Below are 72,049 nucleotides of genomic sequence, written 5' to 3'. Positions count from 1 at the left end.
TGGCCGCTTTGGTTGTGTGTGTGTGTGTGGGGCGCCTTAAACTATGCTATGATTTTTTCATATGCACTTGTCTGGTGATGCTTGTATTATCATTTATTTTTCATATTGTTAGCTGTATAGCGACTGCCACTTTATTTGCGGGCTGTAGTTCGTTCTCTCCACTTCTCCTATTTCCAGAGCCAGCTTTGGCAGCTTCTTTGTCTGTCGCTTTTCCGACAGTTTGCACGTGTGACACGCAGGCACTGAAAATAATGAGTATCGTTTCTGAATCTGGTTATATAGCGTTTTGCGTTTTCAACTTTTAAAAATATACCATTAATATAGGATTTTTAAAATTAATTAAATTGTTTTAACATGTTTGCATACTTTAAATCTATAACTATAAGTTTTTCAATATATTTAACTTCTTTCTGCAGTATCATGTTGTGTAATGGCCCTTTTTTTCCAGTCGACACAACGAGGAAGAAATGCTGAAATGTGAGTGGGTGGAAAACCCTTTCATTGAAGTGTGTTCCCTCAAACAGAAATATATATTAATATACCTCAATGTGACCGCATTTGTCTACGTCTCCTTGTCTCTCTCACACCCGCACTTCTCTTTCCCCCATCGCTCACACGGCTGTCAAGCTGTCTCTTTTGCTCCTTTCACGTATTTGCATTTGTATTAAAAACGCTTAAAGTGGAATTTTATTTCCTGTTTCGCCTCCTTAACAGCCTCTCCTGGCCCTCTTTGTTTGGCTTCTTCTCCGTTTATTGCTGCGTTGCTCGCTTTTTGTATTTCTAATGCCATTTTCATACGCATTGCACTCTCTTTCCTTCGGCGGTTAAAATATTTTTATATGATACTTTTTATATGGCCAAAAAAAATTGCGATGATGTAAATGGAAAGCCAAATCGATTTGGCTTCGAAATATAAGAAGTAAAGAGTATTTTGCTGGGGAACAAAAAGTATGATAAAAAGTATCTTCAGTAAGATAATTTTTGTACTTAAAAACCCAAGTTAAAAATAATATTTCGTTTAAATGGTTAGCTTTGAAAAAAATTGAAAATTATTGTATCAAATATTAGATAGTTTATAAAAATATTATAGAGCTAGTTAATATTGTTTTGACATTTTTTTTCAAACACATCTGTGTGTACCCATCATGTGTGTATACCCAAACCTGCCAAAAAACATACTTTTATCTAAAAACATTTTGGCGCAGACTGTACTGTGTGTCTGCCCTGTTTTGTGTTTTTGTGTGTGGTGGCAACTCTTTTATGTTTGCGGCTAAATCCTGCAGGGATTTCACCTACTTATCGTGGAGGATGCTCCGTTTACTCCACTTGCACTCATCATATCATTCTGCTCTGCTGCTCGCCGGGCATTTTCAATTTCTTTTCATTTTGCCGTTTTCATTTTCGTTATTTGGTATTTTTTCTCGTGTTTTTTTTTTTGTTTCTTGGACCAGCAATCAACGTGCTATAAAAAGCCATAAGCAGGATGAGGCAAAGAGGATGTTGTGTAATGGTCTTCATTGTGTCTGTTAACGGATTTTGCAAGAAATTGCCACTGGCCCACTTTTAGACGTCACTGTTCCCTTGTTGCTTTTATTTTAATAAATGCTCAGCGGCTTCCACAAATCATCGCGCTCTTGCTTTTGAAGCATACTTTGGGGCTTTGGCCACACCTATAGTGTTGCCATAACGATCAATTAAGGGCTTTAAGCCACATCCCCATCCACATCCACTTGCGTATTCGTGTGTGCATTAAATATGTAATCACCAGGCCGGGGTTAATTATGCCCGAAGGTAAAAGGCAATTGGCTTGGCTTAACTTCCTTCGCCCGACTTGAGCCGTCAGCTTTTCTCGCTTCTTGCCGGCTTTTCCCACGTTTTTTTCCGACAAGGTCGTCGTCATCATCATCATCATCGCTTTTTAAACATTTAATTTTAATTTAATTTATGCACACACTGACAATCACTTCTACCTTGTGGCTGCTCGACGCATCTCAGTTCACCGCACACCACGCACAGCAGAAACCACCCTTTCACTTGGCCATTTGAGAGCACCCAGCTCCACCCAGAAACCACCCAACCACCCACTCAACCAGGCAACCTCAGTGGGCGAGTGCATTAAAATGATTATCAACTAATTAAGTTGCCTGGATCAGCGAGCAATTGAAAAGCTCAAAACGGTTTCAGTTTTGTTGCATAATAACTTAATACATAAATTGCAGTGCTCCGGGGAAATCAAATTACGGAGAAGAGCGAATATCTAGAAAAATATAGTCAAATTGAGTTATGAATAATATGACTTGCAAACAACAATGGTTTAAAATCTACTTAGCACAAATGCACACTTAATTCGTTTGAACTATTCAATTTTATTTTTTGCACTATGTTTGTGCAAATTTTGCTGGCAATTTCGACTGTAAACCCTTCCACTTTTTAACTTACTTTTGTGAAATCGCTTGCAAAAGAATAAAAAAGATCCGTAAGCCTGTTAAAATGATTTTCCCAATTTATTTCCTAACAAGAATTTCATGCTGCTGCATTTTCCAACTCAACTATTTCACATGTTTTCCGCCAATTTAAATGTAACAACAAAGTTGATTTGCAAAAGAAATTCTTTTCTCGCCGTTTCCCAGCTTATTTACAGTTTACAATTTCCTCTTTCACTTCTGTTTATACATATTTTTCCCGCTTTAAAGGCTGGCGAAAATGCCTTTGGGTCAGTTTTGCTGGTGCACAAAGAGAAAATCTTGATGAAATACTATTACTACTACTATGTTTATGTTTAAGATTTTAATGAAAAAGGATTATAGTTATAATTATAGTTATAGCTATTTACACCACAATCGTCTGTTGATTTCAACTTTTTAGAATTGTTAATATTCTAATAAAATATTTTATTTTATTTACTTAGGCTCATTATTTGCCATTAAAAATTATTCAGAATGTTGGGGTTTCAAAACATTTTTGTTTTTCAAGTGCACTTTATATTTTTTCCTAGTTCGCTGATTTTTTTTTTGTACCGTTCCGCCAACATTTTTTTTTCAGCCTTTTGTATGGCTGTAACTGTTTGCAGTTTATAACGCCCCACAAGTGCTATCAATGTGCTCTCACACACAGAAACCGAAACACCGTCACACAGATACCAAAACACTCACATACAGATGCGGATACACACAGATACACAGACAAAACGATTCGGCTTTGAGGCTGACTTGAGTGCTCATGCTTTTTTGTTGCTCGGGCATTAGTACAAACACACATTCAGACATCAGACAGATAACACATCCAACCACTAACACAGATACGCATCCACACACAGATACAGAAGGGAACTCAGAGATACAGATACACACACACATAGGCAGACGATTGTAGCTACGAGCATAATCGTTGCTTATTGGCAGCTGCTGCCTGCCATTTCCAAACGATAAAGATGAAAACGCTGATGGCGCAACTGTGCGAAAGAGAAAGCTAGCGGGGAGGCAGAAAGAGAGGAAGATATTATGGCCCGCTTTTCCAGCTTCTTCGCTTTTTTTGCGTTAATTTATTAAGTTGTTTTAAATTAAAGTTCATAAATGTTAATTATATTTACAAATCAAGAGTACTTTGCAAAACAATTTGCACATTTTATACGTGTCTCGAATATTCAAAAATATATTATTTCAAGAAAATTTAAACATCAAAATATGCTGTCCAAACTGTCTAATAAAAAAATTGTATACTTATTACCTTTACTAAATGTTTCCAGCCATTCGGCTCTAAATAACAAATTTAGTTTTTGGATCACCGTCGAAATTTTTTCTCTTTTATCTCTATAAAATGCCGTTTCCTCGCCCAAAAAGTATGCCAACACTTTGGACGCTTGATGAAATTAAAGCAAATTTCGCTGATGGAACGCCATTCGCCTCGCAGAGATACACACACAACTGACTTTCAGACCTGCCCTTTTATACCCTGCACAAACCATGGCTTTTACATAAAGTATACTTTTAGGCGGCATTTTCACTGTCACATTTAATTGAGTTTCCCTCGGTTGGCGCTAAAAGCAACGTCATTTACGGCACCCTCTCCTTTTCACCAGATGAACATTTTTAAGATGCCTCAGCTGCGGCTCTTCTGTCCCAGTTTTTCACCCTCCTCCAGTTCGTCATTTTCTTCATTGTTCTCGTTGGCATCACTTAATTGTCAAAAGACTTCTTCCTTTTCCACCAGAGGTGTGGCGAAATAAGGGGGTGATGTTTGCTGCGAGCCAAGCAATTTTTATGACTATTCTCATGTCTAAGAAAAAAACAAGGCGCAAATTCAGCTGTCTGTCCACCTTCTCTCAAAAAAATTAATGAAAGACTGACTCCAAATTTCGAAAGAGAAAGATTCAAGCTATTTTTATTTTTTGGAAGTCCTTAGTAAAAGCTTTATCTTTATAGCATTTAACTAATCGAGTATCTGTGTAGTAGTTATATTAATAGATCCACATATTTTTTAAAAATTAAAACAAAGTTGAAACGCGAATTCTTCAGCATTATCGCAAAAAGTCCCTTGAAGCATACTTTCAAAGTCCGAATCTCCACTCGGCTCGGCACAATGTCTTACAAATATAATACCCTCGGCAAGGGCATTAAAATTTAGCTGTCTGACGGTGGACTTCTCAGAGGAAAATAAGAAAGAGCGCAAGATATAGGGGAGAAGTCCGCTTTGACGTCATCAGTTTGCCATTCAATTTTCAGCGACAAAGGGAAGTACGACTCATAAAGTGAGATGAAAGGCAATCGGTGATGGGTGATGGGTAAAAGTGGTCGGTCTGGGTTAGCTTCTAATTTTATTGAGTTTCAGATTTAGCTTTAATGTAATATGTTTTCCCAGAAACTTTCTCGGCCTCCGGCTAAATCAGCTTAAAGAAAGGCAACACAATTTTGCAGAGGCCAAACTAAAACTCACACTCGCACACGCACACACACACACTTGTCCACTGCTAACCCGATTTGCCAACACTTTTAGTCTTAATTATATTTCTACATAATTTAATTGCAATCTCTTCTGCTGCTTTTTATTTTATTTTAGTAAAGCACATGATGAGTGTGTATTTGTGTGTGTGTATTTTCTCCTTAAAGTGCAAAAAACCATTTTTGTGAATTATGCGAGAGTAAAGAGGCAAAAGGGGCGTGTAGGTTATGTGTGGCTAGTGGGGCGTGGCAAGTGGGTTAAGTGTGTTAGCTAAAAAGTCAAGGCAAACAGAGAGATGCACGGTGACAACCAAACACAATGTAAATGTATTGCCATGGAAATAACGTTGTTACTATTTTAATGAAGTAACGTTTATTATTTAATTTCATATGCTAATGAGCATTCATCAAAGCATAATTAATATGTAAGACGTAAAGTGTCAGAAACGTGATGTTTAAACACTAAAACTAAGTTACCAATTCACATACTGCACAAAATTAGACACTAGATTCTTTGCATACTTTGTGACACTTAAAAATTTAAATGCTTTATAAAAAAACAATGAAAGAGAAGGCACAGAAATATTTAAACTCAACGTTAAAAGAACTTTAAAACTGGTTTTTATTGGATTTCTCTTATTTGAAAGATGCAAGAAATATTGTAACCAATTTTCCCAATTTGTTTTTCTTTGTGCACTTTGGCACACATATGCAAATCGCTACGCCATTAACAACCACTGTCCGTCCGTGTGTGTGTGTTCCTATCCCTCTGTGTGTGTGTGTGTAGTCAATACGTTTTGACACTAATTTGGTCAGCATTTGCATTGAGACCTATTGAAAATGGCATTCGCCAAAGGCCATCGTAAACATCATCGATTCCATCATCAGCATATCGGCATTATCATGATTTGCATTTCCATTTCCAATCACCTTTTCCCCTTCACCACATCCCCACCCCCTTTTCCCACCGCTTTTCCAACACAAAAGCCTCAAATTGCAGCTGGGCCAACAAACTGACACATCAGAGGGAAACGAACACGAACAGGAATTGATGGAGCCTACGGAGGGCATTCGGGGGTTAAGGATACGGGGGACCCAGGGACCTTCAGACTTGGTCATTCTGAGGTTTGTTAGCTGGCCAAAAAGACACAGGAGAGTGTGGGTGTGACTAGGCAAACGCTTCAAGTGCCGAAAAATGTAGTAAAAATCAGTGGAAGAAATCAGTTGCGTTAAGCCCTTTTTAAATACAATTTTAACAGCCTATATACCCCACATTAATAAACCCAATATTTTAGTTAGACTTAAACGCAATAAAACACCAATTAGTTACAATACTGCAGTCTTGACATGCAACTAAATAAAAATTAATTAGAAAACTAAAACTCAACATTTTTCTTTTTCATGTTTTATATTTATTACTTTCCTTTTCATGTTTTCTGTATATGTTTTTTTCATTCAAACTTATCTAGTCACAAGATTGGAATTGCCAATTCCTGGTTTTATTCTTTTTTTTTTTTTGGATTTTGTTGAAATTTTGCGATTGCAAGTGTAGGCGAAATATGAAAGGAGTCCCTTGGGCCTATTTCGGAGATGATTTTCTGTCTCCTACACTTTTTGCCTCGCCCCCTCAACTCTGTTCAACCAAAAAATGCTTTGTATGCCCAAGGAATCGCTCCATGTGAAAAGTGCGTAATGAATGCAATTCCTGCAGTTTTCCGAAGAGAGATTTGTGCTTGTGCTTGTGTGTTGTGTGCCTGCAAAGAATGGTTATATTTCGCAAGAGTAGTAAATCCAAAATCCGAAACGCGATCATTGAAGTTTGAAGGTTTTTCCCCCATCCCGATTTTAAACGCTTTGCCAAATATTTTATCCATTACGCCATGCATTTTGGCTTTGCCGCCCTCGCTGTGGAAACTATGCGCATATTTTGAAAGATGTTTTGCATTAAGAGGGGCAGGGTAGCATTATTTATGACGTCGCTGGCTGCGGATATTAGGGTTGATGATAATGATGATTGCGATGGCGATTATGATTATGATGGGGCTGCGCTGCGCTGTACTGCGCTGATGATGTTGTTAATGGAACTACACTTTACTCTACTTGCACTCACTTTAAAGTGCCAAGTAGTTTGAACTAAATTTCGAGTGATGGATGCTGGTTTTGGTTTATGCGGGCTCAAGTGGGGGCTAAGGAAATTTCGCGGGGCTTATGTAATGTGCTGCTTTTGAAACAAGTAATTCGGAAACAATTTTTATTTAACTATTTTGACACTGACTGCATTTTAATTGATTTTACTATAATATAAGTAAATAAACGCCAAATTAGAGATTTGAAATCTTGAAAAAAGTGTTTAAAAGTATAAGTGGGTTCACTAATACAAAAAATGTTGCTGCATACTCTCTAGCTGGGTTTTATAGGATTTAAAGTCCGGCACCTGATTATATTTATTTAAAGCGCAGTTTGCAGTTATGTTCTTTTTAGTAAAATGCACTTCTAACGTCGTTTTCTGAGTGTGCCAGTTTAAAGACTATGTTTTTTAAGCTGTGTGTTTCTCTTGGTTTTTGTTTTATATGTCTGCTCCGATTTGGTCAGCTTTTCTCTTCTTTTTCCCCTTTTTTTTGCTTTGTTTCTATTCTGTGTGGCGGCGCCGTGCAGTCTGAAAGTTTTTCATGTTGTCTGACTGGATTCGTATTTCGATTTCTGTTCTTTTATTTTTTTTTTGGGCGGCATTTTTATTAATGAAACACTGTGTCAACACTCCGGGAGGGAGCAAGAGGGAGAGAGAGAGAATGAGGGACAGAGACGCTGAGAGGGCACACAAGTACAATGTATAAATATTATGTAAACACGCAAACAATGAAGTGATTTGTTGCTACTTAAATTTACCCCCGAGAGGGAAACAACAACAGCAAGGAGGAGGTGGGTGAAGAAAAGGGGGAGGTGGATGCTGCACACACACCCACACACACATACGAAGGCACTCATACTCCTACAGTTGCGGTCAGAACTATAGAAAAATAGATATTCTTAAAATTGACAACAAAGAAAAAGAAAATTGGAATGGGATACATTAAGGTTTCTAAGCTTATCATTATTATTTACTATGTTTTACTATATTTTAAATTATACATTAAATACATTTTTAAAATATTTTGATGGCCTTAAAATTGATGTTTAAAATCTTTCAAAATCAGTTATTGTCTACAATTTAGTATATGATTTATGATTTTTTTTGTTTTAAAAGGTATAACAAGTACTTTTTTATGTGGTTAAAATATTTTCCTTACTAGAAATTATTAAATATGTTATTGTTTTATTATTATTTAGATAAAACAAAAAGGAAATATACAAAGTTAGGAAATAGTTTTTGAATTTGAAATTATAATTAACCATTATTTTTATTTCTAAACCGCTGATCACTGCTGTACAAGTATGCGCCTAGCAAAAGTGGAATTAGTTGCAAAAGAAAAGCAGAAAAAGCAACAGCGAGCTGTAAAAAAAATTAAAGGAAATATTTGAGTGTGTTTGTGAACAGGCGCAGTCGCTGTGAAAGTAGCAAAAAGGATCCAAGGCATTCCTCGAAAGAGGAAAGAGAAATCGGAGAAAGCGCGGCCCTGTTTTCAGCTTGTTTAGCAACGCTTAGAGAAAAAGTGGGTGGCGATAAGCCGGCCACAAGAGATGACGAGATTGAGAAATTGGGAGAAGTGGGAAAGGGGGGGTTGGAGAAAACTCTATGAACCAAGGACTCGAAGAATATTGCAGTGCCACCTGTGAGGCAGCTCCTTGCAATAGCAATCAGAAAAATGGCAATGGCAATTAGATTGGAAAAAATCGTTTTTTAATGGAAGAAATAGAAAAAAGTTATAATTTCTGAGCGAAATAAAAATATATATTAGCAAAACAGAGAAATTTGTTTATCTATAATTACTTAATAAAAATAGTACATAAATACCAAATAGCAATGTACAAAACTATTTAGTTCGTCAATTACAGTTTAATTATCCTCACAATTTACTGGCCTTAATTTCGCCAATAATCCTGATGGATGAAATTGATTTAATTTAAGTTAAAGCGCTCTTTAGCTAATTAAATTCAACTTTTCGTTGTACTTTCACCGTATTGCTTGTAATTATTTCCCAAGCCTAAGACATCACTCACCAGTGCATATAGTGCACATGTATGTATGCTTAGAAATAGGAACAGGGAAAGCGTTTTTGCTGCGCTTAATTCACTTTAGATGACACTTCTTCCCCGCACCCTTTTTGCTCCTTCGTGGCAATTTTTCCTGGCCGCTATTTCTAGTTTTTACCTCTCGTTTTTTCCTTCCTTTTTTTAATGCAATTTAAACAAATTAAAAAGTAGTGCGTGGTGCCGAAGGCGAGAAAGGGGGAAATTGCCAGGGGTTTTTGCAGCAGCTTCATCATCTTCTGCCTCCATCAGAATTTGTTACGCTTCCTGCCCTCCTTGCCTCAAGATAACATTAATTAAACGCAATTGAGTTAGCTTAAGATTGCTTGCAAAACTCTAATTTTTTTGGTTATATAAAAGGGTGATAAAAGGGAAAAAATAGGTTAGTTGATAGTCTAATTTAATCTTATTTGAATCAATTTATTAATTGTTATTACAAAAAACTGGACAAATAATAAAACATCTTAAAATTTTAAGCTTTAATTAAAAGCCTTTAAATTCAAAGAGTTTAGAGATATTTAGACGTTTAGACTTTTATTATAATTGAATTTACAGAAAATATCACGTAATTATCAAAGGTTAACATAGTTTTAATAAGCTAAAAAAAAATGTCAATTAACTAAGGCACAAAATTACGCCAACTCTGTGGACTTGTAACTCTGATCTCCTTAAAATTGGCTACTAAAACTCTCTGAGCAACTTGTTGTGGTCACTTATCCGTGCCCGGCAAACCCTCCTAATCCTTCATGTCTGCCCCTTCAGCCACCCATTTCTCCGTTCCTCCGTGTCGCCGGCTCATTGTTAAATCATTTCAATTATGGTTGAACTAAAAAGTAGCTAGTTTAGGTCAACAACAGGGTTGGGCAGGATGATGGAGATAGATATAGAGATACTAAAGAGCATCATCAGTTGGGTAAGCAGCTCAGCCAACAACAAAACCTCATCTGAGGGTCCTTCTTAACGCCCCTGCTTGTTGTTGGTGTTATCCTCTGCTCTCTATAGTATACAACTTGGCCAATTTTTGTTGTCTTCCTTTCCTAACAAGGCAAAATAAGAGAAAAAGAGGAACGTTAACATAGGCGAAAATGCTGCTCGAGTACCTAAAAAAAAAAAACGTTGTCCTGCACTTAGAGTCCTTTATGCGCCATATCCTATATCCTGGGGCGTGTGTGTGTGTGTGTAATAATTGTACATTGATTATTATAATATTCTCGCAGCGCCATCAAAATTGCGCATAAAAATCACTCGCAGCTAGATAGACAAGCTTCCATCCAGTAGTTTATCCATTAGTTTATCCCCCCAGTTTGTTTGTCAGTCAATCGGAACCATATACCATATATACTATATATATACCTATATATATATACATATATGCACATAAAGCAGTGGCAAACAGATAAACAAAAAGCAAATGAAGCGTGGATCAGGAAACGACAAAGATACAGAGAGTGGAAAATGTATTTGCAGTGGGTTTAAATATGTTTGCCAAGCGGTGACTGCTGTTTTACTGTGGCAGAAACTTGAAGATAAATGTGACAGATGCTTTTTAAAGTGATTTTATGCTGGCAAATTTTTCTCCCGCAATAAAATACATACTTTCACAAAACATTTATCGTTCATTTAACTTGTTAAGTAATCATATATAAAATTGTTTTAAATACAAATAAAAGGAGAACAACAATATACATCATATATATGGTTGTTATTTTATTTTGTTGATACTTGTCTTTAATGGAATGAATAATATATTGTGTAACATTATATTATGCCTGCATTCGCACTCTCTTTAAAAAACATTTATGGTTAATTTTTCTTGTTAATTAAATATATATAAAAATTATTTAAATACAACTTAAAGAGAATAACTTTATACATAATTTATATAGTTCTTATTTGTTTTTATTCTATTCATATGTGTCTCCTATGTAATGAATAAAATTTGTGTTATTTTTGTTATTTTTTTGTCTTGTTGGAACACATATTTTAGTAGGGTAATAAGTTTTAACTACAACATTAGTGCCAGGAAATGTGGTTTTCTCCCGCTCGTTTTTCCCATTTTCCCGGTTCTGTCAGCACTGACCGTTGATCTATCATTTGGGCAACGTGTCTATCAACTGCAGCCTGCTTTTTTCCACCCCCCTACTTCTGTCAGCGGGACTTACGCTTCCTGTCCCTCCATTTCTCCCCCACTCACTCACTCTCTCTGTTTCTGCAAAATAGAAAAGCAAATCGAAAAAAAGAAAATTCGAAATTGAATAAAATGACAATCCAGTGCAAACCATAGATCGACAAAAAAAATAATTACTAATAATACTCAAAACTAAAGACTTAAAACATAAAACAACGACGACGAAAATGCGAAAGGATGTGCGTGCGATTTTCTAGGGAAACAAGTGTTCTCTAGAAAAAGCAATTGAGATTGTGTGTGTTGTGTATCAAGATGATAGCCACGCTGTTTATCATCTTTGCATTTATTCGGGCCTTTCCCTGGAGTCGAAAGCGAGGTCGACCAGCCTTGGCCTTGACTTTGATGCCAGAGGGCGATCAGAATCAGGATCAGGATCGGAATCAAAAGGGGGAGAACAACAATCGGCCGAGGCCCTCTATTTCCCTGGGAAACAACAACAGCGGCGGTGAGGGAATGGCGCCCAGGACCCGAAGGAAATCCTCGAAATTCCACGAGGTCACCTTCAGTGGGAGTGTGGGCGGTGGCGACAGCGATGGCGATGGCGGCGAGGTCACTAATGGCAATGGGGCCCTGGAAGTGAGTCCCAACAAACGGCACTCCTTGAGCACCACCAGCAACTCCAGTTCGGCTCCCTATCGCTACCTGAGTGGGAGCAGTAGATCGCGGGGCTCCCGCGGTGATTGCCACGAGTATTACCAACTGCAGCAGCAATCCTCGTCCCTATCGAATGGCGGAAATCGTGCCAATCTGGGGCTCAGCCAGCGGAGCGATACGATGGCCACGGAGGCGGAGTGCGAGGAGTTCGAGGAGGATCCCATGGACGAGGACGATGAGGACGAGACCTACGATCGGGAGACGGAGGAGTTCTACAGCAACATCCAGGATGCCGCGGGCACGGGCTCCTCTGCAAGTCGCAGCAAGCGATCCTCGTTGTTCTCCAGATCGGATAGTTCCGCCACCACCACATCCTCGAGTGGCGGAGGAACCTTTACGGGCGGAAAGAGGAGGTCGGCCGCCTCCATTCTGTCCTCATCGCTGTGCTCCGATCTGATGACCAGCGATCGCCGCAGTTCCACGGCCACGGAATATAGCGTCAAGTCGGTGACCACCGCCGCCGGCGGCAACCCCACGTCGCAGCGCAGGTCGAGCGGCAGGATCCGGAGGTATGTGTCCCGGATGACGATAGCCGGGGCCAGGAGACGCACCACTGGCAGGTAACGAAATAACAGGGTCCCAAAGTATACAATACAATACCGGATAAATTAGTATTTTTGAACCCTTTAAACCATCTTTAAAGAACTGATAAAAATCAATCAAGGAAACAAAATCATAGTTTCCAAGTAATGAATTCCTAATAAAAATAAATTTTGCAGAAGAGAGTTACTTACTTCCGTGGTGCTGGTAAATTTGAAATGAAAATTTTGTTTGTTATAGATTTTTTATATTATAAACATTGTACTGTATTTAAAAAAGGAAGAACTATAAAAACCACTTACACTCCCATGAAAAAGAACCGGTTAGCTTTACCTTTTAATATTGCCTTTATTTTAGATACAAAAAAAAAATACTTGAGCTAATGTTGGAGGCTTATACAAAATATATATTTCGCTACGAAGCAAGTGAAGGGTAGCCCCAATTTAAGAACCATTTTCCTGCTGCCACTGCTCGTGTTTGGCCAACAGCTTCTGGCCCAAGGGACGAACTTGCCGAAAGGCCCGCTCCACATTGGCCTCGATGGCAGCCTGGGACTCTTTAGGTGGATCGTGAGTCGCCGATCGATCCGCAATCTTGGTGGCACAACGCACCCGGTGCATGCTGATCTCCTTGCAGGCCAGTCGTATTTCATCCCCGGTAAACTGATCCGAGATCTTCACCAGTTGCTCAAGTAGTCTGGGATTCAGGGATACACTGCTGCCCAAAAGTCGGCCGATCAGACAGCTTCGCTCCGCCCCATTGGGCAGTTGCACCAGTAGCTTCTTTTCGAAGCGCCGCAAGAAGGCCTCGTCGATGTCCCAGGGTAAATTAGTGCTGGCCAGAACAAAGACTCCGTTCAGTGTGTGCTCCATTCCGTCCAACAGTTGCAAAAGTTCGTTCTTGAAGCGTTTGGAGCTCTCGTGATCGGTGGCCCTGTCCCGTTTGGAGGTCAAACTCTCGATTTCATCGAAAAAAATAATGGACGGAGCCCGTTTGGCTGCCATGTGGAACAGAACTCTCAGGATTTTCTCCGATTCACCCCGCCACTTGCTCACCATTATGCTGGCCGTGATGTTGAAGAAGGTCACCTGACCCTGCGTCTCGGAATAGAGGGCCTTGGCCAGCAGCGTTTTGCCACTTCCTGGCGGTCCGTGGAGGAGCAAAGATCGCCACGGCTTCAGGCCATGGGCAAATAGCTGGGGAAACTCGATGGGCGTCAGCACGGCCTCCTTGATCAACTCAATGGCCCGCTGATTGCCACAGACATCCGACCAGCGCAGCTTTATGTTCTCCTGCAGTATCGAGGTCTTGACCAACTCGGCCAGAGATTGCCAGTCCAGGGAGTTGAATAGATTGTCATCCGAACCCAAGTGACCGTGTTCCACCTCACAAGTATTGGATTCCTTGGCCGGGAAACTGGTTTCCATCTTCTTGATCTGCAGCGGTTCACTATTCAAAGCTGCACCCACACTCAAATGCCAATTGGCCACTGAAGCCTCTGAGTTTTTGGATTTGGATTCCTTGGATTCCTTTTTCTCGGGCGCCGCCGCCTTTCCAGCCATTTCCACTTTTATTTTTGCACCCGCCTTCTTGAGAATCTTCGGATATTTACCGAATTTCATGTTGAAAAAGCTGGCATACTCGAGGTACATGGCATCCAGATCGATGTTGTCGCATAGTTCGTACTCCTCGGAAAGACGTCCTTCGGTTTTCAAGGATTCGGCACTCGAATAGAATCCATTTTCCACCAGATATCGATGCATTAGGTAGAGAATATTGCGGCGACGTGTGCTGAAATTTCTCACATCCTCACAGAGAACTTGCGCAGCTGCCGAGGCAGTCACACCGTATTTACCTTGGGTTTTCATTTTGCGGTTTTTCCGGAAAAGTCTAAAAACTATTGTCTCGAATTCCTGGAATATTATTAACTATCTGGCGTAGTTTTCCTGGCAATCTACTTTTTCCAGCAATTGTCTTTTCACAAATGGTATGGTTGTCATAACAAAGGGGTTGCCATGTTACACGTTAAATGTTTTCTAAATTTTTGTAAACATTTTCCAGGCAACCGCAGGAAATTAAGGAGGCGGGGTAAAAATACTATATCTGCTTGTGATTTTAATAAGAGTGAAAATAAAATTAAAAATCCCTAAAGGATTTTTTTTGGTAATTAGTTTGGAAGTCAAGTAATACCTTAACAGTCACATATATATTACAAAAAATAAACAGTAATAACTTGTCTCATGTTTGTTAATATTCAAACCCAATAATATAAACAATTTTTGTGCCATTTTCCACTGTGTACGAGAACTATTAAACCCAGCAAATACTAAGCTAACCCCATTCCATGCCTCGCAAATTTCCGGATCAGTTGGTCGCAACTGAGCCCTCTCAATTGGTTGGTGCACTTAATTGTTCGTTGTGCACTTTCCCCCTCCCCTTTGCACAGAGTTTCCCCCGCTTTTCCTCCCAAATTGTTGCCATGCTCAATTTGGCGAGAGATGTCGTCGCCAGATGGTTAATCAAATGCACGACGCAATGAAATGAAAATCAGCGGTTCCTGTTCGTACACTTAAACACACAGACATACAAGCGCGCACACACGATGCCACGCCCACTCAGGTGAAATTATGCAATATGCACATGCAACATTCGTCCACTATTCTCAATTTCCAACACATCCATCCAGTTCACATTGCCTTTAAAAAACATTAACTCAGGCGGAAAAAAGGTTTCCCATATCAGTTTTAAATTAACACCTCCTTTTGGTTTTATCAAACAATTTTCGTTAAAAAATAATTATTATTTCATGTCTTCTTTTTCTCCTCTTTAAATATATTCACAACGAATAAATTTTTTCCAAGTGTACAAGTACAATTATTATTATTCGAATATAATAATAATCATATCCCCAATTAATATTCAAACTAGTTTTATATATATTTATTTTGATAACTCATGCAAATATTATATCAAAATCATTATCAAACCGGTGTTGAGGTGTTGAGCAACTTAAGTTTATAAATCTTGATTTGGATAGATGAAAAACGAAATGTCACTTTTTCGAACTTTTTCTCGGTGGAAATGGAAATGGCTGGCTTTGCCCATTTCATTTCGCCTCGAAATTTTAATTTGGTTTTTTTTTTTTTTATCCCCACCGCGCGCTCTCATCCTCCATCATCGTCCAACCTCCTGGCAGTCAGTCTCAGGCTTTTGTTAATGGCCTTGTGACAGTTTTTCTTTCCCCTCAGAAAACCAGAAAAACCACCCACTTCACTTACTTGTAACCCCTTCTTTTTGCACCCACAGTTGCAATCGGTTGCTCTGTCGCTTTTGCCTGCATTCTTCTTTCTGCACTCTGCACTTTGCTTTGGTTTTGGATTTTTGGGTTTATATTTCCCTTATTTTCTTTTTTTCTAATTCTTTTCGGGTTTCCATTTGCTTTCAAGGTTTCCCAACAACTAGCGGTATTTGAGTGCATGTATTGTGGGAGTGAGAGCCCACTTACCACTTGCCCTCGATGTGTGGGTGTGTGTATGTGTGTGCGTGTGTCTAAGTGGAATCCTTCAAGATGCACGTGTAAGTGTGTGTGAATGGTTCTTGGATTTTTGAAAAAAAATTTGGATATTGAATCAAAAATAAAAAAACGCAAAAACGTATGGCGTTTTTTTACCATTACAATTTGATTTGACACTAGCACTAAAATCAAAAGTTGTAGTTAAATGTTGTGTATAAATATAACAAAAGAAAAAATTAGCTAGACTCGACTAAAAAATGTGTGAGTATAATTGTTATAAAGTCCGCTTAAAATTATTTTTCAAAATAGTTCTCTTTGCCTTTGTTTTTTTTTGCAGGACTTTTGCCGTTTTTTCCTCTCAAAGGATACTCACAGACACTCTTTAAGTGTGTGAGTATCTGTCTGCATGTGTGTGTGAGCCGCGAGTTTAACAAACTAATTAAGTTGGTGCTGGGCGTTGGGCTTAGCGCTCTTTTTTAGGCGAAAGAGGCAACCTTTTGTCTAGGGCGCACATATAGGCATGAACCCAAAACACACACATACACATTGTCTCGACTCACTTATACACACTCCTGTGTAACACACCCACACAATCAGCATGCGTCGTTCATTTATTTGTACATATAATTAGGCGCATGAAGAGCTGCCGTCGGGCTCACTTCCGTTTCTTCCGACTCCTCCATCCTGCCACTTCCTTTTCGTCATTCTCCCCTGCCTTTTCCACCCCTTTCTCCACCGCTTTCTTCTGACACAACAATGCCAATCTTCCGCCAGGCAGCTACTTTCGCCTTCATCCGGCTTGAGTGCGACTGTGTGGCTTAAAGCACGTCACGGCTTAAATGAGGGGAACCCCACTCGACCAACCAAAAAAAAAATATCCACCTAACCCCCCTAACTAGCAGCACCACCATCTGGTCTCCGCCCCCTTTTTGTATGTGTAATTGTGTTTGGGGCGCCTGAAAGTATGCAACTAGAAATAAAGAAAGTCCGTGGAGTTCAAAGGGCGAAGATGGAAATACCCTAAACTAGAGATGGTAATGGATCGATAGTAAATGATAGTACGATAAACAACTATTTGAGAATTTTAAATGTTTATAAAACATAGGAAAATAAATCATAGATCTCATACGCAGTCCAAGAAATCTTTAGCTATTTTTTTTAAATGACCGTAAAACCTTTTAACTATCGATTTGAGAATTTTGGAAGCTGACCAAATATCCATAAAAAAATTCGAGAATTGTTGTCTTAAAATAAATTGAAATTATGCTTGAGAAACCTAAACAAAGAAAGGAAGCGAATATATTAAGCATACTCAATATTTGTACTACCTATTTGTCCAGTTAGAAACCAATTTTGACAGGGTAGAGAATACTTGGGTTGCCGCAGGGCTCACCGGAAAAAGCTGGCTTGATGAGGCCAACCGGAGAGTGGGTGTGGATGGATATATATTTCTCCATGTGGGTTGTTTAGCTCAAAGTTGAGTGGCATTTGCCACGCCCCCATGACGCCCACAAAGACCCTTTTGGTAAGTGTTTGGTTTGAATTTTCCTCGAATCTGGTGTTTCTCCATAAGGATACTCTGTTCGAAACCGTATGTTTTTCCAAGTGCTGGAATTTTTCCACGAATTTCGCGAATTTTAGTGCCTCTGGACAGCGGCGATTTATCTAGTGTTGTTGCCGTCTCTTTCGCCGGCCCAGCTACTCATCTCTTTCACTCGAAAAATTTTTGTATTATTGTCTTGCTCGCGCTCATCTTTTGTTTCTATTTGGCCTTTCTTTACGCTTTTCTCGCTTTTTGTTTGGTGTGTCTGCGTTTTTTGTGCACTGCCTGTGACAGGACGTTTTATGAGCTTGAGTGTTTGGTTTTTTGTGCCCATGTTCTGTGAGTTTTCCCCGAGTGTTACGACAGGTCCTTGGGATGTCAGGATAAGTAGGCGCCAATTATTTGGCGACTTGGAAAGGAATGAATGCTACATTCATGGGGCGATTGAATGCACGAGTGCATTACAAAGTAAATGAATAAATATTAAAAAGGGATTGACGATTAAATTTAAAAAACTAATTGAATACCGAAATGTATCAAATTTTCATTTTACAATGATGTTTCAATTGAATATGTAAACCAAAGTATGAACTCGATAGCTACAGCTGTGTATATTTTCTAATGTTTCTTTAAACCAAATGCATAAATATAGTTTCTTTTCAATTGTGTGTCCATGATTTTTAATTAATAAAAAATAATACGCTTTTCCATGCAACAAGGCTGAAAAAAAACTCCCAACTGAATTCCAAGTCATGAAGTGTACACTTCTAACTCGTCTTTCGAGCAAATATAAATGAAAACCCAGTTGAAACCACATCAACAAAGTAGAAATGTTCTCATTTCGCTTTTGCATGTATTGACTGTGGAGATATAACCAAAAACAAACACAAACACAAATAACAAACTGTCTCTTGGCTGTAGAACAACTATAAAGAGTGTTCATAACACCATTAAAAATACAAAAAGGGAGAAAAAGAAAAGCGGGAAAATGTACCGCTCAAAACTGGAAACTGAAAACTGAAACCGAACTAAAAACAGTTTGTCGCCGCCGCTGCTGCTGTTGCCATAACTTTTGCGGAAAAACGCTACAAAGTATGCCAGGGAAATTGGCGACATTGTTGCTCACCGCCGCCACCCTCATTTTCCAACATTTTACCACTCTCCCCCAAAACGAAACAGTAGCAACAAGCGGCAACAACTTTGTGCCAAGTTTACTTAATGACCCTGGTATAAATTTTACTTAAAACATCATTTTTCTTTACGACTATTCTTCATCCTTGCGGGGAAAATGAGAGGGAGGTTGGGGGTGTTCCAAAGAGGGGGTGGGGCAGCAGCTGTGTGTGGCAAGAAAGTTGCGGAAAAGTGTCTGAGCCAAGCGTTTCCATTCGAATTGATATTTGTCGATAACTAATTTGGTGAGTTTTCACTTAAATTGTATCAAAATGTAAGCTTCCTAATTTTTTAACAAAGAAATGGGAATTATTTCCAAGAAATAGTAATTATTAGTAGTTGTGTTAGCTATCTTAATTACCTTAACTAAACTTATCCTTAATAACATATTTGGTGCGGACATTCTAGCATAGACGAATTTTATTTCGTCCAAATAAAAATTCCTTTTTTGTCCGTGAATGAAATAAATGTTATAATCTATGTCTCGAATAGGTTACCATTTACCAATGATGGCATAGGTATACAATATAAACTATTCATTTTGTGCATACATTCAATGTAAATATACAAGTATCTCCAAAAGGGCAAAGTGATGGTAATAAAGCTGTTTCAATAGTCATAAATATTTTAATTCGTGCCAAAAAACAAGTATTTTCTTAAAATGTCCCAGACAGACACATATACATGTTTAAACTTTTGCGTGTGGGCTTGTATGACGGGTTAAATTGGCATGAACAAAAGTTGAGGCTTAAAGACGCCTCACGTAGCGGCAATTTGTAGAGGCCAAGATGAGCTGGCAGTTTTATGGAAGTTTCTTATTTTCACCAACTCCCCGAAAACTCGGGGGCTTGGCCTGTCCCACAATTGACTAAACTTTCCTTTCAAATTTTTGGGCGGAGGGGAGTGACTTTTGCTTTTACGTTCGCATTTTTGTTTTTGTTTTTTTTTAAGGGAAAAGGAGGGACTTGTTACAAGAATTCTGCCAGCCAGAATAACTTTTTGCGGCAGACAAGCGAGCAGAGAAAAGAAGGAAAGCGCGAATGATGACTAACGAAATGAAACTTTAAATGCGCCTTGTTAGGCGAGCTTCCTTTTCCGGTGGCATTGCCTGCCTACATTTTAAGTAATTTTTTATATTATTTAAACCATTGCATACATCGTTTAAATAACAGGAAGAGGGACTTAAATTACAGAAAATGTGTGTTTTAAGCCAAGGAAAGATACAAACCATAAAAGATTCTGTTTATTATAAGCATATACTAAATATTGTATTTAATATTTATTTTCCTGTGAGCCAAATTGGCATACAAAAATTCCAGAGTCTTTTCCCTATTGATTACAAATTCTACTTAGCTACATTATTAAGCTCTAAAAGTTTATGTTTATTGTAAGCATATTTTGAATATTATATTTAGTGTTTATTTTCCTGTGAGTCAATTTGGCAGCAAAAAAAATTTTGAACGGCCTTTTTTTGATCATTTACAAATTTCATAATCTCTTTCCAATTCTTAATCGATTTCTTCATATGTTTCTTTTACAGTTTCGATGTAGAAAATGGCCAGGGCGCTCGATCACCGCTTGAGGGCGGCTCTCCCAGCGCCGGTTTGGTTTTACAGAATTTGCCGCAGCGTCGCGAATCGTTTCTATATCGCTCCGATTCCGACTTTGAGATGTCGCCCAAGTCCATGTCCCGAAACTCAAGCATCGCTAGCGAAAGGTAAGTTTTTACTATGCTAGAACATCCAGTGTCCCATATTGTCCATCTATAAATAGTGTTCAGTACCATATAAGTTTGAGTTCCTTTCCTGGTTAGACTTTGAGTTTTTCAAGCTGATTTCCCCCCTTTGTTTTTGTGAATGCCAACCGTGGACATTCACCTGTATAATTTGGAGCTCAGATAATGATTATGCTGGCTATTTAATCCACCTTTTTCATGTTTGTGATCTACCCCTCCCACGGCTTTGATTTCGGTTTTTCGCTTATGATTCCTTTGCTTTGTCCTGCCATTTTTTTTGTTAGGACTTATTTAAGTACGTTTAATGTGGTTTTCTGTGGTGTTTATCTTCACTATTACCGATACTATTCGATACTTTTTGTCCTTTCATGACGTATGTTTCTCTGTATCTTTTTGAGGCATTTTTATTTAGTCCTTACCAAAACTATATGAAAATATTTTATTTCTTGATAGCTCTGCTTCTATGTTTTCACTCTTTTATATCTGTGTATTGTTTATAACATTTTTTTATATTATTACAATGATTTTAAAATTGTTCACGGTGCCTACCAACAGTCAAAATTGTTATATATATATTATTATTATAGTATATTGTTTGTTTAAGGTTTCAAATGGCATCTTTGTAAACAGACTAAGTTTTTTAATTAATTCTGCAAAATGCATTGATCTAAATTTTAATTTTGGTGTTTAATTTAATTACGTTTTATTTTTTTCCTCATTATTTCACATTTAACAAAAACAAACTTGGTCGTAGATATTTGAACAATTTGGAAAGGCATGTGGAGGGATCCAGACGCACACATGCAAAATGCACCAGAGTTTTCCTCTCGGCTTTTCGCCGCCATATTTTCCCAGCCTCCCAGCCTCTCCTGTGCTTTCCCCTCCACCGGCAGAGTGTAGTCTTTGTCACTCTGTGGGATTTCTGCGACTTTGCCCCGGGCTTACTGCTCCCACTGCATTTTTCCTGCCCCATTTTCCAACAAACATTCCGCCCTCTCTTCGTTTAACTTTTACAAAATATGCAAAGCTTTGCACTATGGAAAATGAATTTGTTACAAAATTTGGAATTCAAAACTTTTCAAATTTAATCCCAACAGATTTTGGCTTAGTTATACTTAAGCCTAAGTATTGAGACTTGATCTAAGATACATTTTATTCCTTTAAGTGAAGAGCTTTCACATTTTCCATTGTTTTTTAACCTTATAAAAAAATGCTTAGTTATAAAATAAAATTCCACCATATTTATTGAATTATTTCTGAAATTGTTAATTTATGTATGTATTTTACTTTTTTATTGAAAGAATTCAAACTTCTACAAAAAATTTGGTGGAAAAAATTAAAACAAAAATTTAAATAGTTGCTATGAAAGTTTTATATTTAGTTTTTGCTTTAGTTTCCCTTTTTTTTAACAGTGTCTACTGCCTGATGTTGGGCATATTTTCTCCATAGATTTCACAGCGCCTAAGGTCTCAACTTCAATAAGTTAGTCACAGTAGACCACCCCCTCCCTCAAAAAAAGGCCCTCATTACACATGCATGGCCAAAAACGTGTTATGGAACACTGAGGCCGGAAATGCAATTTTTTCGTCTTCCCTTTTTGTTGTTGCTTATATATCACTGTGTGTGTGATTTTTTTTGGCAAACCTTATGGCTGTTGTGTTTTTGAGTGCATCCCCTGCACACCCAGAATTTTATACCCTTGCAGAGAGTTTTATAAAATTGATCAGAAGTTTGCAACGCAGATTTAAATTCAAACTGTTAAATTTCATTGTTTTTTCTTTGGTTTTGTCATAAATGCTGTTTTTATAGCATTTATAACCTATCCCTTGAGATTTAAATAAAATCGGTTGACTATATCCTCTAGTTGTCATATATCTGTCAAACTGATCATACTGATCATCTATCCGATTGTTCCTTCTGTGTAATATATAGATTCTTGGAATTTTCAGAGTCCAACTTTTATGCGTAAATTGAACATGTTACAAAATTTGGCAGATCGAACGACTATATCCTATGTAATGGTTTCCAGGGTATTAAAACTTCGACTTGCCGAAGTTAGCTTCCGTTCTCGTATTTTTTGTATACGTTTTGGCAGCGGCATTGGGGCCACACATACAGACACAAAGAACACACACATGTATTATGCACAAAAACAATAACACCTAATTACACATGCAGTTGCAGAAACAAAAATAACAACACCAACGAGGAGGAGGCTGTTGATGATCACCATCAAAAGATGGAAATATAGCTGAGAAAAAGAAATAGGGGAGGAGAAAACGGGGAAAAATTGAGGGGAAAAGGCTGGCAAAATATTTACATTTTACAGTGCCATAAGTGAGTTTTCCCTTGTCGCTCTTCAGTTTTGCCTCTTTTGAAATATAGAGTGCAAATTATGGCTGCAAAAATTACAAAAGCCAAAATATTTGGCCCAAACAAAAAACAAAAAAACAAAATACTTAAGAGCCGGCGGGAAAACCTCTCGAAAACCAAAGTAAATAGAACATTTACGACTGCGGGAATAACAAGATTTTTCATTTTCAATCTCAATAAATGATTTACGAGTTGATTTCCGATTGAATTTGAGGATTTCGGTGTCAGTTTAAATGTTTGGTGCCTTAAAACGCAACCTTCCCCTTTAAAAAAACATTTATAAAGTGTAAATTTCATAACTCTTTAACTCTAAATGCAAAACATCAAATATTTGTCAATAATTGTAATGTAAAAATAAGTTAATAATTAATTTCTCAATTTCCATTTTAAATATGGAATTTCAAAGAAATTGTCATTAAAATTCGTGTAGTCCCATTAAATGAATAATTCTTTGAGGTAAAACCAACTTAAATTTAGTTCGAACAAGTATTTTGTTTTCCCCAGTCGTTTTTCCGACCTTCTCGGCCATGGTTGTTCTTGCTGTGGTTTTCCTAAGGTGTTGTTGAAGATTTCCCTTAACGGTCAAATGTTTTTGGCAGGCGACAGCAACGCAATTTGCATTTGTTTCGGTGCGGCATGGAAACCGAAAACTTTTGTCTGCCTTCAAAGTTTTTCGGCCTGCCAAACTGTCCCTCTTTTTCCTTTTCCCCCATGGGAATATTGGGAAGGAAGGAAGGGAAAACTGGGTTGGCGGAGGAAAATCTCCACCTTTCAGCGCACGCTGCGTTTGCTTTCAATCAAGTTGGAATACTTCTAGGGGCTGCCACTTTCAAACAATGTTCCTGATGAGCTGTCAATTACACACACGTAGTTATGGATGGGATGGGGTCTTGAGCCGAACCAGAACCAGAACCAAAAACCATTGACTGACGACCAAGTTTCATAAAGATTTCAACACTAATAACAAATAATTAGCCGACTGTCCGAGGCTGTCTTGCTGCATACCGCCCACACCCTCACCCATTTTCCTAATTTCCCTGTAAATGTCAAGGTCGTCATTCGAGCAAAACAACTCACAATTAGTCATAATATTTTCTTGTCGGCATCTCGGGATGTTCCTTCTCACATTTTCGGACAGCCACCCCGAACAATAACGAGAAAATAATCATAGCAAAAATAATAGATGCAGTTAAGTGGAATTGTTTTTTTTTTCAAATGGAAAATAGGGAAAAACAATACTTATAGTGGGTTAGGATTTCCTACACTAAGGGAAATTATCTAGGGTCAAAGTGTAGGCAAAGGTCGTCAAAACAATGCAATAAAAAGGTGACTGAGAGCCAGCAACAAAGTTTTTATTTTTATTTATTTTCTAGTACTTGATTTGTAGATTAAGTTAAAATGTACTACATTTATTTTAATAAGTTTTTTCGGGTCGAGTTGGGACAATTCTCTGTAGATTTATTTAAATCAAGAATACACATTCAAAGCTTTTACCTACTTGATTTGTTCTGAGAAGAAATAAAGTCCTTTATATACAATCGTCTCTAATGAGAATATTTTCCCCGAATGCGGGCATTTGTTTTACCGGGAATTGAAACAAATCCCAATCCCCAGGCTGATGGCAACTTTGAGGCTGGGCTTTAATTTAACCGCAGAACTGTGTCAGGTGTCACACCAAGCATGTAAATTTCTTTTGAAATTGTTGGCTGCAACTTGCGTTGCCGTCGATTCCAAGAACTGAGAGCTGCAAAAGACAGAAAACAAAACCGAAACCGAATCGGAATCGGAGTTGGAATTTATGGGAATTGCAGGAGATAAAGTGGAATCCTTTTAATTGAGTTGCCATGAAAATCATGTCTAGATTTTTGAGTTAAGTTCGTTGTGCTTCGGGTTCTGAGGTGATTGTGGGTTAGTTTCGGGTTAATTTGGGTTAACTTGGGTTAACTGAGGTGTGGTCAAACTGAATAAGGTTACAGATAAAGTGGGCGACCATTTTATTTGGTCATGGAGTGCTAACTGCAGTTGAATAAAGTTGGCTGGGCTAGACTAAAACACTTTAAGAGCAGTAGTAAATTTAATTTAATGGAATGAAAGCTAAAAAAGGGATTTTTAAATTGCGGTAAAACAAAATCCAAGTATATACCACTAGTTTACATTTTTTTGCTAAACTGCGATTTTGTAAAATTTTGTATTTAATATTTTGGTTTTTCAATTTAATTTAAATATGCAAGAAGTAACATTTTATATTAAATGATCTAATATTTATTTTTACTTTTCATTTTTTTTATCAGTGTAGTTAAAGTCCTACTATTAAATCACTTTAAAGTACTTTGGGATTATTTTGTTTTGGTTATTGGCCATATGAACAATGTACTAAAAGTATAAACAAAATAAAAAGTACAATTTATAACATTTCAAAAATCAAAATGAATAAGATTGAATGCAGTATTTTACAAACATAAATATTCCAAGTAGTTGTAATATGGCAGATATTGTATTTTCTAAATAAAATCAAAATAAAGCTAGAAACCGCAATGTCGCAAAAGGTCCGATTAGCTGGCCCCTAGTTATGTAAAGGCACTTATTTGCGCCCTTATTTGTGCCCAATGACATTTGCACACAGAGTTTGTGAATACATAGACAAAATTGGGCGGCAAAATCCATTGCCAAAAAGGGGCGGGGTCGGTGGTTGGTGGTCTGTGGTAGGAGGTCGTTTGGCCATGTGCTTAAATGTCAACACTTCAACTTCGACTTTTGTGCAGCTCTTTCTCCGAATTGTTCGTCTGTCTGTTTGTTTGTTGTGACGTGGTGCAATGACGTCATGATTGCACTGATCTATGCGACGGGGTCATTGTCTGCGTCAGCGAAAGTCGCCGGGGGTTTGCCACCCCACTGTCCCAACCGTTTTTCCCCTCACTTTTCGCCATACACCCACTTAGTATTTCGTTGCACGTGACGCATCAATAGAGCATTCAAGGAAATACACACAGATAAAACTCGCGTTAGAGTGGAGTGCCACTTTAAAACATTTTATTAAGTGCTACGTCACTTTCAAAACACATTTTAATGGTTTAAAATCAATTGAATACTTAAGAGGTTTCAAATTGGATTAAAAGTCTAGCATAGAAACAATTACCAAGATTAAGCCATACATTTAAACTAAAACAAATAATTATTTTTCATTTGATATAAATATATTAATTATTATAATTAATATTAATATTAAGCCTCTATTTTAAGTCTATGTATTTGGATTTTGCTTTCATTTGACTTCCAATTGTTCTGTTCCTTTACCAAAAAAAATTTCTAGTTACATTTGCCCCTTTTATTTCCCACCGTTTTTCCCCTTATATCCTCCTCTGTTTTCCCTATTATACTTAGTGAACTTCTTATGATTGTTGTCTGTATTATCGTTGTCTATTAAGATTGTAACCCTTTTTCCAGGTTTAAAGAACAGGAAGCCTCTATACTCGTTGACCGATCGTACGTATGCCGAGAGATCTGATCTGCTTATATCGCTCTCTCTCTCTCTGTCTCTCTCTCTATATATCTATCTATCTATCTCTATCGTTATGTCTTGCCTGCCTTTGCATTTGATGTTTGTATGTTTTTTGTCGTTGTCTTTTTGTCATTGTCGCCCTGCATTTCGTGATTTGCATGCAGTTTTCGTTTTACTATTTGCCTTCCGATAATTATAAAAAAAAATTTACGACATTTTTGGGAATATTATTAGGGTAATTTGTCGCTGATTTATCCACTCTTCGCACTTGCATTTCATCAGTTTGCTATGGTTTTGGTGGTCTTTTAGAGATTTTATTTGATCTTGCATGCTTGCAAATCATTAATAAAGCAAATCATATTATACTCATATATTGGGTAATACAAAAATAAACTTAATATCAACAATGGTAATGTATGATAAAATAAACAAGACTTCAAAAAAAACAAAATATAAATTTGTTTAACATTTAGGCATTAAAAGAAAGACCGTGTTTGTTTTTTATTTAAATTTAAGAAATGAGACTGTCTAGCAATATTTCAAAAATTTTTGAAATTTATATATTGTTTGTAGCGGTTTCTATACCTTGAATTGTATGCTTCACATCGATTATTTTCTAGAAAACCGCAAATACATTGTCTATCCTCAGTTCAGTAAACTCTGAACTTTCCCTGTCTCAAAAAATACGACTTTCGACTCAACGCTTACTTTCACATACTTGGTCATGCCGTTGAGTCATTTCCATTTGTCTTTGGCAGTCACGAGTTGCAGAGGAATTTCGCACCAAATGACGCTGACATCTGGGGTATTATTGAGTGCAGGCCAAGCTAATTTAAATATGAAAAACATTTCCTATTTCCTGTCCCCAAGTGCCAAGGCCCAAAAAAAAAAAAACAAAATAGAGGAAAACCAACAAAATAAAAGAATATAGAGAAAATAAATAAAACGGAATAATTGCTGACAGAAGTCAATCAAGGGGAACTCTCTTTCGCAAATCCCCCGCTGAGGTCGCAGTCTAGTTGCCACATGCAGTGCCATCGCACCGGGCGTATACGTAATGCGCGCCGCCGCTCACATTATTCATACGCAGCGTGACACCCAAGAAAAGCTGGCACACGAAACATGTCCAAAACCAAAGCGAAAAACCCATAAAATATGGCTCAAGATGAGGCAGAAGAAGAGGAATGCTTCAACTAAATAAATACATTTTTCCCGTGCATTAAATTTGTTCTGCCAGCAGCGCCTCAATTGCCTCAAAAAAGCAAAAAGAAAAAAAAAAACGTATAAGCTGTGAGTGCCTGAATATGACTCGTGAGTGCTGTGAGTGCTCGTGATTGCGGGCACATAATTTTAGCTTTAATACACATATATGTAAGGCCATATGTATGGTATATATATGTAAACATATATATATATATATATGTATATGTATGGGAAAAGTGCATTGCACATTGCAGATTTGTCATTCACACCCAGCGGCGAAAAAATTGAATTTCCTTTTTATAGCACGTTGTGTGTGGCATGGAAATGGCAGGCTGGCTGGCTGGGAAATGGGAAATGGCTGTGCTGAACCATAAGCAAAATGCAAATTAAGTGCTTTAATATCGGCAGCTCGGAATGAAGCCTTCCATGATATGGTCGAAAAGAATGAAGGTCAAAATAAACTATAGTAAATACCCGATCGACAGTCACTTTAGATATAACCTCAAAAAATTAATTTCTAAAACAAAAACTACTAATAAAATTATGGATAAACTTTTGCTAATAGATATCATTTTTATGGCACACATATAGATTACCATATCAATTAAATAAAAACGTGTTTCTTTTTACCCAAAGTCGTAATGTTATTAAAAAAATATATATCTAGTGTAATTAATGACTCGTACTTAACAAATAAAGACCAGCAAAAGCTCATTTAGTACTTTATATTTTAATTAACATTTCAAACGGTTATAGTTGACTTGTTCTCAAGGCAGCTTATTCAAAATGTGAAATGTGGTCAGCAACAGCAACTGTTTGATTGCATAATTCCCATAAATCTCTAGCTGCAGTCGGATTAAGACTAAATCCCGCAGTGAACTCCACACGAGAGTGTTTATGCGAAATGCTTAGAAACTCGACTAGAGTGGGCTTTTGTTTATGAATGCACTTGGAGAAAGATCACATTTCAAATAATATCACTTTATTTTAAATGCCATTATTGCTACTGGCCCTATGAAAATAAAAAAATGGTTTTTAATTTGTTTATAACATATTTTTAATATCAACATTTTCATTAGGTAAAACTAGTTAAAACTATTTAAATTACTAATTTTCAAATCAACTAGATTTTTTTCTTGTGCATAGATTAGAGACCGTGGAATTGAAAGCCATGTAATGACTGCAATCGCTCAGTCAAGGCATTAGGTGCAGGGCCAAGCAAAGTTTCATTTCGGCGCACGCTGCGTATGAGTAATGTGGCCCATATTATCTAGTTATCATCTCAAGTGCTGCGTGGGCAAAAATTAAAAGAAATTGCTAGTCCAAAATTATTATTACAATTCTTGTAATATTATTCTCTTTTTTTTAGAGAACTCTGCTCTCGCTTGCTTTCTATATATTTTTCCTCTATCATACGAAAGATATTAAAATAATTGGCGTATTTAAAAATTGATGGGCTCTCGTTGTTGTTGTTGTTGTTTTTGACGCTAATGAGCGTTAATCAAATGCCAACAGCTGCAGCAGCAACAACAACAAGAATATTAATACTATTAATACTAGCAGCAATTGAAGGCAACAGCAGAAAACCGGGGGGGAATTTATTAAACATTAGCGTAGGTAAGTGCGATGGGAAAAGAGGGTGGAAGGCAAAGAGGGTGCTCTGCAAAGGAAAATTGAATTATTTGAGCGTCAGCTCTCTCCTCTAATTCCGAATATAATCGTCATTGCGATGATCATGATTGTAGTTGCGATGCCTATGACGACGTCGAATGGTAATGATGATGATGAAGTGCCAGGCAAGGACGTACTTCCCATACAGAGTGCTCTGAAATAGTCTGTATGGAAATAAAATATTCCAAATAAATAATCAAATAGTTATTAATAATACCCAAATTATTTTTAATTTTAACCTATATTAAATTTGATATAATGCTTTAAAATAGTTTAAAATAAAACTACTCCGATAACACCCTGTATTCCAATAATTGAGCAAATGCTGTTGCCTGATGAAGATGAAAAGCAAGCTGAAATCTTACTCGAAATGAAAATAACAAAATACAAGCTCTCGCGAGTGACGGGTATAAATATTGTTTAAGTTGAATATAATTTGAGCGCTCTGCTCTCGCGCGCGATTCGTCGTCTACTACAATTTTTCTTTTTCGCCTCTGTGGACCTGTGTGTTTGGCCTCTGTGTTTTCTGTATTTTCTGCCGCGGGACGCGCTTCATTCTCGTTTAGCGGTTGCTCGTGGAAATTTCAAAAAATCTCAAACACGCCGCGCAAATCTCAAAAAACACCAGCAAACCGTTTGCTTTCAATCAGAAAAAAACGAACGAAATAAACAGTTAACACAGAGACTTTCTTTTAAGAAGGACAAACACAAAAATAAACTTTCAACAAGTGGGCCCATGTGGGCCAGAAGTTGGACTATTTTTATTCATAAACATATTGTTTTTTATTTGTGTTATTGTTGTTTTGCAATTTGTGAATAAATCCAGCAAAATGCTGAACAAAAATTCAGCATCGTCGCAGTCGCTGCCGCGAGTGCACAGTTTTTTCAACATGATACCCTCGATAATGCAGGACGATCTGGCTGTGACTATACTAAACGATCGGGACAATATGTTCTCCATCAAGTCGCAGCGCAGGTAAATCCCTATACATCCCTGATCCCAGGGCCATTTATGGTCAGGTCTCGAAATAGTTCGCACATATATCTAAAGCGATATCGAAAATACAAGAAATAACTAAATACACATATCTATATTCCAATTTTATGACACCCAACAAGCCGCATGTCTTCTATAAATGCCTCCATTAATTATGATCTATGGTTCTCGTTTTCTCTACCGAATATTATGCCAATATATTGGCTGGTCTTTAATTTTCTGTATGCCGTTCGCATCTGCTATATTTATTTAAAACTTAATTGGTATTACTTAATTTACCCAGAAATGTTATGAAGTTATTTTTCCTTAGAGATGTATTACCTTTGTACTGAGGGAATTCCCTCGTCAAGTGTGTGTGAAAAAACCTTTGGCAAAAAGCTATGCCTGTGGTGAAATTTTATTACCTATCAAAATAATTGTCACAAAAATTTCGAGAAATTGTATTTATTTTTTGTCGGACTTCTCACAAGTTTTTAGGCTTAAATATATGATATTTTTATTAGGAATTTGAGTTTGAAGATTCTTTCATTCAAAAGACAATGAAATCAGGGTTTTAGCATGTGTCAAATTTGAAAATTATTTTTATTAGAAATTGTGAGTTGAAGTGTTCAATTTAAATGCTTGTCCCAAATTGTCATTGTGCTTTAAATAGTGGGCCCCCAAAAATAAAATGCAATTTTCTTAAATATTTTTAAAATAAGTGATATTTAATATTTTAATGATGATTTAATTTGATAAATGTTGTATTTTAGTGATTTTTGAGTTTTAGCTAACTTAATTTAGGAGAGCCTTCCTAAGTTAAACCTTGTTTACCTGCTTTTGTCATTATATATTTATGTTTGTGATTTACCTATTATACTTTTTTCGATGAGTCACGTTGTGTTCAACTAAAGAGGCGATTTCTTGGCAATTGGGGGCGTGTTGAAAATGCGTCGCAATATTAATAAACCAAAATAGCAGGGGTGGACGTACCCCAAGTATTTCTTTAAACGGAATGACAAATCAGTGTCAACAAAAAAATTAACCATCAAGCAAGTTCTTCGAGTACAAAAGCAGACATAATCGTTTGTTTTTTTTTTTGGGGGCGATTCGGACCGGTTGGTTTTCCCGCCGTTTTCCAGAATCGTTTGCGGTTATCGATGGATAATGTCCGACACGATTTCTGGCCGATTTCACGCTATATGCGACGTGCCAAAAGTCAGGCAATCCAAACAGCACTGTGTTAGGCAAAAAGGGGCGCGAGACAGGCGTTGAAAGATATGTGAAATGTGAATTCACAGCACAAAAAAAAGCACGCCTGTAAATGAGACTCTTTTCTTGGGCCTGTGCCTCTGTTGTTGTGTACTATATATGGCCGCAAAGGAGGTCATTTGTACATGCATCAAAATCAAAGTGCCCCCTTAATGGCATTTTTCATGCTAATATTTATTTTCAATCGATTATCATTGTCTGGCAATTTTGCTAAGTGGAAAATGAGTGCCGAAATTGCTGGTTAGAAACCCCAAACCATTCAGTGAAGCTTTCAATTATCTTAATAATATTATTACTTTTTTAGTAATATAGAAAATTGTTAAAACGAGAACTCATATTGTTAATGGTTAGTTATTAAAACCCACCCTTAAATGAAGATCTACATATTAGACAAAAAATGAATCCAATTATTCACTGCAAATAAAATTTGAATAAAATATTTTTTTGTCCGGTCCTCTAGTTTCCGTCTTTAATTAATTTTTTTTTTTTTTTAATTCTTTGGCGCCATTCCGCGTGTTCTGAGTTTAATTTGTCGGCCAATTTGTGACGTCACCGACGTATACGCCCCCGCATATACAGATATCTTTATATACCTATACATCTGTCTATATGTATTCAGCGTTTTATTTTTTGTTATTATTAATTTATGCCATTTTTTGTTTGTCAACGTTTTTCGTTTCTCCTCCTCGTTTTTACCCATTTCGATTTTCGCTTTTTCTCCATTAATTTTCGGGTTCCTTTTGTTTTATTTTTGGCACCAGCGAAAATTCCGAGCCAAGTGGCTAAGGAGAAAAGTCCGGCCCATGAGCCACGCCCCCCGCCCCGCCGTCCAAGTCCTCCCAGTCCGGATCTTTCTATATGTTTTCCACAATTTCCACAATGTGGAATTTTCAACTGCCAAAAAAAAAGAGCGGAGGATAGAAACCGAAACTTGGCCGTCGCCATGGCGTCCTTTTTTTCGCTTCTGTTTTTTTTGTTTCTGTATTTGCTTGGGCATTGAGAACATTCACTGACTTTTTTAAGCAACGTTTCCAATTTGCACAACATTTTGCCATTTAAATTCTACTCAAAATGAAAGCCTCACAAATAAAATAGTTTCGATTAAATACACCGAAAAGAAAAAACGAAAAAAGGAAAATTTAAATAAATTAGCAAAATTTTCGTTTAAAATTCTTCGTGTTATTTATGGTCTTGTTTTCGCTGTTCTTGGCAATGCATCAAAGAGTCTCCGAAAGTTGTACCATGTAAGAGGATTTGGTTGGCCGCTTTAATAGGTTTCCAAGCACATTTTCCGATAATTGTGGCAAATCTCAGATTAATAAGAAAAACAGCAAGAGTTAATTATAAGTTTTGTTTTGTTGCATCCTTAACCTCCTATTTTAAATTTAAAAATTGAATCAAAAAGCACAGAGTAATGTTCCATAATTAATAAAACGTTTGTAAATTACTTTTTTTATGAAGGGTATAAGTTATGTCGTATTTGCATGTTTCACTCACTGCTTTTCTTCTCTTGGTTTTTTGCTTATTATGACGAATATTTTAAATAGATAAAAATTCAAAATTCTTACTAATAATATCAAACATTTCTTCCCTTTCTCTTTTTTTCTTCCAAAATTTTCTTTACAGCCATGGCGAGGATCTCATTGTGACGCCTTTCGCCCAAATTTTAGCCAGCTTACGTTCAGTGCGCAACAATTTATTAAGTCTGACAAATGTTCCAGCATCAAACAAGTAAGTGTATTGTGACCTTGACAAGGCCCCGTCCCAACGTCACCCCACCGCCCCCTCTAACCACCTCCTTTAACCCCCCGGAGACATTCAATTTGTTGTGTACTATATATGCAATGTACTTGACCCCGAAAAAATATGAAATCTCACTCTGTTTTAACCCCCCTTAACCCCTATGTGTGTGCTGCCTTGCCTGCTCTCTGCTCGCCTTAACCTACTCACTCTCTCTGCTCTTGGTGTGTTTTTTTGTCGTCTCACACTTTAATTAATCAAAAGCAGCGACCACAATGACAACAAACAAAATCACACTCTCATCTAACAATAACTTTTGATGGTCGGTCCATGAAAATAAATATATATATATAGATGTAGATGAAAATTATAAATAAAACCAAACCCCACAAAAGGTTGAAGGTGCACTCACCACTCAGATCCCACGTTTAACCCCATACTTCAACAGAAAAATGACACGAAGTGTGCCAAAAATACTACACGTATGTGTATATTGGCAAAACAACTGGGACAGAAAAAGAATTTTATACGATTTTTTCCGACGAATATATCCATGAATATATTCAACTTAAAATTAGAGAAAAACATTTCTGCTGAGATGTGAGAAAATGATTTTCCAAAGAACATTTGCTACAATGGGTTGTTCAACCGGGAAATTGTTGTCTTGTCGATTGCTGCTTTCTGTTGGTTGTTTGATATGTGATTAACCACTAATATCCCTGGGGTTACAACCTATTTTCTAAGGGTTTTGAGTAATATTTTTATTCCAATGGCAATGGCTGCTGAATATTAATTACTAAATTTATTTTTTGACTGTAAGTTTATTAAGTAAACTACAAAACGTATATGAAACTATAATGGTGATTTTTAATATTAAAAAAATTAGTTTTAAAACCACTTTAATTAAATGTCAATAAACAATGTCAATGCATTAGCTCTTGGAAAAATTGATTTTTTCATGAGTTAGATGTGTTGAAAACTGTTGATCTTTAATTAAAATTTGATTACAAAATCTTTTTGGGATTTGAATTTTTGAATAAACCATTTAATAGTAAACTCTATGAAAAATGTAATAAAATGCTTGTCTTGAGAAAATGGGTTAAAACGAACACCTAAGCTTAACCCCCTGCAGGCCCCCAGAAAGACATTCCGACCCCTGACTTGCAGTGGTTGCTGTAAATATAAAGTTTAACCCCTGGCCCCCCCAAAAAAATAAAATTACAAAAATTCACAAATATAAATATTTTTTCTCTCTTTCTTCCGCTCTCTCTCGCTCTCTCTCTCAATCTCTTACTCTCTGTTCATCTTAACCATTTTGCATATGTGTCTATGTGTGTCACCGATTCTTTTGCAAACCACAAATCTAAATGTTGTGTTCTCTTCACCACACCCACACCATGCTACGTCACCTAACACACCTCACCATATAATCCATAAATTCCATATTCCTTACTCCCTACTTCCAAACATTTTTTTTAAATGTTTATCCTTTCATTTTACCTCCATCGTTTTCATATTTGCTTACCATGCTCCCTTAAATGTTTATTCGTTTGTTTGTTGTTTTGTTTGTGTTTGTTTGATGATTTTGTTTGTTTGTTGTATTTGCCAACCCCAAACCCCGAACCCCCCTCCCCCATTTTCCAAACCCCCCTCTCTGTGTGTACGTGTGTGTGTGTGGGGAAACTGTGTATTAATACATCAAGATCCAGGCGGCCCAACCAATCCTCGTCGGCCTCGAGATCGGGAAATCCCCCGGGAGCCCCGCTTTCCCAGGGCGAGGAGGCCTACACCCGCCTGGCCACCGACACCATCGAGGAGCTGGACTGGTGCCTCGACCAGCTGGAGACCATCCAGACCCATCGCAGCGTATCCGACATGGCCTCGCTCAAGGTTAGTTGTGATATATGATCTTAAGTCATTTTCCAAACTAGAACTAGGGAGTAAATCTCCAAAACAAAATTAAAAATATTTAATCGTTTACTTTTTAAAAATCGTTATCGCCTAAGGGGTTTCATCATAATTTTTTGCAAACATTTGACAAATTGAAAATTGTATGACATTCCAACTTTTGACCATTATTTCACAGGGTTTTGACACAAAAACCAAGTTTTTTTTTTTGGTTTTTGGAGATATGTAAAACATAAATGTTTATATAATATTAATTGGAGATAATCAAAAAATCGATAAACGATTACTCTTAATAACATGTCTTGAAACAAATTTGGATAATTTTGTTAATTTGATAATCAGCATTTGAGTATTTGGTTAGCAACATCCACAGTACATAGTTGTTTTATATTAAACAAATATTTAATTACTTCAAGTTCGAGTTATGGAAAATTGTCTTCTTAACATTAAATCTTACCTTGGTCATAACCAACATTTGAATTTCTTTTTCAGTTCAAACGCATGCTCAACAAGGAGCTGTCACACTTTAGCGAGTCCAGCAGATCGGGAAATCAGATTTCCGAATACATTTGTTCCACATTTCTGGGTGAGTGTACTATGTACATACGATGTAAGTCAATTTAAATCAGAATTTTCGTTAATAGCAACGATTTAATTATTAAAAATAAGAAAATTTTATGAGATCAACTTAAACTAGGTAACTTGATTCTGGGATTTCCATTACAATTTTTCAAGCAAAAATTCAGAATCTCATCTCCATATAAACTTAAATCCCCCATCGATCCATCGAACTATGGAATTCATTTTCCACCCAAGATGGATGGCAAACTTTTAGCAAAGCAATTGCACAACAATCCCAACACTCGAATCATTTTCTCTGTATTTCGAATGTTATATACCCCTTATTTGAGATTCCGCCTCGTCATCAATGCCAGATACTATGACTTAACCATCGAACGCTCAGCGCTCGAAGTTATTTAAGACGTTTTGCGGCAACAACTTTCGCTGGCTGCAATTTGTTTCAGGCTGCTCGTCTTTTTTTCGTAGTTTTTCTTGCTGTTTGGCTCACCAAAGTATGCAACCAAATCGCATTAACCACATCGGCGGGGGAAAGCGAAAGAATAGAGTTCAAGTAGCCGAATCCACCATCTATCCATCTTCATCCTCATCTCCATCTCAATCTGTAGGGCCAACAAATTAGGTCGAAAAAATGCCATCAAAAGTTATGCAAATCGTGGAAGCAAGCTGAAAATAAAAGATCGCGATAACGATACCCTAGAACATGTTGAAAATATATAAGTTTAAAGTTTTATAATGCTAAGATAGATGTTAGAAATTCATAAACTAATCAGGGTTAACATTTTTTTTCGAATTTTAATGGTAAAGCTTATAAACTATATTTCATGATAAAACTATTATTGTTTGTTGTTAATCTTTAAATGGATTGTCTAATCACCTATGCATTTCCTTAATTTATTATTTATAATTAATTTTTTACAGTGCAAAATCGAGAAGTTATGCATGTATTAGTTTTAAACAACAAACAATAAATCCAGTCTTAGGAATAATAGTTTGTCAGTCTAGATATAGAAGATAAAGAATAATATTGGGGCATTTGTTGGAGAAAAACAAGTCAACGTTTCTTCCTCTTCGCATTTCTACCCCTTTCTCCCTCTTTTTCTCTTTTTGCCCCCCTTTTCCCCCCTTTCTCCCTCTTTTCCCTCTTTTTCCCCCTTTCTCGAATTGAAAGTGCAAAATTAAATTATGCAGAGCAGCATAAAAACAGATGAAGTGGAAATTTCATTGTTTAACCTGCGAACCAAGCCCCCAAAGCGAAGACCTCCGCACGGCCAATGCCTTACCCCATTTTCCCCGAAAAGTTTTCTGCCTCCCCTTGCGTATTTTCCCAAACAGTTTTCCCTCCGCCACTTTTCACTTACCGTCTCTGTCCAGACCAGAAAACCCCTTCTCTTGTGGCAATTTGTGCGGGAAAGGGCATTTTTTTGGAGGGTTTAAAAAGTTAAAAGGGATTGGAGGCCAAAAATCATTGCAATTAGTTTTTTTGTAAATGTGGTTTTAAAACTAAAAACTAAAACTAAAAAGCCTTAAATAATAATTTTAATAAGTATTTTTGATACTTTTTCTGTATATGTGATTTTATAACTAAATACTAAATACATTATTGCCTTATACATTATTGTTCTTGTCTTAAAATTGTTTTTTTATTTAAAATTTGTATCAACGGTACATTCTATATACTATAAAGAATATCAAAAACAATTGCTATTATATTAATATAATACCTTTTAAAACAGCTAGCCTCGGATGTTATTTAAATATTTCATATTCAAAGTTTATTTTATTATGTAATTATATTTTTTTGACTGTAAAATAATTTCTTTTTAAGGACTAGTTTTTACTTAGATTATTTTGGCAAACCAGTGAGATTTTAAATGACAACTAATATGCTGGTGTTACTGTGGATTTTCTGAATAAAGAAATATACACCTGCGTACTTTTAATACGATTTTAGAGAGGCAGAGATTTCCAATTTTTTCTGTGCTATTTCAGTGGGCGGCAGGCGTGTCGGGGGCGTGGTTAAACAAACGGGCCACACCTAGTCGAAAAGCGAAAAAAAAACAGAAAAAAAGAGGCAAAGGGGGAAAAAAGGGGAAAAAGGAGCAAAAGGATATCGGGCATATTTGCACATTTGTCCATATTTCTGCTTCACTGGGCAGCCAGTAAAAAAATAGCGGGCGACATAGTGGTCAATCCGGGGGATAAAGTGACCTTCTCGGGATCCTAAGGCTACCTTTTCACTAGAATTTTCAGGCCTAACCCAACTATCTTCTTGTTGCCATAGTTTATCAAGCATAAAATCGTATTTGGGGGAAAAAAAATCCACAGCACACACACACGACTGCCTAATGTCCATTTGTAACACTTCATTTGAAGCAGAAGCCTCAACCTCGAAAGTAAAAAAAAAAATAAATAAAAAGAAACAATGAAAAGGAAAGGTGAAAACCCTCCGAAAAATTATGGTGGGCAAAAACAGATTTCAGTTACTATGCAATATTGCCGTAGGAAAAAGAAATAGCAAAGGCAAGCCGAAAGGAGAAAGTGGAGACAGCATATGCAAAACAAGATGCTGCCACACACATCAGGTGAACATATACACATTTCCCCAACCATTTATTTTTGGAACCTGTTAAACTGTGGAAAAAAAACTTCAAGAATTTTCGGAAAATATTAATGCTTTGTCAAGCTGATAGAGTTGTCAATAGAACAACTTTTTTTTTAATTTTTCAGAAACTTTTAGAAGCGCACAAAGGACTTTAAGTTGAATTTAAGTCCTTTTGTTGTTAATTAAAGTTTTTATTAGCCAACAAACTACAGCTAAATAACAAGCCAATTTTATGGAAATTCAGTACAATAGCTTAATTAAACTGTTAACTCTTGTTCAGACTTGAATCTTCCATGTCTGCAATCTTGCAACAGTTGAATGTATAAAAGAAAACATTACTACCATTAAAAGGACGAATTCCTGCCATTTTTGATGCTCATTTTGGTTGGCAAATAATAATACTAAAAAAAACATTGCCTGGCTTATTTATGTCACATGTGTAGTTTTTGTTTTACCGGCAACCGAAAATTCAACGCAATTTGGAATTTGAAATGAATATCAATTTATGCACAGGCAATTTGAATTTGCTCTCCATGGCAAAAACAACGTCAAACAAACCATTGTGTGAGGGCTGCAAAGAGTTAAGGGTTAAGGGTGCGCCCCAAAAAGTAGGCAATGGAATTTTGAATGGAAAACTGCAAAAGTTTTGCTTGTTTGCCGTCCGTCGAACGCTTGAATATTTATATGGCTGTTTAAGCACCGAGTAAGAAGGCCCTGAGAAATGCGAGTTGAAGGACTTGGGTCGCTGCTCCACATCCACACCCACATCCACATCCACATCCCTGGCCCACATTTCCCCCACCATTCAGATAGTCAGATATAGATGTAGATATAGCCGAAGGCTATGCTCTTCTGACACATGTGTGTTTGTGGCAGGCGATGTGTTGTACATTATGCCTGTTTATCTTGGCCCTCTGAGATACTCACTACATATATAATAGTGTTGCTATAACATCGCAATAGTTGGGTATTATTTCAGTTGGATTTCTAGATAACAAAAGTCATCCTTAAATAAGCAGATTAAATACAAAAATTATTTTTAATGCTAATCAATTTGATTCACAAAAATAAAAGGAATACCATATTTTTTTGTTTAACTATTTTAAAATTTAATTCATAATTAATTAAAAATATGTTTAAAAAAATAAGTAAAATATGTTTGGTTTATGATCCCTTTTCAACTCTGTGATTTCATTCTGACTATTTAACTTTCCACAGACAAGCAGCAGGAGTTCGACTTGCCGTCGCTGCGCGTGGAGGATAATCCGGAGCTGGTGGCCGCCAACGCTGCCGCCGGTCAGCAGTCCGCCGGCCAGTACGCCCGCTCCCGATCGCCCCGCGGTCCACCCATGTCGCAGATCAGCGGCGTGAAGCGGCCCCTTTCGCACACCAACAGCTTCACCGGCGAACGGCTGCCCACTTTCGGCGTGGAGACGCCCAGGGAGAACGAGCTGGGCACGCTCCTCGGCGAACTGGACACCTGGGGCATCCAGATATTCAGCATCGGCGAGTTCAGCGTCAACCGACCGCTCACCAGTGTGGCATACACCATATTTCAGGTGGGTAAATGTTAATTCGGGGAAAAGAAAGGTAGCGAAACCCTTTAGATACGGCCAATTAATTGCTTTGAGTAGACCGGAAAATGAGAAATTATACCTAACTGATTATCAAATGTGTGTTGAAGTGTAATTTCTGAACTTTTAATCTTTATATGATAAAAATAGTTATTTTTTTGTTATCTTATTAACTTGGAATATAAATATAAGCTTTAAAACCTCACGTCCTTTGAAATCTAAGTAAAAGTAATTTACCAAGCAAATTGAAAATGAAATATTTCAACTAATGTTTGTATTGTAGATTAATTTACTATAGATAAAGTAATATTTGTTTAAACCCCTTGCATTGTACTAATATTTAGCAGAAACAATTTAGAAAAATAATGGAAAAATATAATGTTTACTATATACGCTAGATAAAATAAATTCTCTTGCGAGCTCTTCAATCAATTAGTCATAATATCTCACATATACGAAGGGACTGGGTTTCTTGTTTAGTAAACCATTAACAAATAAATAATATATGACTAATATTCCCCTGCGTTCTTATTTTCGCCACCACAGAGTAGAGAATTACTGACCAGTCTTATGATACCACCGAAAACTTTTCTTAACTTTATGACTACTCTGGAGGACCACTACGTCAAAGACAATCCGTTTCACAATTCGCTCCACGCGGCCGACGTGACCCAGGGCACCAATGTGCTACTCAATACACCGGCGCTGGAGGGCGTATTCACACCGCTCGAGGTGGGCGGGGCTCTGTTTGCCGCTTGCATTCACGATGTTGATCATCCCGGCTTAACCAATCAGTTCTTGGTTAACTCAAGTGGGTGTTTTATTTTCTATTGCCTACAAGTTCCGCAACACAGAAATACTAACTAAATGTAAATTGTTTTCACACAGGTTCCGAACTAGCATTAATGTACAATGACGAATCTGTTTTGGAAAATCATCATTTAGCTGTTGCCTTTAAATTATTGCAAAATCAAGGATGTGATATATTCTGTAATATGCAAAAGTGAGTACTTGTAACACACACCCTAACTCACCTTTCCTTGCCCCCTTCCACTTAATGTGAGTCGGGCAGATATTTGCTAACTTTAATAAAATATATAAATAAATAAATAAATAAATAAAATAAAATAAAAAATAATACCCTTGCATGATTTACATGCATTAAATTAGATAAAGCATAAATTTGATATTGAATATATTGTACATATTATTAATTGTGTGCTTGTTTGCCAGGAAACAACGCCAAACATTGAGGAAAATGGTTATTGATATTGTGCTGTCCACGGACATGTCCAAGCACATGAGTTTGCTGGCCGACCTGAAGACAATGGTGGAAACCAAGAAGGTGGCCGGTTCTGGGGTCCTGCTGCTGGACAATTACACCGATCGCATACAGGTTTGTTTGCTTATTAACCGATTTTCATTCCCTTTACTGACAAATATCCTTAAATCCCCCTAGGTGCTCGAAAATCTGGTGCATTGCGCCGATCTGAGCAATCCCACCAAGCCGCTGCCGCTTTACAAGCGTTGGGTGGCGCTCCTCATGGAGGAGTTCTTCCTGCAGGGCGACAAGGAGCGCGAGAACGGCATGGACATCAGTCCCATGTGCGATCGCCACAATGCCACGATCGAGAAGTCGCAGGTGGGCTTCATCGACTACATCGTCCACCCGCTGTGGGAGACCTGGGCGGACCTGGTGCACCCGGATGCCCAGGACATACTCGACACGCTTGAAGAGAACAGAGACTACTACCAGAGCATGATACCGCCCTCGCCGCCGCCGTCGGGGGTCGATGAGAATCCGCAGGAGGACAGGATACGCTTTCAAGTGAGCCCCATATCCCCGAAAAAAGTATAAAATTACAGAACTGACATGCGTAAAAAACAATGCGAATATATTGGCTTTTCATGCCACAGATAGCTCTTTTATTGCAATATTTACCAAAAAAATTCAAACATGAGGATTGAATAGTTGTAAACGATCTATTCACAGATTGGAAAATTTAAGACGTATTCCGTTTATTTTTAAAGGCTTTTCTTCCAAGCCGTTAATTAGCCATGTCAGTTCTGATTTGAAAATCTGAATAGATGTCAGACACTTAATTAAATATGTATACTGATATTATTTATTGACAATTATATTATAAATAGGTAACCCTGGAGGAGTCCGACCAGGAGAACCTCGCCGAATTGGAGGAAGGCGACGAGAGTGGAGGCGAGAGCACCACCACCGGAACCACCGCCGCCTCCGCGCTGGGCGGGGCTGGAGGCGGGGGCGCTGCCGGCGGGGGCGTGGCACCCAGGACGGGTGGCTGCCAAAACCAACCGCAACACGGTGGAATGTGACGGAGAGTCGTGGGAATTTATCGCAAAATACAGGAAAGGGCTCACAACTTTTTCCTATTACGTTAGTGACTACTATTAACACAAAAACCAAACAAAAACCAAAAACGAAAAACCACAAAAAAAACAAAGAAAAAATTTTGGAAAAATGCAAAAAAAAATACCAAAAAAAAAAAAAAGTCAAGTAAAGAAATATTAAACAGATGTTTAAAGCATACAAAAACTCCAAACCGCAATAGCAAAAGTACCGTTTAACTTATAAAGCCCAGAGAAAAACGAGAAAAGGAAATTAGAAATTTACTTATTGGAAAACAGAGATTGATGTTGAATACACTAAAAAAAAGAAGGAGGAGAAGAGGTAACTAAGAGAAATCTTACATATTGTTAAACACAAAAAAACTAAATCCAAGACAAAGCAAAGATAATGAGAAAACCCATTGATAAGTAATATTAAGAAGATACCAAAACTACCGCCCCTTTTAACCAAAAAAAAGAAACACCACCCATTATATAGACGATTTTTGTTGCATGTGTAGGCAAATGATTTTTGTTAAATTCATAAATTCATTTGAAGTAGGACTTCAATAGGAGGAAAACAGCTAACCCAAGTCTCCTCTTTTAAACCATTGACTAATGTGAAATAATTAACAAAGAAAACAAACGGAAAGGAATAATCAATACGACTTAGCTTTAGAGAAGTTTTAAGTTTTTAATGTTTTGCATGCCCGAACAGATTCATTTTACTTGATTGATAATGTTAGCTCTAACTGATAACCGATAACAGCAACACATATGGAGTTTTTATGATTTAGACCCCAAGAGAGAGAAGCGAAAAAAACAAAAAACAAACATGTAAAGTGTAAGAATCCAGTGAATTAAACCAAAATTGAAAGCAACCCGTATTGAAACCATTTAAATCTAAATTAAATCCCCAAAAACCAAACCCCAAAACCCAAACAAAAAGTAAAGAAACAGTCTACAGCCAGACTGTAGTTGTATAGTAATATATATGATATAAATATTTTTTTTTTAATATTATTTGTAAATAATTTAAATGTTGGACTCGAATTTAAATCAAGCGGCTAGCAAATGTTGCAGCTAAACTAAAACTAAAATGAAAACAAAGCCAAAAACACACATTAATATGGATGTAACAGAAGTGAAGAAGAATCGGAATGAAAGGAAAAACTATTGTACAATTAGCTAAAGAATTTCCATTTCAATTTTCAATTTGAATTGCAATTTGATTTGCTTCCAGTGAAAGAAAGAGAAAGGAGAAAAAAAAATAGAGAGAGAGAGAAACCGAAAATAATGTCAAACGCTGTCTTCGCAAATATTTTTCGCTATATATTACTTATATCATTATTTACTAGTTACTAAGCTACTTACTGAGCCACACAATTTAGAAACGAAAGAGACAAGTCACCCGGAAAGAGAAAGAGAGGGAGCATTGATGAATTTAGTGAACAAACTTAACTGGCAAAATACACACAATTTACAAAACCAGCCACAAACCACCAGAAAAGACTCTTCAAGCACAAGCAATTGTTAGTTTCCAAATGCAAAACCAAAGCAAAGAAAAACAAACACACAAAAAACACAATATATGAACCGAAAAAGTCATTGGCTATAATACGATTATTTATACCTATTATATATACTATATGCATATTGTAAAGTCACGATTCTGGCGCTGGTGCGCGGATCGATCAATGTGGCAGGCCAAATTCTAAACGCGCATAATTTAACTATTGTTTAACATTATGTTTTATTGTTATTAATTTATTACCCAAAAACATTATTTTTTCAGACCTAGTGCTATATACTATTTCTTTTTTGTGTTTAAGCGGGCAGGATCCGCGTATAAAATAGTTTTTTTTTTTTATAACAAATATATATGGTATGATATGTGAATGAAATGTAATGAAATGAATTGAAACCTTGATGGTCTAAAAATATCATTTATCAACAAAACGAGCAGCAAAGTTGAAGAACAAGATACTTTATAGCAATTTAAGCAACATTGTAAATGTGCGCTTCAGATTTACTTTTTTCGAAACTTAATCAACCTTCAGCAAATACAGCAAGATATATTACCTACATACATATATTATTGATTAAACCATAGTTGCGACAAAAACAAAAATGACGGCAAGTCCATGGCAAACTTAAACAAAAACAAAAAAAAAAAACAAAAAGCTACTTTAACAAATTGAGTGAAATAAATAAAAAAAAAAAGAAAAACGAAAAAAAAACAAACGAAACCAAATGACTTTTTTCTCCTCTCACAAAAAAAACCGAAGAAAATAAGCTACTATATATTGTATTTGTAACACGAATTTTCCTGCGAGTGAAGTCTTTTCGTGTCCGTAGAACCATAGAGCCGGAAAAATAAAACTAGAGAGATTTCCCAACAGAGATACTGGTACATGTGTAGCTATACGATTATGTAATTTACCAGAGTATTAACCGAACATTTACACTTATATACTAGGCATATATGCAGTAACGTACATTTGATGTATACTCGAGTTGAAACTTAACCTAACCAAATGTTGTACGTGTATGTGTAATTCAAAGAACTTAAAGTCCAAGCCCCAGTATAAATCATCCGGAGAAAGAGCCCCATAAAAAGAAGCAATTTATAGTTAAAAATCGAAAAGTATCTATGTAATTGTTAGAAACATGCCAAGCAAAAGCGAAAGATACCAGCAAGTTATATAGGCATCTATCTATATCCTTTATCCTGTATCCTATATCCTATATCCCTAGCGCCCCCCATTCCCCACTCAATTTTTGACTGAAATTGAATCGTCTTGTGGAGGCACTCGATGCGTATTCCTACCCCCTGTATTCTTGTCCGATTTCCCCCTTTTGACGTGCCGCCAATTATATCAGTGTATATAACTATTTAAAAATAAAAAACTAAATATTTAAAATAAATATTTATATGGGTAACGAGAGATCAGCATTTGTAGCACAGCTTGGCCAAATTTTTTGGAAATTACGAGTAACGTTGCCGAAGGAAAACCAAATGAAAACTGTTTGTTGTGCTGTTAGCCATAAATGAGAACTTTTTTTTGAGGTAACTTAATAACTATACATAAAATATATTACGTATTACATGTATTTATAACTATATAAAGCAGGCGACAAAAAGAAAAAAACAAAAAACAATATACCAAAAACTTGGCAAAATACCAAAAACTCAAAAAATACCAAAAACTCAAAAAATACCAAAAAATAAAAAGAAGAGAGACAAAATAATACAAACGATATTGGAAAGGCAAGTTTTTGTACTATAATGAAATGAGAAAACACCAAAGACGAAGGCAAAACAAAAAGAATGAAACCAAACACAAAACAAAATATACAAAAACTATACTGAAAAGATACTACAAATAATACCATAAAATGTGCGCTGGCGACGACGGTTGTTAGGAAAAAAGCAGGCCCTTTGAAATGCCGAGGGTAAACGGGTCAATTCGTTTCCTAAGTCGGCATTTCAATCGTGTGGAGAATCGGGAGATATTATATACATATAGATCACGTAACGCTGGCGTTACTGGGCAAACAGTTAGGCATTTTTTTTTGGAAATTTATACAATTACATTTACAAAGAGCTCACACACTACAACAGCAACAACAACAACTACTGAGGAAACACACACACAAAAGAAGACACACACACACACCGAATCGAAGAGGGAAAGCGATTAGCTGGGTCAACATATTAGGGCTTTCGAAAGAAGAATACTGCATCGCCAGAGAATCGGAAAAAATGTATGCGAAAAATCGAGAAATTAATACCACTGAACTTGATCAGGAGTACTCTAGTACCATGGAGGGCTTACCCATGCTTAGGCACTCAAAAAATATATAGTTAAGAGCTGGTTTCTGTTGTTTTGTTATTGTTTCGGTTATGTTCGCCTCCCTCATTATGTAGTTATGTATGTGAAAAACGTAATCATTTATAAAATTAATGAAAATCTACCCCTAAAACCAAAGTCAAATACATAATTGCATGCAAGAGTAAGTAACATTAATAAAGTATAAGAACAAAAGTCACTTTGTTTGGCATTAAACAAGACCGCATGGCAAATGATAAATGATAAAACATTGAGCAGATGGCATTATGAACAGATTTGAATGAGTATGGAATATAGATGAGAAATAAAAATGAAATATAAATGAATCTAAATAAATGAAAAAATAATATTTAAAATATACGAGTTGCTTTATTTCTTAATACTCATTTTTTACAGCGAAGTTGGTGGCCACATTAATTCTGCAACGACTATGCTCTTTTCAGCAATTACTTTATTCTATTTTTGATTTTTTATAAGCTAAATGCTTCCAGACTTATAATATCTACATACATCCGCGAAATATTTTACTTTCTTTTTCTATGCCAATTTATTTATGACCAAATTTCTGACTTTTTTGTAAGGGGGTACATCATTATTTTTTGCAAATATTTAACAATCTGAAAAAATTTTAACTGTGAATGTCATTCGATTGAAAACTTTATTACGAGTTCAGCGGAATATGACATTCCACATTTTGACCATTCTTTCCCAGGGATTTGACACAAAAACCAAGTTTTTAATGTGTTTTTTTTGGGATTTTTGACGATTTTTCAAACAAAATTATTTCTGAAGAGTCTTTTTGTTGTAACTTTGCCAAAATAAGACCCATAGTCAAAAGAGTTGCTATTTTGAACAACTGGCAACCTATACCATCCGTCCCTGATCGATTTAAAACAATTAATTTTGTTTTGACAAAAAAACAGAATTTAGAAAAACGTTTTTTGAAAAATTTGTTTATGTCCAAATTTCTCTCTTTTTTGTAAGGGGGTACATCATCATTTTTTGCAGAAATTTGAAATTCTGAAAAAATTTTAACTGTGAATGTCATTCGATTGGAAATTTTATGACGAATTTAACGGTGTATGACATTCCAACATTTAACCATAATTTCCCAGGGTTTTGACACAAAAACCAAGTTTTTAATGTGTTTTTGGGTTTTTTGACGATTTTTCAAACAAAATTATTTCTGAAGATTGTTTTTGTTGTAACTTTACCAAAATAGGACCCAAAGTCAAAAGAGTTGCTATTTTGAACAGCTGGCAACCTATACCATCCGTCCCTGATCGATTTAAAACAATTAATTTTGTTTTGACACAAAAACAGAATTTAGAAAATCGTTTTTTGAAAAATATAATTATGTCAAAATTTCTGACTTTTTTGTAAGGGGGTACATCATCATTTTTTGCAGAAATTTGAAATTCTGAAAAAATTTTAACTGTGAATGTCATTCGATTGGAAATTTTATGACGAATTTAACGGTGTATGACATTCCACATTTTTACCGTTATTTCCCACCAAGTTTCTAATGTGTTTTGGGATTTTTGACGATTTTTCAAACGAAATTATTTCTGAAGAGTCTTTTTGTTGTAACTTTGTCAAAATAAGACCCAAAGTCAAAAGAGTTGCTATTCTGAACAGCTGGCAACCTATACCATCCGTCCCTGATCGATTTAAAACAATTAAATTTGTTTTGACACAAAAACAGAATTTAGAAAAACGTTTTTTGAAAAATTTGTTTATGTCCAAATTTCTCTCTTTTTTGTAAGGGGGTACATCATCATTATTTGCAGAAATTTGAAATTCTGAAAAAATTTTAACTGTGAATGTCATTCGATTGGAAATTTTATGACGAATTTAACGGTGTATGACATTCCAACATTTAACCATAATTTCCCAGGGTTTTGACACAAAAACCAAGTTTTTAATGTGTTTTTGGGTTTTTTGACGATTTTTCAAACAAAATTATTTCTGAAGATTGTTTTTGTTGTAACTTTACCAAAATAGGACCCAAAGTCAAATAAGTTGCTATTTTGAACAGCTGGCAACCTATACCATCCGTCCCTGATCGATTTAAAACAATTAATTTTGTTTTGACACAAAAACAGAATTTAGAAAATCGTTTTTTGAAAAATATAATTATGTCCAAATTTCTGACTTTTTTGTAAGGGGGTACATCATCATTTTTTGCAGAAATTTGAAATTCTGAAAAAATTTTAACTGTGAATGTCATTCGATTGGAAATTTTATTACGAGTTCAGCGGTGTATGACATTCTACATTTTTACCATAATTTCCCACCAAGTTTTTAATGTGTTTTTAGGATTTTTGACGATTTTTCAAACAAAATTATTTCTGAAGAGTCTTTTTGTTGTAACTTTGTCAAAATAAGACCCAAAGTCAAAAGAGTTGCTATTTTGAACAGCTGGCAACCTATACCATCCGTCCCTGATCGATTTAAAACAATTAAATTTGTTTTGACACAAAAACAGAATTTAGAAAAACGTTTTTTGAAAAATTTGTTTATGTCCAAATTTCTCTCTTTTTTGTAAGGGGGTACATCATCATTTTTTGCAGAAATTTGAAATTCTGAAAAAATTTTAACTGTGAATGTCATTCGATTGGAAATTTTATGACGAATTTAACGGTGTATGACATTCCAACATTTAACCATAATTTCCCAGGGTTTTGACACAAAAACCAAGTTTTTAATGTGTTTTTAGGATTTTTGACGATTTTTCAAACAAAATTATTTCTGAAGAGTCTTTTTGTTGTAACTTTGTCAAAATAAGACCCAAAGTCAAAAGAGTTGCTATTTTGAACAGCTGGCAACCTATACCATCCGTCCCTGATCGATTTAAAACAATTAATTTTGTTTTGACACAAAAACAGAATTAAGAAAAACGTTTTTTTGCAAAAATATATTTTTGTCCAAATTTCTGACTTTTTTGTAAGGGGGTACATCATCATTTTTTGCAGAAGTTTGAAAATCTGAAAAAATTTTAACTGTGAATGCCATTCGATTGGAAATTTTATTACAAGTTCAATGGTGTATGACATTCCACATTTTGACCATTACTTCCCAGGGTCTTGACACAACAACCAAGTTTTAAATGTGTTTTTAGGATTTTTGACGATTTTTCAAACAAAATTATTTCTGAAGAGTCTTTTTGTTGTAACTTTGTCAAAATAAGACCCAAAGTCAAAAGAGTTGCTATTTTGAACAGCTGGCAACCTATACCATCCGTCCCTGATCGATTTAAAACAATTAATTTTGTTTTGACACAAAAACAGAATTAAGAAAAACGTTTTTTGAAAAATATAATTATGTCCAAATTTCTGACTTTTTTGTAAGGGGGTACATCATCATTTTTTGCAGAAGTTTGAAAATCTGAAAAAATTTTAACTGTGAATGCCATTCGATTGGAAATTTTATTACAAGTTCAATGGTGTATGACATTCCACATTTTGACCATTACTTCCCAGGGTCTTGACACAACAACCAAGTTTTAAATGTGTTTTTAGGATTTTTGACGATTTTTCAAACAAAATTATTTCTGAAGAGTCTTTTTGTTGTAACTTTGTCAAAATAAGACCCAAAGTCAAAAGAGTTGCTATTTTGAACAGCTGGCAACCTATACCATCCGTCCCTGATCGATTTAAAACAATTAATTTTGTTTTGACACAAAAACAGAATTAAGAAAAACGTTTTTTGAAAAATATAATTATGTCCAAATTTCTGACTTTTTTGTAAGGGGGTATATCATCATTTTTTGCAGAAATTTTATATTCTGAAAAAATTTTAACTGTGAATGTCATTCGATTGGAAATTTTATGACGAATTTAACGGTGTATGACATTCCAACATTTAACCATAATTTCCCAGGGTTTTGACACAAAAACCAAGTTTTTAATGTGTTTTTGGGTTTTTTGACGATTTTTCAAACAAAATTATTTCTGAAGAGTCTTTTTGTTGTAACTTTACCAAAATAGGACCCAAAGTCAAAAGAGTTGCTATTTTGAACAGCTGGCAACCTATACCATCCGTCCCTGATCGATTTAAAACAATTAATTTTGTTTTGACACAAAAACAGAATTTAGAAAATCGTTTTTTGAAAAATATAATTATGTCAAAATTTCTGACTTTTTTGTAAGGGGGTACATCATCATTTTTTGCAGAAATTTGAAATTCTGAAAAAATTTTAACTGTGAATGTCATTCGATTGGAAATTTTATGACGAATTTAACGGTGTATGACATTCCAACATTTAACCATAATTTCCCAGGGTTTGGACACAAAAACCAAGTTTTTAATGTGTTTTTGGGTTTTTTGACGATTTTTCAAACAAAATTATTTCTGAAGATTGTTTTTGTTGTAACTTTACCAAAATAGGACCCAAAGTCAAAAGAGTTGCTATTTTGAACAGCTGGCAACCTATACCATCCGTCCCTGTTCGATTTAAAACAATTAAATTTGTTTTGACACAAAAACAGAATTTAGAAAAACGTTTTTTGAAAAATTTGTTTATGTCCAAATTTCTCTCTTTTTTGTAAGGGGGTACATCATCATTTTTTGCAGAAATTTGAAATTCTGAAAAAATTTTAACTGTGAATGTCATTCGATTGGAAATTTTATGACGAATTTAACGGTGTATGACATTCCAACATTTAACCATAATTTCCCAGGGTTTTGACACAAAAACCAAGTTTTTAATGTGTTTTTAGGATTTTTGACGATTTTTCAAACAAAATTATTTCTGAAGAGTCTTTTTGTTGTAACTTTGTCAAAATAAGACCCAAAGTCAAAAGAGTTGCTATTTTGAACAGCTGGCAACCTATACCATCCGTCCCTGATCGATTTAAAACAATTAAATTTGTTTTGACACAAAAACAGAATTTAGAAAAACGTTTCTTGAAAAATTTGTTTATGTCCAAATTTCTCTCTTTTTTGTAAGGGGGTACATCATCATTTTTTGCAGAAATTTGAAATTCTGAAAAAATTTTAACTGTGAATGTCATTTGATTGGAAATTTTATGACGAATTTAACGGTGTATGACATTCCAACATTTAACCATAATTTCCCAGGGTTTTGACACAAAAACCAAGTTTTTAATGTGTTTTTAGGATTTTTGACGATTTTTCAAACAAAATTATTTCTGAAGAGTCTTTTTGTTGTAACTTTGTCAAAATAAGACCCAAAGTCAAAAGAGTTGCTATTTTGAACAGCTGGCAACCTATACCATCCGTCCCTGATCGATTTAAAACAATTAAATTTGTTTTGACACAAAAACAGAATTTAGAAAAACGTTTTTTGAAAAATTTGTTTATGTCCAAATTTCTCTCTTTTTTGTAAGGGGGTACATCATCATTTTTTGCAGAAATTTGAAATTCTGAAAAAATTTTAACTGTGAATGTCATTCGATTGGAAATTTTATGACGAATTTAACGGTGTATGACATTCCAACATTTAACCATAATTTCCCAGGGTTTTGACACAAAAACCAAGTTTTTAATGTGTTTTTGGGTTTTTTGACGATTTTTCAAACAAAATTATTTCTGAAGAGTCTTTTTGTTGTAACTTTGCCAAAATAAGACCCAAAGTCAAAAGAGTTGCTATTATGAACAGCTGGCAGCCTATACCATCCGTCCCTGATCGATTTAAAACAATTAATTTTGTTTTGACACAAAAACAGAATTTAGAAAAACGTTTTTTGAAAAATTTATTTATGTCCAAATTTCTGACTTTTTTGTAAGGGGGTACATCATCATTTTTTGCAGAAGTTTGAAAATCTGAAAAAATTTTAACTGTGAATGTCATTTGATTGGAAATTTTATTACGAGTTCAATGGTGTATGACATTCTACATTTTGACCATTACTTCCCAGGGTCTTGACACAAAAACCAAGTTTTTAATGTGTTTTTAGGATTTTTGACGATTTTTCAAACAAAATTATTTCTGAAGAGTCTTTTTGTTGTAACTTTGTCAAAATAAGACCCAAAGTCAAAAGAGTTGCTATTTTGAACAGCTGGCAACCTATACCATCCGTCCCTGATCGATTTAAAACAATTAATTTTGTTTTGACACAAAAACAGAATTTAGAAAAACGTTTTTTGAAAAATTTATTTATGTCCAAATTTCTGACTTTTTTGTAAGGGGGTACATCATCATTTTTTGCAGAAGTTTGAAAATCTGAAAAAATTTTAACTGTGAATGTCATTTGATTGGAAATTTTATTACGAGTTCAATGGTGTATGACATTCTACATTTTTACCATAATTTTCCACCAAGTTTTTAATGTGTTTTTAGGATTTTTGACGATTTTTCAAACAAAATTATTTCTGAAGAGTCTTTTTGTTGTAACTTTGTCAAAATAAGACCCAAAGTCAAAAGAGTTGCTATTTTGAACAGCTGGCAACCTATACCATCCGTCCCTGATCGATTTAAAACAATTAAATTTGTTTTGACACAAAAACAGAATTTAGAAAAACGTTTTTTGAAAACTATAATTATGTCCAAATTTCTGACTTTTTTGTAAGGGGGTACATCATCATTTTTTGCAGAAATTTGAAAATCTGAAACAATTTTAACTGTGAATGCCATTCGATAGGAAATTTTATTACGAATTCAACGGTGTATGACATTCCACATTTTGACCATTACTTCCCAGGGTCTTGACACTAAAACCGAGTTTTTAATGTGTTTTTTGGGATTTTTGACCATTTTTCAAACAAAATTATTTCTGAAGAGTCTTTTTGTTGTAATTTTGCCAAAATAAGACCCAAAGTCAAAAGAGTTGCTATTTTGAACAGCTGGCAACCTATACCATCCGTCCCTGATCGATTTAAACAATTAATTTTGTTTTGACACAAAAACCGAATTTTAAAAAGAATTTTTTCAAAATTTAATTTTATGTACAATTTATATAATAGGCTGCCGAAATTATGTCGTTCTTTGGCGGCCGACGATATTATGTCGTTTTTTCTGCGGCTGGCGAAATTATTCTTATCCTAAGCTTTACCCAAGTAAAGTTGCGTATGCTTAATTTAAAGAAAACAATTATATTTCGATTTGTATTTTCTTTTTTATTAAACATCATTTATTTCAGCAATCCGGTTTGGCGATCAGGATCGATCGGAGAAGTTCCAGTGGATAATTACATCACATCTTGTGTCACCTACAGGATTTTCCAATACTTACCACTCGTCGGCCTCACCAAATTATTGTATCCAGAACTAAGCTATGTTAATATATAGTTTATGCTATCTAATAATTCTAAGACTTTGAATTAAAAAAAATGTTTATTAGACACATAACATTTAATTTATTATATTAATATACTTTATCTTAAGTAAAAATAAATAAATGTTACATTAAAATAATGTTTTTGTTGTTTTTGTATTTTGAAGCTCAGTATTGGTTGTTTTCAATAAAGTAGAATAAAAAAATGTAAAATGTATTGAAGGGCGTAAAAAGTATAATTCTACAGCGCTAGATGTCGCTTTTTCCGCTAGTAAATGTAAAGTTAAAATTACAACGACACAAGTTTATTTATTTGAAAAAATCAATCAAATTACAAAGTTTAGAAATTCTACAACATTTATAATTATAATACAGGAACGTACAACCGTTTAAGTTATTATATTTATGTTACTACGAGAAATGTGTAACATTTTACTTGGTTTGTATTTACCATGTATTTAGTGTGTATATAATTGATTTAAGACCAAAAAACAAAATTATACGTTTTCTATAACGATTTACAAGTAACAATTTAATAACAAAAAAATAATAAGAAAATATAAATTTTAAATCCTATTTGTAACAATTAAGAACATAAGTTTAGCTCAACTGAATTTTTTTGGGAAATGTGTGTTTTTTTAATTAAATTCTTCTGGAAAAACAGAGTTGGTTAAATTTAATCGAATTGACCAAAAGTGATCTTATTTTTCTTTAAGGCTACACGATTTTATAGTGCTCAACATAATGCCACTTGCGATGCGATTCGGGTCCCCGAATTTCACGTCGCCTCTTGACTTTGACAGACAACACTTTCAATTTCCTCTTGCCATAATTTTTGGCACTTTATGTGCCAGCAGATAAGACATGCCTCTATAAGTATGCATCTCCGCTCGTTTCTGGGTTTCTTCTTTGCTCGTCTTACTTTTGATTTTTTGGGCTGGTCTCTCAAGTGTTTAGCATTAAACGCTTCCTTCGACCTGCTCGCTGGCGATCCATTGATATGCGTTAGTGCTCGCCGGCCGCATCGTTTCTTATTATCCTTTTTTTGGAAAACGTTTCACGTCGCTTTTGCCACTTCACCTTCCCCTTCTTTCAAAACGCTCGAATATCAAGTCCGTCCGTTTGTCTTTAAATATGTTTTCCCTTTTCGGGGTTCAAAATCGGAGAAACCAAGACCAAGACCAAGACCAAGAAACTCTCAGCAGTAGGGGGTCGTGGCCGTGGCTGCTGACTGGAGATTTTCCGTAAGTGCATTCAAGTAGATACTGAGTTAAGCCCTTAGAGAACACAGTGGACGATCGGAGCGAAGAAACCCAAAGGAGTTCCCCACAGATCAGAGACAATTTAATGTCTCTTCTAAGCCGAAACAACATTTGTTGTTCTACATTTTTTACTGGCCAATTGCAGAAGTGCACTTTAAGCACATGGTATACAACATTTTGAAAATTTCTCTAACAATTTAAGTCTATGTTTAAATTTTAAAAATGTGGTACTATGGTATTTTATTTTATAAAACAATAATTAATCGAATAATTTCGTATATGTGTATTTATTAAAATTGAATATATCTATACCTTATATTTATATATATATATATATATATATATATATATATATATATTTATTTATTAATGATTTTATTCTTATATTAAGTAGTACATTATATATATGGGTAAAGGGTTCCTGTTTCGATTGTGCACTGTACCCCATTGATTATGTTAATACGAAACTAACCCCTGATCCCTTACTTTTTGTCCCCGTTCTTCCCGTAACCCAATGACCAAAGATTTTCATAATCTCCGCGCTGTTGTCAACGAAGGAAAACCTACTCCACATTATCTCCTCTCCGTTTTTCCCCCCAAACCCCAGATCACATTCACGTTCTCGTTCCCGTTTTCAGTTCCCGGTTCTCACACGTTAGCATGGAAAATTTCGGTAATTATATATGTTGAACAGTTTTCCATCGTTTACATATAAATTTGTGCATTTTCAGTTGTCACTCGGCTTGTTTTTTTTGGGGTTATGGTTTTTGGGTTGGGGTTATGAAGTCCGTGGACCTCGATTTACATGTGTAAGTACTGGGCCACAACGAACACACATCGTTTTCGTCCTTATGGCTATGGGAAATACTGTAATTTCTTTGTGTGGGGGAACAATTTAAAATTGGTTGCGATCTATGGGGATTGTAATAAGTTCTAATGAGTTTTGGTGGGGTACGATTGATATAGTATTTTGTTTGTTATTTTAACTATATGACTACTAGGGCATAAAAAAAATAATTTGTTTTAAGTTAAAAGAAATAAATAAATAGTATTTCTAAAGAGTAATATTTTATAATTGGTGTTCAGGTATTAATCTTCATTAGATTAAGAAAAAATAATATACAAATCATTGAAAACACTATTTTTAAATTTGACTATCTGATAATTCACAAAATTAAGAATTAAAAAAACAGGTACACTTAGATATAAAAAGGTATGTGGACTTTTCGATCCCACGGCTAGTTAAATATGCGGACATATACCCACAGCAACACTTTCAATTTTTGCTAGCAGATTTCGACAATGTTTTCCCCGGCTTGCAACACGAAAATTGCCATTCAATTGTCGTCGTTTCATTTACCTACCCTCCGAGAACTCGGACCCGCACTCCAATCCATACAACACCATCGTTAAGATCAAATCATCTGTGACTTCTCAATGACTTTCGGGCAATAATCTAGAGGGGCAGGGGCATAAACAATTGTAACGGCAATTGGATGCTCTGTAAGTGGATACTTGTCATTTGTTTGCAATAAATAAAGGAAAAGGATCGTACCTATTCTCGTTCCCATTTCCAATTTCCATGTGCCTGTCACGTTTGGAAAATTAAGCAATTAAAAGTGTTTATGTCACTGCCCCTCCATGAAAATGCACATAAAAAAACTATTCCTTTTTGTCGTCTTAAATGCTTTCAACAAAAGTAATTGTGATAGGATTGTTAGTTCAAAGTAACATTCAGTAAATGCTTTTTTTGGTGTAAATAACTATTGTTTTCCACAAATAGTGGAGAATTAAATTTGTACGTCTTAATTCTGTAACAATCAATTAGTTAATCTAATATATATAAATATGTATAAATATTTGTCTCAATTAAAGTAATTGTAACAGGTTTGTAAGATCAAAGTTATATTCCGTAATTTATTAATTTATATTATTATAACTTATAAACTTTTAGTTGTAAATTTTTATAGTCAGCATATTAAAAGATTAAACTATATAAGGCTGACATTTGGCTACAAAAAAGGTCATGGTAAATGCCAAATAGCCATCTATAATCACTTGATTATTTTAATGTACATTGTATAAATATTAGTCTCAGTGCCTCTGTAAAACAGACACTTGTAGACGTTTCAGGAGCAGCCAAAACACAAAAAAAAAGAAAGAAACGAAGTTATTGCCAACACATGGAGGGATTCCAGTGGACACATGGGCTCCTTATTCCCCCGCTGATCCTCCCTTTATCTCTATATAGATCCTTGCCCTCATCTTCTTTATGTTGGAAAAGTTCAATAACATTTCTGCGAGAATTTGCATTTTGCATTCATGCCCATGCGAATCTTTTTCGGTGCGAGAGTCTTTTGTTCGAACTGAACTGCGGAACTGGCGCGACTTCCTTCCGCAGGAGACCAGTCGACTTCCTCCATAAAAAGGGAAAACATTAACCCCCAACCACCTTAACCCGCTGCTAATAGCCTGCGTGCGCAGATCAGAGGCAACCGAACCGCTCTGCCTCGTTTCAAATTGAGTCCAACGCTCGGAAGCACTGAGAAAAATATCCCAGAATGCGGTCACAACTTTTTATGTTCAAAATATATATATGAGTTTTAGAACTTTTATATATAGATATATTTTACACATATATTTGCTTTAGTTTTTATATAGAAAATGTTTATATTTGTTTAAGTTGGGTTGTAATCATTTTATATAATGTTCTGATACAGTATTAAATATTTTTATAGTGTTTCTTTCAGAAAGGTAAAAAAAATCTGTTAGATCTTTGATCCTATTTGTTTCTGTGCAACATGAGTCGCTCGACTTAAGTTCGGATCGGTTTGGATGAGATCGGATCGGATCTGTGGCACATAAAACATGTTAATGTTGCAAGCTGCAATTTTCAGCGACAACGCAGACGTCGTCTTCTTTCTTTTGAGCTGCTTCTGCTTGTTGTACCCTTTTCACCAATGAGGGGTTAAGGAGTACTCTAAAGGTTTTGTTAACTCAAATAAAACCAAAGATTTCGATTAAAAATTGGTTATGTTTTCCTTTGAATTTTTGAGGACAAAGGAATATTAAATAAATCATCGTATAGAATATATAAAACAATATAAGTAGTTACAAAATAAATTTAAAGCTTGAAAAAAGTTTGCTATAAATAAATATATATTTTAAACAGTACGCAGCAATTTTGTTTGTAATTGATGATTTAATTTAGTTTGATTTAATTTAGTTTAATTGACTTAATATATTTACGCTGACTTATTTTTTTAATTGATTTAATTTGCCTTTATTTAATTTGACTGATTTAATTTTATGTATAGATTTAGAGCTGTAAATAAATTTTCCATTAATAAATACATTTTATATACTATGCAGTAATTGATTTAATTTAATTTGATTGATTTTATTTGATGTAAAGGAAAAATCAATATACATACCTTTGTTAGTCACAATATATTTGTAAAGCTTTAAATAAATATGCAATTAATATGCCTTTTACTAAATACATAACGCTGATTTCTGAATAGATTTAATTTTCATAGGGTATTTAATAGGGTATTTATTTCCCGGCTTGTTTTGTTTTTGCTTTCTGTTGTGTTTGCATTTCTTTTCTTTAGTTTCGCATTATTTTTACTTTTTTGTTGGTATTTTGTCGAGAAACCGGACTCTGTTGTCTGCTTTCTTATTTTGTTTTTGTTTTTGCAAATGCGAGTGCGTGTGCGTGTGCGCATACGTGGCTGTGACTGTGGGCTTACAACATAATTTTAAATTATAGCGTGCGCGGCAAGTACAGTTGAGCCTCGTCTGTCTGCGCCGATGACTCAGAACAGTAGGGCCTTGGAGAGGGGGGAAATGGCGAGCACGAACCTGAAACTGAAACCGAACCTGAATAAGGGGCTGGGCGGCCGAAGGGAGGCGTGGCCGAAGTATAGAAACGAGAGCCAAAACAAAAGCACAAAAATATACAAGATATTGGAAACTGGAACCCAGAGTCCTTTGAGTTGAATCCTGTTTAAGACAAATAACAAATAAGCAGGAACAAACTCAGACAGTTGGCTCGACTGGGTTAATTCAAGAATCCAGTTTTTAATGTTCTGGCAAGGATCTCAAAGGAGTTCATTGGGCAACAGTTTGTTCACCGAAAGTGTGCTTTAAACAAGTGAGCTAATTGTATCATAAAAACTCGAAAATACTATCCTTGAAAAGTTAACAATAAATACATACTTATATAATATGTATTATTTTAAATGGCTTAGTAAACATATAATAGCAATATATACATATACATAGAAATTGTACTTTTTAAATGGAACTTAACATTTGTATTAATTCAATTTATCACAAGTTAGTTTTTAATTATTAAATATACATTAATAGAATTTTAACCTCTTAAGTAAATGTCAGAACTTATTTTCTTTGGCTGGATAAGATATGACCTTTGATGGGCGATGATTTATAATAATTCCACATATTGCTTAATTTGAACAAAAAATTGTAATTTCAGAAATTTTAAACACCCATTGTTATTTTGATGGCTAAGAAATGTCCATATCAATAGTTGATATTTTATAATAATAAGAAATTTAATATGATTCGTACACCTTAATGGTGCCAAAGATCTGCAAAAGTGAGGGGATTCCCTCCCTGCGTTTTGGCACAAGTACAGTAGACCCTGGCACTTGGCAATTACCTTGTGCCGTCGACAACAACAGCTGTCGCCCGCAGATGAAAACGAGTTTGTGACCAGGGGTTGGGGTTCCCAGGTTCCCAGGTTCCCAGGTTCCGATGTTCCGAGGTCCATACATCCTTTTCCGACCCGCTAGTTATGGCCCCGAACCGATTGACGTTTATTGGATGTCGGATCGTTTCGTGCACCCAAATTATGATGGTCATACTGGTCAGCAGCATCAGCATTGGCCAGTACAAATTGCTGCGCTCGACATGCGTGCGCCCTGCTCCAGATGGCTACTAGTTGGTCATCTTAGTCCACCGCTCACATCAAAGGATCTCCCCAATCATAATCATCTGTTATAAAGTCCGATTGTCGAATAAATGGCACACGCAATGCGACTGATTGGGGAACTCCCCCCAGAAATAAGGAAAATTTTTGAATAAGTTTACCACAATTGAGTCTTATTTTATTTTAATAATTTAATATATATGTATGTCTTTTACAATTTTAACAAGTTTATAACGCTTGGGATTTTACTTAAAAATATTACAATTGCAGCCTATTAAATACATAATAAAAAATAATAGCACACGTATATAATATATTTGTTTTCTTTTCAAGGCAAAAATACATTAGTTTTACAATTCTGATGTTTAGTAAATCTTGGTTTATGACTTTAATTTTTTAATACCTATAGTAACAATATCTTTTTGCTAGGACATGGGCAATAGTGTTTTTCGAATTACAACAATGAACAAAATTAAAAACCGCAAACAAAACTTAATTGGGCATTTAATCGGTCAATTGTGGGCATTCACATTTATGTTCGTTTCAATAGTTGTCTACAAATTCTGATCGAATTGAGATAAGATTCCGACATCCCCTATAAATCGAGCATTAAGTCCCTTGTCCTTGATTTTCCCTCCTTGACTTCTCTCTTTCTCAGCATTTCTATTAATCAAGACAAACCCAAACACTGATTTGGCTTTGAGCAGGGAAGAATTCCCGGTCTTCGAGGCTTAGAAAACACAAGCTGTGATGGGTTTATCCTTTGTACTTAGGCTGCTTTTCCCCTGTTCGGCCAATAAGTGCCTTAAATTCTTTTACCATTTACCACCTTTCTCTCACCGTAATCCTGAGTATTTTCCTTTTTTTTTAGACAGCTGTTTCATGTGTGCTAAAACAAACAGACATTTTTGTTTGCAGAGACACGAGTCAATAATCCTGATAGAACACCCCATAGGGGTACTCGATGGTAAGAGTTTTCACTTCTCGGAGACAATCAATCAAAGGGCCATCGATCATACATATCCTACATTCTTAAAATCTGGTTTGGCTTACTTTTAAATAAAGTTCGAGTCCAGGAGGATCTTTAGATAACATGGTTTAAGTAATAAACCTTTAAAAATTCCACCTTTTCCTGAATTTGTTTTTACTTATTTCTCTCAGTGTGAGTTTGTGCATATTAATGACGACCGCACATAGCTGGGCATATGTGCAGAGCGAAAAGGATGAGTCCAGGCCAAACCAGTTCCTAAGTTCTTACCTGGGGTGTCGCCTTACTTAAGTTGTCAACAAAGGTGTTACATCAAGAAAAACCCAAACGCAATCCCGGTCCCAACAAATATTGCGGTCATCTTCAGCGAAGTGTGACCGTAATTAGCAGCCAGGAATGTAGAGAGCATTTCAGAATCCTAAGGAGCCTCACCGCAGGACATCGTGCTGATTTAGAAACTCCCTCTTGCATGATGAACTCCCTAAGCTGTTGCAGGGAAAACTCAAAAAAGGAAAACTTAATGGTTCTGTGAACTATGCTCTCTGTTAAAATAATTTTAATATATTTATGTGCAATCCCTTGCCCTCGTATTTAAATAAAGACACTTTAGACGGAGAGAAAGAATGACAAAAATTCAACTTATCAATTAATTAAATTGAAAAAATGTGGTATATTTGGAGTACAGGCATTTATAAACTGAAATTGTTTATTAATAAACTATTTGGTATTGACCTAAATCGCTTTTTTACTGATTTAATTTAAGCTTTTAAAGAATTTTAATTATTTGCTTATTAAAACTTAAAATTTTAAATAATATTAAAATATAAAAACCAGTATTTGTTGCTATGTTTAAGAAAATCTATGAATCTTATTAAATAAAGAAACTCTAAATTTAAATGATTTATATCGTAAATAAATATAGAGAAATGGCATTACTTGATTTATTTATATACTATTCGCCAATGCATAACAATTTATTGTAATGGAACTAAAGTAGTCCACAATAATTTAAATATACATAAATACACACAATTTAATAGAGAAAATGACACCTTGTGTGACTCTTTTTTTTAGTGGACAAATCTCTGCACTCTTTAATTGAGGCACCTCTGCGTTGGCAGCTGTCTGTGTTGCAATTGTCGGTCATTAGCACGCTGATCCCCGACTTGTAACTTGACCTCCCCCACTTTGTGTACCATATGTACATATATCGCCCTGCCCACCCAAGATTTTTTATAAGGGCCGAAGTTCAGACTTTCTTCGGGGGCCCCCATTTTTTCGTTGCGTTGGTAAATCGTCTGCCTTTTTATTAGTTTAATTTTGGTCTTTTGTTTTTCCTTTTCAAGGGGTAACCTGGGGGAACTGTGGTGCGCTGAGATACATTATTTTGTGGCTGTCTTGTTAATTGAGTGATGTGCGGCAAACAGCTGACTTGCGATAGTGATAATGATGATTAAATTTACCGTACGTTGCCAACAAAAACGGCGGCGGCCACAGAAAGTACAAAAAAATAAAGTGTCGCAGCCGCAAAAGTCATTGAACCTTACCAAAAATTATTGAAATATTGAAAGAGCCAAAGAGAGGTTAAGGGGGCAAAGAGGGGTTAAGGTGCCTAAAGGGGGCTAAAGGGGGCCCCCAAGAAGTACACACAAAATGTCTTTTATCACTTTCTTGCCATGTTCCTCTTACGATTTTTCGGCGGTTCGGTTTTTCTTTGACACAAAGCAACTGATTGCCAGCCAGCCAACTAAAATACTTACAAAAAACTGGAAAAAAGTAAAAGAAAACGAAAACGAAATGCGAGGAAAATCAACTCGATACCCAACAAGTTAAGTGATCCACTGATTTGAGTACCAAAAGCAGTTATATAATGTAATTTAAATTCATGAATGTCAAAACAATTCGAATTATTATTTATTAGATCTAAATTATTACTAATAATTGTGTCTCTTAGTTTGGTAATTAAACCATTAATGAAATAGTTGTATGTGTTACACATATATACAATTTAAAATGTTACTTAACATTAAACAGTTTTAAATTAACTTTGGATGTTTTGAACAAATGATCACTAGTAAGTACTCATTTCGATCATAACTCGTTTCCTACCTACCAACGTCTCTTTCAGAAAACATTGTTCAGGTGGAAAAAGGCTTTAGCATTATGGGTATATTTCCTAAGTGCTATATAGTTCGGCAACACTTGGCACGACTTTCCTTTTCGCCGGCGCCGATTGATAAATTGGTCTGAATAAGACGGCAGAAATGTGTGGGCTTGAGCTTTAGCACATACATTATGTACTACTCACTATATTATGTAGCTTCCATTTTCGCTTCTGCCGTCGCCTGTCAATCCACTCTCGTTTTTCCGTATGACATATTTGACTAATTCCCCGGGGTCGAAGACCTCGCGCGATGAGCCCCAAAAATAATGGAAAAAGGGTGGAAATTGCCCACTAGCATAATTAGCCAAAATAGCCGAAAAAAACGAATGCAGTAATTTCCACAGACGTTAAGTATTTCGCCAATTAAGTGGCAATCAAGCGAGTGTCGGGGGATATATACCCAGATATACAATTACATATATACATCAGCCGCTTATTCCCTTCGCGTGTTAAAATTAAAAACTCGTAAAATCGTATCAAAAAACAAACGTAAATTGCAGCATAACAAGCATTTTATGATTCATAAAAACAGTTTTCGGGGACAGGAGCAATTCCAGTGGGACGGGGGCTGCAATAGGGCTTCCATTAGGGTAATTATGCAATGCAGGGAGCACAGTGCGCGCTATTAATGTAGAACCATCACAAATCCGTTTGTTTTTTGTATTATTTAATTATTGTATAAATATGTTGATGATTACTTTATGAAACATTCAATCCTGGTTTTAATATTTTTGGCAATGATCAATTTAAAATGTTTTGTGTATGTACAATTTTTGTAATATGACTTGATTTTTTTCGGCAATAGGATTTTTTTGATTTTTTTCTTTAATCAGTAATATGTTTCAAGTCAACATTTTATTTTTTTAAATGTGATTATTTATGTATGCCCTTTAAGACAATGATTAAATTTTTTTTTTTAGTATCCTTATAGGCCTTATAGCTTCGTCGCACACTGTAGCGCCCCTAGACTCCTGGCAATGTTGGTCCATTCATTGGTTGGCCATCGTTTTAGGGACCGTTTTCCCAACAATGCGGGATTGTCCGGCGGCGAGGGGGAATTTCGGTGGTAAGTTCCCAAATAAAAAAATGCGACTATTGCCGAAAACCCAAAACCGAACACCGAAAACCCCTATGGCGAATCTCCCTAACTGACTAACTGACTGAATGAATGACTTTCTTTCGATGTCTCTGCATGTTTGCCTTTTCATTTTCCCATTTCTTGTATATGTTTTTGTTTTGTTTTTTTTTTGCTTTTGGCTTTCGGGTTAAACATTTCGTGACCTGCATTTTTGTTGTTGAAAATAAATTGGTCGCCAGTTTCCTTTGGCATATGGCAAGCATGTGGCGCACGTACAAGCCACTTCACTCCTTTCAATTATGTGCGAAGGCAACAACAGCAACAGCAGCAACATCAGCAACATCGCAACACAACAGCAACAGCAGCGCAGCAGCAACATCATTGGCACGGCAGCAACATCAACGAAAAAGGATGATCCCATCTGCAGATCGAAAAATGCAATACCCTTGCCATTATGATATAGTCGCTATAACAAGGCTTTGTCTTACCATTGAAAATTTCAGAAAATATATTCCACTTTTATGTGCAATAGAAAATATTAAAGTTCCTTCAAATGTCATATAAGAAATAAAGAATGCAGTGAGCAATTGAAATTCTACTCGAATTATTCTAAAAATTGTCTATTTGTATTGGCTTGTATCATTGATCAAATTTATTAAGCTTATTTATTATTATTACTACAATTTTTTACAAATTAGTATACCCCTTTGCAAACTATAATATGTATACTCTTGACTCCTTTATCATTAACTATCTGCTCCTCTTTTTGAAAGCCCCGCACTCTTCTTTAATTACAAACCGCAAAATGCTTATGACACGATCGAGGGTTCCTTTATTTATTTTGTGTTTTTTAGAGCATGCTCTTCACGAGTGTCACTTGTTTGCCAAGCCGAAATCGTGATCCAAATTCAACACTTTTTTAAAAGACCCCAGAGAAACAGACGAAGAATGTGGAATACATAAACGAGTGACCTGCAAAATCCTTTAAAAGAATCATTTCAATTGGCACTATGATATTAAGAAATGTTACCATTACAAACAGTTACTTTTTGTCTACTAACAAATGTACTCGTTTAGCAATGAAAGTTACAAATGATTTTAATCTCATTTTATTATATTTAAAGGTTTGTATTATGTGCTTGTACAATTGCCTTATATGTAGGCAAATAATTTATAACATTGGTTTCCTGGTGAGAGAATAATTACCACTGCAAAGATCAGAGTTCTTCAAATGGAGTGGAATTGTCTGCCAGGTTCCGGGCCATAAAGAGACCTCTGATCCCAAATCAAGAGCTGAGAGTTCTCAGATCGGAAGTACTGCGATGAATGGCGCTTTTTGGCGTGATATCTCCACGCCCCCCTCCCTCCCTCCCTCCCATAGTAATAATTCCAGCCAATGTGACGTCAGTGGACAGTTGGAGCCACTGCCCTATACTTTCCCAAGATCCGGATAGGAGAACTCAGCCAGGGGTCTCCGCAGAGTTCGCGATTAATTTATGCCGTCTCGGCTCGGCTTTGTCTCACTGCCTTTCCAGCCTTTCAGCTCTTTGATTGATGATTAATCCAGACTTTGACTTTTGGCATTGACGGGCCCAAACAAGAAGCCTGAGAATATGAATAAGGCCTCTGTGTGGGCTGCTCCATAGCTGTGGTATTTGTTATTATATTTATGGAGCCCGGTTCTTGGCCCTGGCCCCCTACTATACATACCCTACCCTATGACCAGCTACATTCGTTTTGTAACACCTAAAAAAATCAAAGATTCTTCAGAAAAGTACAGAGGGAAAGATTTTTACCATAAATATTTATTAATTATAGCAATAATGTGCCATTTCTTAGAAAATATTTCGAATGATTAAAAAAATGTTAGCATATGTAAACTAAGGTTCGGCTAATCCGTACATCTAAAAAATTTACCTAAAATAATACTTATAAATAGTTTTGATAACAAAAATCTTAAAATAACAATAGTTTAATATTGTGAATTATATATATTAAGTTTTGGTTTTTAATTAAATTGGCCCAAACATTATTAAATTAAGATTTGTGGATATTTAAGTGATAAAATTTTTTTTGTTATATTAATATATTTTTATAAAATTTAAAATATCTAATGAAAAAATAAATATTTTAAAATTGTAGATATTTAAGAAATGTAAACCAAATTCTTAAGTCTTGTTAGCTACCATTAGTAAAAAATTATTGTCGCACTAAATAAATAGTAAATAAAAAATATAAAATTAAATTAATAAAAAATGATTACTACGCTTTACAAAAATTTAAGTATTTATGTTAATAATTAAAAATTAAAATGTTAATTTTTAAGAATGGAAAAGAGTATGCCCAGTTCCTCAGATGTCTGTTATTAAATTGTAATTGCAAATATGAGCGGAAACGCCTGATTTGAATGGATAACAAACTACGACCGCAAAGGAGTAAGGAAGGGGTCCAAAAGGGGCTCTTAAAGGGGTATCTTAAATGGGGTTTTTAAAGCGGTCCCCAAGGGGAGTATCGGAAATAGGGTTACGCACAAGAACCCCTGTTTGTTTTGTTTTCCGTTTTATTTTCCTTTTTTTTTGCAATTCTAGCTAAACCGTATCAAACATGCCGTGGAGCTAAAGTGGATCTTGATATTCGACGGAAACAACAACCTTTTAGAGCACATCGATAAGGTCCTCCACCCAAGCCCCGATTAGAACAAGATTTTTTGGGGAATTTCCGGAAACAACTTTTCGCGAAATCATCGCACATCCGCCTTTACTAATCACTTTTCGAGCGCAATATCTGCTCCGGATTACGCCAATAATTCTTGCGTGCCCTAGAGAACTCCCCACATCCGGAAATTCATTTACAATAAATTTAATTTGAGTTATATTATCCATTTCGTTATCAACTTTCCGTTGCATTTATGTATTTAAAAAAAATATTGTTACTCTAATATTTAATATTAATATTTTGTTAATATTTAGCATATTTCAAATAAAACAATCCACGTTTATCTTTTTGTGTACCTCAATTAACTTAATTTAGTTTTCTCTTTTACAAAATTTTAGTCATTTTTTAACTCAAATAAAAATGTTTTTTCTAATTTCAACTTAAGAAAAACAACGAATGTAAATTCAATTTATATATTTGCAAATACACTACTTATAATAATACTTATTATAAATATAATTGTATTAAATAGATTTTAGTAACTAGACTTTCTTTTCAACCAAAAAAAACCGGCTGATAAAATCGGTTCTCCAAAAAAATAAAACAATTCACTCAGCGAAATCCAATCAAGATCCATTCAACATTCAAATGGTCGATCGTCTGGCCTCAGATCGTAAAATCAAAAAATGTTTGAAAGACTCGTAAAACCAAACAAAGGCAACCTTCACGAAAACTAGAAACTATAAATGTAAAATGTATGCGAAGTATTTTTTTGGTTTTTGCATACATTTTTGTATATTTTGTTTGATAGCAAACATCAGCTTAAAAAAAATGTTCAAAAAAGGTACGAAGAGCGAAGATCTCTGGGATTGCTAAGGAATTGCTTCATAATTAGTTGCTGTTAAACGATCGAAGATTTCGGCGATGACTGTCAAAAAAAAATCGGAGATCAAAGCACACACACTCACGATTTATTATTATTATTTTTTTTTTCTGGGGGTGCGGGGGCAATGACATCTGGAATTTGTTATGCTTTTAAGTAGTTTGTCATACGACAGTTGAGAACCCAGAAACATTTTCGACCGAAACAGAAATGGTCGGCGATTGCCAGCGATTCAATGCTATTTTTTTGACAGATCTCCGAACAAAGTTGAGTTGATTTCCAAGTTCAAGTGAAGCAGTTATTCGAGTTGGTTTTTCAGTCGAAGAACATTTGGGGAATCGGAGTCGGAATCGGGGCAATAATAAATAGGGCACCGAGAATACATTCAAAAGGTCGCAAAGCAACCACCGGTTTCTACACATAACAATATATTTGCCAACTAATTACTTGAGTAACATACTAAGCCATAACATACTAAGCCATAACTACCACAAAAAAAGTTTTAAATTATTCTAAAAGGTTAATGTTTATGTACACCCACAAAAAAAAGCGAAAACTGAATTGAAAATAAACAACAGACATTTATTAAGTATAAGTATTAATTCAAAACTAAATAATATACTTTTTAGTTTAATTTCTATACCGATATACATACGTTTTATTTTGGTACTTTCGTGGTTATTAAATTAAAACTCATATCATATTATAAACCACTAAAAGAAACATTAGTTATTGTGATTGATTTGATGAAAAATTAAAATTAAAATTGATATTTATGACTGTAAGCCACAATCTCAGAAAAATCTCTGATAAAACATTTCAATGAAAGTGCATACGGCTGGCCAAATAAAGATAATATTTGAAAAATTTGGAAGCGTTACTTTATGATCTGTGATATTTGAGATTACCAAAAAGAAACCGAGCGGACCTTGCACGATCCCAAATCATTTGAGAAATGCATGTCAGCATATCAGCATATAAGCATATCAGCTGCAGCCAAATCGTGTAAATATTTACAGAATGCAGCCATGGAAATTTTGAAATGGGAAATTGGGTTACCTTAGGCCAACTATTCGGGGCCTGTTTGCGGATATAAACATTTTGTTTACAATTCGCATGACATTTACGGCCGAATTTATGAACCGAGGACAACCATTCCCCCCCTCTAACCAAATTCTCTTAATAAATTTTTGGATTTTGTATATATTCTTTCTGTTTTTGGTGGTGGTGGTGAAGAAAAAGCCAACAGGTGAATGCTCCCTGGCTACTAAATATTATTATTGGCAGTTCTACGAAACGGGGAATTAACTCATTCATTAAATTTATACACCGGCCACAAAAACAAGATATTGTATCTGAGCATCTCATAAGCATAACGCTCATAACGAAACCTGTGCAAGCCCGACATAAAAACGAAACAACACAAAGACGAAATAGATATAAAAATATATAGAAACCAATGAAGACAAAAAATAAATAAAATAACGAATTCCGAGCCTCGTATTAATTGTCGGCTAAATTCTGTTTGAACACCAGATTTCAGATTTCGGATCAGAGAACAGGTACCAAAAGCAACAACAATGGACGCTAGATATAGAAAAGAAATATAATCGGAAAAAAGGGGCCGCTAAAGGTCGCCTAATGAAACATTCTAATAGATGCAAAGACTCCGAGGGCGAGTCACCACCGACTGGGATGGAATATTCGGCTACACTGTCCAAAATAATGCCCAAAAAGCATTGTTTTCAAAAGGGTGGAAAAAATGCCAGCAAAATGAAAATGATTAAGGTATTTTAACAAAATGATTTGATTGTTAAATGTTATTCACACAAAGCAATTTGTGAAAAATACAATACAAATTATATCTGGGCAAAGAAAAAATCCATATTTCTATCTTTAATTTTAAAGGTTATTGTAATTTATTAAGTTTTTTGCTATTCACAATTAAAATAGATAATAAAAAACATAATTTTATAGTTTAAAAGGAAAGGAAAATGACTATCAAAGCATATTAGGTATCAATTAATTATTTATTTAATATTTTAAAAGCCTTAATGGAATTTCTCGCAGTGCAGGTTCACCTGTATAGGCCGACTTCTCGGCAACAGGTACAGGTACACAGGGCCTACATTTCCATCCCCTGCCCACCAATCCAATCCAATCTCATTCTCTGTCTCCGGTTTTTCGGTTCGTCATTTAAATAAAACTTAGATTAGTGTCGTTTAGCAATTTGGAATTTTCTCGGCATTTCTGGTATTCTCTTTCTTTGCAAGGGGGGCTTTTGGTTCGAGTTCGATTTCGATTTCGATTTCGAATTGGTGAGGGGGTTGGAGGAGTTGCAGGGCACACTATATATACATAAGTTCCAGCGCTTTGCGCGTGCTAAACTGGACTGAATCGAAATTATTCAAATGCTTTTCCCATGAACTATCGGGCCATATGAGTTTGGCCAGTGGTTCACAGCCTTATCGCAAGTGCTGCGTTCCGTGGAAATCCAATTCGCATAGATATAGTAGTTTGTTTCTCCGTCTTAACTTTGTACACAGTTTTTTGTGGTGGATATTTCCAAACGGCGATAAAATAAACTTCTTTAATTTGTAACAGTTTTTTGAGCTATATAACTTTTTAATAACTTATCGGATATATGTCGGTTTCGAAATAAAACAGATTTTCAAAAGAGAACTGTTGGATTCGTCCCGCCATTCGTACAGATAAGCTACACTCGGTTTCTACTCATACTACATACTACTACACTATAGAGTACGAGTACGCCTTGACATTTGACAGGCAGAGTCGTAAAATTAATCAAGAAACGCTAGCTTACTCTATGGTTATCTGCGGTCGCCTCAAGGGAATTACGGGGCAGTTCAATGAATTCAATTCCACCCGAAACTATACACCACTCGACACTCGACTGCCCCTGTGTGTGGGTAGGGTACTTTTAAATTTTTATGATTTTCATTACATTCTGAACGATAGTTTAAACCGAGGCGAGGTCATCCGAATCCGAATCGAAATCGGAATCGGAATGGAAATCGCACCACGATTAGATTAGAAAGTGTGGCTGAACCCATCCTCCGATTTCGATTCGGATCGATGGGCTATATACAGCGGGGCAGACTTCGGGGATAAGTAGTCAGTAGGCAGCAGGCAGTCCCTCACGCACTCGAGGCTCCCAATCACACGCACGTGCGATCGAGTGGTAGCAATCGCAGTAACAAGTCCAACAGTCCTCACTAATTCCCGCTAAGTGTGGCGACAAACTAATCTCTTTTTTTCGGCTATGGAAAATATCCAGACACCCACGCAAAGCTGAAGAAAATAAAAGCATTGTAGCAAATGGCCTCAAAACTACACCCAAAAGAAATGGTCATAGAAACTAAACTATTCTTATATGAATTTTAAGCGTTTGGGTATGAAAAACTTCTCAATTAAATGAGTGTTAATTTAACACCTCGAAAGTATCAAAATAAAACTTAGGTAGTCTTAAAATAAACTACAAATTATAGGGGTAATACTATTTAGAATTAAATTAATATTTAAACTTCAGTACTGTCTGTAAAGCATTTTCAAGGCACTGGGTATTACAACTAAACTTTTAATTTTTATTTTTGGTGGGTGGCAAGTTTATAAAAGATCTTTTTAATTCTAGTATGGAATATTTTAAATGTATATATTAAACAGCCAACCTTATCTATTTAGTTGTTAAATAGTTTAAGGATCAAGGAAAAACAAATTAAGCGAGATGATTTATAAGGAATAATCGTGTGACAAATGGACATGTTTATTTACCTATAAGTCATCAGATTAATGTTGAGATAACATATCTGACAGCTAGAAATTATTAACATTGTATGGAAGTTTTTATATAATTTAAATCAACAAAAAATAAACATAAATTATAGTAGCTTAATTTATTGCGAAAAATAAACGATTCCTAAAGAAATTAAAGTAATTGTAATGTTGGGGAAACATAAAAGGTAACCAAAATTCGAATATTAGTCCATACTCTTCTTAGCTTCAAAAACTTTAGAAAAAAAGCTTGATCAAAGTTTAAAATTGTGAAAGTCAACTGAAAGTCAGCTGAATTATTTATTAATTTTTCTATTTCACCCAAATTATTTAGATTATTTTCTAACATTTTATTTCACGCATCTCTGGCAAACCAGAAACTAACACGTATTTGGTAAGGCGAAAGGGCTTAAAACCTAATTTATCATGACCGTAGGCAAACTATCCAGCCGAACCAAAAAAAAAAACCAAAAACCCGATTGAATTTGGACTTTTGGGGGGGCGGTGGTGGGGGCCGTGGCCCGTAGGCCTAGCAACCCGATACGCACCTGTTGAAGTATATACACATGTGTATAGAAATAGAACCCCGCTCCAGCGACTTTTGTTTTATGGCGGTAGGCTTTTGACTCTTAAGACTCGCGTCGCCATTGATATCGATATGCAATCTTAATAGCGCACACAAATCAATCATAAAATATTAAAACTAGTGAAACGATCACATAGGAAAGAGTTTTCCAGTTGTAACGCGTGAAATATCAGTCACCCCAAATTCCTAATAGTTAACTACAGTAAACGATCGAGTAAGTGACTTCGCTATTGGCTTTCGTTTTAATATAAATATGTTTTTCATTTCTATGGGAATTCTACAACGTTTTTAAATTAGTTAAATACAACATAAAAAAGAATAAAATAATAAAAATACATTTTATTTTGATAAAAAAAAGTGGCCTGA

The 72,049-nt window shown here is 35.5% G+C and overlaps 2 protein-coding genes and 1 long non-coding RNA gene across 11 annotated transcripts; 2 read left to right on the top strand and 1 right to left on the bottom strand.

Annotated features, from left to right (window-relative positions):
- The first annotated feature begins 11,329 nt into the window (after positions 1–11,329).
- On the top strand, positions 11,330–43,799 carry LOC128265288 (cAMP-specific 3',5'-cyclic phosphodiesterase). 8 transcript variants are annotated; one of them, XM_053001198.1, is made up of 12 exons: positions 11,330–12,527; positions 20,275–20,451; positions 26,287–26,325; positions 33,090–33,194; positions 34,913–35,093; positions 35,604–35,697; positions 39,514–39,854; positions 40,416–40,680; positions 40,758–40,872; positions 41,103–41,265; positions 41,329–41,697; positions 42,021–43,799. In XM_053001198.1, the coding sequence occupies exons 1-12, from the start codon at positions 11,566–11,568 to the stop codon at positions 42,213–42,215; spliced, it is 3,006 nt and encodes a 1,001-aa protein (XP_052857158.1). In that variant the 5' UTR covers positions 11,330–11,565; the 3' UTR covers positions 42,216–43,799. The 8 variants fall into 8 exon arrangements, with proteins under 8 accessions (XP_052857158.1, XP_052857157.1, XP_052857161.1 ...); XM_053001197.1 differs by having other exon boundaries at positions 34,907–35,093; XM_053001201.1 differs by lacking the exon at positions 26,287–26,325.
- On the bottom strand, positions 12,893–14,517 carry LOC128265296 (katanin p60 ATPase-containing subunit A-like 2). The gene has a single exon (XM_053001215.1). It carries the CDS (start codon positions 14,373–14,375, stop codon positions 12,951–12,953), a length of 1,425 nt encoding a protein of 474 aa, XP_052857175.1. The 5' UTR covers positions 14,376–14,517; the 3' UTR covers positions 12,893–12,950.
- A 10,229-nt stretch (positions 43,800–54,028) lies between the features above and the next one.
- Positions 54,029–55,935, top strand: LOC128265304 (uncharacterized). 2 transcript variants are annotated; one of them, XR_008268840.1, is made up of 4 exons: positions 54,029–54,562; positions 55,105–55,253; positions 55,312–55,389; positions 55,874–55,935. It is a non-coding gene; the product is annotated as an uncharacterized LOC128265304 (long non-coding RNA). The 2 variants fall into 2 exon arrangements; XR_008268839.1 differs by having other exon boundaries at positions 55,105–55,389.
- The last annotated feature ends 16,114 nt before the right edge of the window (positions 55,936–72,049 follow it).

This window comes from Drosophila gunungcola, unplaced genomic scaffold, assembly GCF_025200985.1.
Source record: "Drosophila gunungcola strain Sukarami unplaced genomic scaffold, Dgunungcola_SK_2 000108F, whole genome shotgun sequence".
Lineage (NCBI taxonomy): Eukaryota > Metazoa > Arthropoda > Insecta > Diptera > Drosophilidae > Drosophila > Drosophila gunungcola.
Note: the sequence above shows the minus strand (reverse complement) of the source record. Positions and strands in the feature narration are given on the sequence as shown.

Excerpts from the sequence above, each read along its gene's own strand:
- LOC128265296 (XM_053001215.1), bottom strand. The coding sequence starts at position 14,375 with ATGAAAACCCAAGGTAAATACGGTGTGACTGCCTCGGCAGCTGCGCAA.
- LOC128265288 (XM_053001197.1), top strand. The coding sequence starts at position 11,566 with ATGATAGCCACGCTGTTTATCATCTTTGCATTTATTCGGGCCTTTCCC. Across the intron at positions 26,326-33,089 it reads TCTATACTCGTTGACCGATC|CCATGGCGAGGATCTCATTG; the intron begins GTACGTATGCCG and ends TTTTCTTTACAG. Across the intron at positions 40,873-41,102 it reads ATATTCTGTAATATGCAAAA|GAAACAACGCCAAACATTGA; the intron begins GTGAGTACTTGT and ends CTTGTTTGCCAG.